Consider the following 65,699-nt stretch of genomic DNA (forward strand, 5'->3'; position numbering starts at 1 on the left):
TATATGAATGTCGTTTGTGAGTGAGACGACTCAAAATGATAATGCCATCGCACGCGACCCGGCTATATCACCCAAGCCATATTTTGTCACTCGTGTTTTGAGCAACCGAGTCTCGGCCAATCACAATAACTTCATAATATGTGAGGTGTGATAAAAGTATTGCCTACGGCTATATTTGTCTCCGTTCACTTTTTATCAAGAAAAAGATAATTATTTCACCTACCACTTTGTAGTGTCTCGTCAGACGGGGTCTGCGTCGGATGTCCTCCCGCATACGTTGTTTACACGGCACGTTCATTTTGCCTCCAATCAGTCTGGCAGACCAGCGTGCCTGCAATTCGAAGGTACTCCAAGACGTGGGAATAAAAGTGGACAGCACTCCGACTATTGTTAAAGTTGGATGTTCCAAGTCCACCGGCAGAATGTACTTATACAAGTTTAGGGAGCCAGAATCGTCTGTAAATTGGCAGTGAGTGAATAATGATTAAATCAGACATGGGCATGATAAAGAATTAAGCAATAAAGAACACCCAGCGATGGTATACCACGAGATTTTAACCAGTTCACGACACATGGTAAATCTTCTTGTTACAGGCAAATCAAATGTGGTGTACCGCAGGGTTCCATTCTGGGTCCGACTTTATTCTTGGTATATATTAACGATATTTGTAATTCAACTGACTATTTTAATTGTAGACTCTTTGCAGATGATACAAACATTTTCAAATCTCTACGTACCCAGAATGTAAATCTAACTCAAATTAACTCCAAATTTAATGAAATTATCAGTTGGTGTACGGCCAAGAAACTCACAGTCAACGTTGACAAAACCAATTATATGATCATAAAGACACGTCAGGGAAACACCACATTTGAAGGAAATCTGTCAATTGGAAATGATACAATAGAACAAGTTTCTTGTGCCAGCTATTTAGGGGTTACGATAGATTCATCTTTGTCATGGAAATATCATATACGAAAGGTCATTGAAGTAATTACACGACTAAGACACTATGTTCCAAAATCCATTCTCATTCAACTATATAATGCTTTTATCTTATCTCATATAATGTATTGTTAGGAAGTTTGGGGAAACACTTTTAGAGCCAATTTTTCGTCTTCAGAAAAGGATTGTTCGCTCAATTACCTTTTCTCACTTTATTGCTCATTCAGAACCTCTGTTTTACAAACTGATTATTTTACATATTTACAAACTGAGTAAATATTGTACTTGTATGTTTGTTTATGATTTGAAAAATAACAATCTTCCTCATACAGTTGAACACTATTTTGAGATTCCAAAGCACTCTTATCCAACACGTTTAACACAAGTTGAACATTTTCGTATTCCAGGCTCAAATTTGACAATTTCGCAACATAACATTAGGTATGCAGCTGTGAAACACTGGAATTCCCTGCCTGACTATCTCAAACAATTGTCAAGTAGACAAGTTTTCAAGTCCGCATTGAAACATCACTTACTGAATCTACATTAAAACTGTGTTTGTTTCTATCCTCCATCACACTTAAGCTTGTACTGAATAATTATTAGTATACTCAGGGGCCATGAACTCGACTAGTCCTTTTAGACTATTTTCATGGTCCCCACCAGATTTTACAATACTGCAATGTTCTTTCTTTTCTTTGACTTTGTACAACTTCAGTAAGACAGTTTCTTTCATTTTCATTATTGTACATACTGTGAAGTATCTGGTGAAATAAAGCATTCATTCATTCATTCATTATATGCACGAGCGATAGCGAGTGCATATATGTCGTGAACTGGTCAAAATCTCATGGTATACCGTCGCTGGGCGTGATTTATTGCTATTATATCATAAAAGTATATTGAAATGCTGGCGTGGAACGTCAAAAACGGATTTTTGCTCAAGCTGAGAGCTCGGGCGCATGCCAGCCGTGGTATACCGCCAATATACCAAGGTTCTTTTCGCGTCTCGACCAATCAGATCTCTGTATTTGCGCCATCAATATATTGTTATGATATAATATAAAATAAAACAGGGGTATATGCTACCACACACGCGATAACATAATGGCAAGCACGACATCGGCTCCAACTTCTTCAGATTTCAATTCGTGATTGATGGCTTGACCTCCAAACAAAACAGGTGAACACATTTGGGACCACAATTAGGTTTACATGTGGTAAACACAAACAAATATGGGAAAATTATCATAAACATATTTAATTTCACATTGATTATGTGATCGTCTATGAGGAACTGACAATATGAAATTGGGTCACATGGAGCGTTGGAATAGCTGAGAAATGCCTGATATCGGGAAGGGGAAGATGATATAGCAAACTAATTAACTACAAAATTCTGAGAGCTGGCTAGATATAATTGCATACCTACCAAATATAAGTTGCTCGTCCAGCATTTTATAGTGAATCAAGTAGCCGGTAGCGAAAATGACAAGGTCAACATCGGATACTGTCCTACCGTCAGCCAGTATCACTCCTGTCTTGGTGAAGCTAACGATCTCGTCTATGATTTCCACCTGGCCAGCAGCTATACTGTCTTGAATCTCATCATTCGACATGATGGACACTGGCTGACCGCGGTTCTTCGCCTGTGGTGAAAGACGTTGAAAGTGGGTGGGTGGTCGAATGTGAAGAGGTTTCTGACGGCGTAGGTTCTTATCGCATACCTTGACTTCAAATGTTTCGTCTTACAACAGAGGTTTAGTGAAAGTACATTTCTCAAGGGTGAAATCGCACAGATATAAAGTGTAATCCGGTACACAGTACTAGAATTTCTCCGTGACGTTTTTATACATATGTGGTCGAAAATGTGTGCTTTTAATGCTTGTATCTGATTTAAGAAAATTAACTTGTGGTGACCCATTTGTGCATTTAAATAGTTAAGTACAGGCATTGAAAAACAAGCGAGGGCATGTACGCATCGCGTTGTTTCTACAAAAGTTGAAAAATCAGGGTCGGGTGTAAAATCCTTTGATACGTAAGATGGAAGAGGCCACTTGCTAGAAATGCTCGGTAACTGCACAGGTTTATCATGGTACAATGTACATTGTCCTTTGCTAAGTTTTAAAGAAACTACGATCATGCGTATCCGAGTATCACTTTGCCACATTAAAATGTTATATCTAAATGGTCACCAGGTTGCCATATTGGATCGTATCATGTACCAAATCGACATATGTGAATCATTTTACACTGTCCTTACATTAGGAAAAGTGTATAAAGGAGGCAGTTCAACCAGTACTCTTTGTCTTCTTGATCTTTATTTAAAATATATCGACGTTTCGGCAACACACAAAAGTTGCCTTTTCAGGGTAAAAGCTGATAAATAAAAGTGAGCACATACAAAAGTTAAAATCAGGCTGGTAAAAGGTAAAGTGAGGATTGAAACGAAATCAAATAAAAATTACAATACTTATGAAAACTGGAACTACAGTGAGCGAATAAACCAAAACTGCAGTAGTACAAAACAAAATTAAAAACAGGTTATGATTTAAAAATATTAAAAAGAGCCAATACTAAAAATTTGTATTTCATGCATTTAAAAAAAGAAACGACTGTTTAAAGTAGTTGTAATATTTTTTTCTGTAACTCCGATACTTTGATCTAAATGTATATGCATGTTACCATTATGGCACAAAGGGCCGGTGGCCTACTGAGGTGTGAATAAAGTTAATTATTGTTATATATTACCAAAAATCAAAGATCAGTAAACTTTGAAACAAGAGATGTGGTTGAAACAAAGGCAAAATTGAATGAAACTGACCTGTGTGTGGAGAGTGGAACTGTACTAGCTGAAGTGGAGGGTCGGAATGGGCAAGTTCAAGGCGGGGACTCCTTAGATGGAAAGAAATAGTCAAAACTGAAGGGTGCCCTAGGTAGTTGGAAAAGGGGAGAAGTTGAAACCGCGGAGAATGGGTTTACTATTATCTCTGGTTAATGCCCTTGAGTGTAAGTGTGTCAATTTCTGTAATGTATTTTCGTTCGCATAGTCTTCTTGCGGGTATTCGCGGTGTGTACTTTGTGTAGACCACTAGCATGGAAATGAGAAAGACTGTGGTCGAGTTGATTGAAGTTTTCTAAGACTGGGGTAGGTTTACGACTGCAGATTGTGTATATATATTTGTAAATATGTCTCTTAAGTCCTCTTTTCGTTTCTCACACAGTTTACTGATCTTTGATTTTCAGTAATAGCTCTTTTTATTGCTTTTAAATCATAACTTGTTTTTAATTTGTTTTGTACTACTGCAGTTTTGGCTTACTGTAGTTCCAGTTTTCATAAGTGTTGTAATTTTCATTCGATTTCGATTCAATCCTCAGTTTACTTTTTACCACCCTGGTTTTTACTTTTGTATGTGCTCATTTTTATTTGTTAGCTTTTACTCTGAAGAAGGCAATTTGTGTGTTGCTGAAAAGTCGGTATATTTTAAACAAAGATCAAGAAAACAAAGAATACTTGTTGAACTGCCTTCTTTATACACTTTTCTATGCCATGATCCTGGTGTGTTCCCGCACTCTGCGTTTGGCTTCTATGGTTGTAGTTGGACTGACTCTTTTTAGAACACTCTCCATACATTAAATTTGAACAAAATCGATTGGCGCATATCGTTATGAGTAAAGACCTCCAACATGATAAAATCTAAGAACAGAACGCCCCAGTAGCTTTCTAAGATCATATAGTGAAATAAATTGACGAGCATACTTGTACCATTATTTTGTTGTCTTTGTGGAAGTTTAAACAAAATTGGGTAAGGTAGGCCTCGACATGGTAAAACTTGTCACAGGGTGATGGTCGCGTAGTGGCCATATCGCTGTCATATCGCAAGACATACCCAAGTCATTGTCTTAAAGCTGGTCTATGTAATTACACAAAGGGAAAGAAACTCAGACAGGTCTAGTGTTTCAATAATCCCCTAACATCAATACATCAATACGCTGCATCACGTGGTAACTTTATAATGAGAAAATTTCACACTTCTATCCAGCAATAGAAAAAAAACCTGATGAAAAGCTTCATCAGATGACGAGCTCATTATAGCAACATTAAACGGTACTAATACTCACTGCCAATCCATACAGTTCGTAGTCAGGTATCCGAGATTTCGTGTGTTCCTCAAAAATTCTCTTCCCAGTTTTAGACAGAAAGGTTAAATAGGCCCTGTTGATGCCGCTCATACAGAAAGGAAGTCCGTGCTTTGTGAGACGTGGAATGACTTTGGTCCCATTGCGCATGCTCAAGTAAACCTATATGAAAGTAGTACACGATGAAGTTACACACAAGAAAACAGAGGCTGGGTGTATCCAACATAGTCATCCTTACGCCCTATAGTCCCCATAGGTGTTTTTTGTAATGAAATATCGTAATATTTTGCCATCATTTTCTTTAAAGGGATACACAGTCGTCGGAACTGCGCTCAAAGGTCGTATGGGACCCATACGACCAATGTTAACACTGTATCCAAGGTACAATGGTGACTGATGAAAGTTAGAACATGTCTGTCATAATCTACATCGTATAATTAAATGTTGCAGCTATGATAATGAGGTGCATCTAGGTATCGTGCACGAAATACATTATTGTTTGTAAACAAGAAACTCGCACAGGCGCAGTCAAGACGACTGTTACCATTAATATCTCCTTTCAGCTTGCCAGCTGCATACACTAACATAATAATATCAGTACTGTAACGTGCGTGATATCTCAAATCGTAACTGCCCTTTCCGAAGGCTATTGCGTTTGTAAATATTGTCCCGCTACTTTGAAAACAAAGTTCCATTAGCTGTACTTCTTGGTGAAAAACCAGAAACCGAAATCCACAACACTTTCTTTACTGTCGTTTTCTTATGAAACTGTGATAATACGTTTATATACAACTCCTCGCGGGCATAAAAATGTGGTAACATCTTTTTTTGGAAAACTAAAATCATCAAAATAGTGGCAGGAAATGAAGTCACTTAGTCTTTTGCAAGTGATGAATGCCACGATTCACGTTTTGATGACATGGACACAAGTCATCGTTGATGACACAGTCCCCACTTGTTAATTGGTAATTTGATTACAGGTCCTCGGAGGGCGAGGATAGAGTCATGTTCATTAATTAGGTCTGTGATTACAAGTACTACGATACGATGAGGCTTAATGGCCGAGAATGAGCTCCATGGTGGTGAAAACGTAAAACCAATCTGGGCTGCCACCCTGATTACAAAAGGCCATTAAATGATTCAAGTACTAATTAATCGACAGGATGTTGCCAAATATTTTTCATTCTATTATGACACTGAAAGATTATCACTTGTACCGGATTTCATACAATTTGATGCAGTGCTTCTGGACATTCACTCCAAAAAGAAAAATCCATTACGTGTGCAAATTAGCAATTAATTTAAACGGCACTGCTAAGTGTCACTTAATTGTGTTATCAAATTTTATCATATACCTATGCCATGTATTTTGTCTGTGCTGAGTTCAGTGACATGATTTATCATGTTGATTTGCATGTCAATAAAGTGATACGCCTTGTTGATTTGCATATGAAAGGAATGATCAGCACGTCTTTCTTTCATTCAATTGAATATTTGCATATGAAAAAGTGATACGACCTGTTGATTTACATAACAAAGCCTGATACGACCTGTTGATTTGCATACCGGACTACATACATGGTGGCGCCCCAACCAATCCAAACCATGGTGCCCGTCTATGATTTTGACTTTGACTACGATTATCATGTCCTGTCTCCAAAAGTGGCAGGGTTTTGAAGCATAGGGAAATGCTGGGTAACTAAATAAAACACATGTGTCGATATCGGATTAACCTGCTAGTAGTGTTACCAATTTGAACAAATTAAAGAGCAGAGCATCACACCGTACGGGCACTGACAGATCGATGACAGACCAGCTGTTCCGTCCGTGCATAAGCACAGACGCGCAGACGACAAGCAAAAGCGCTATCAGACACGTCGGAGGACCGGCAAATTCAAAAGCACAACTTTCAAAAATATCATGTATTCATGGTAAATGCGTTCTGGAAAATAATACCAAACACAACACTTGCATGTACCGTACGGATTCGGTAGATATCCTACATGTTTGATGACAGAGTTCAAGCATTTCTCTGCTCAACCGTAAAATAATTGTCAATGAGCCAGCTGATAGATTACGTCAGACGCTAGTATATCAATCCGCCGTAGCAAGATGACGCAAACAAATGTAGTCCATCAAGAAAAACCACAGTGAAACGTATCATATTTTAATATACGAGATTTATTCATTCAATAACGTGGGCATAGGTATATGATAAAGAGGTTATCCCTCGATATCACCTCTTGGTAGGTTCGTATTGCTGCTCGTGCGGTTGTGGGGCGCATCACACGAGTCGAAGACGAGTGTGATGCGGCCCACAACCGCACGAGCAGCAATACGACCCCACCAAGAGGTGATATCGAGGGATAACCTCATATTATTCACTGTTAAAGCAATGAGAGCAGAAAATCTGTATAAGTTTTATGAAATTTGATGAACTATTTCTTGGCATATCAGCCCTAATTACGAAAATTCATAATATATGCAAATCAGCAGTTAATTGACATGACACTGCTAAATATCTTTGAACGCCATTACACTATTGGAGGATTAACACTTGTACCACGTTTCACCAAATTTGACTCAGCGCTTCTAGACATATTACACTAATTTTGAAAGTTCATCAAATTTGCAAATTAGCAATTAATTGACATGATGATTAATGTCTTCACACAGTATTACAGTACTGTGAGATTAACATCTGTACCACGATACTGCTACATATCATTTAACGTCATTACACAACTGGAAGATTTACATCCTTACCACGTTTCATCAAATTCGATGGAACATTTCTAGACACATCAAACTAATTATGAAAGTTCATAAAATATACAAATTAGCAATCAATTGACCTGATACTTCTTAATGTCTTTACACAGTATTACAGTACTCAGAGATCGACATCTGTACCATATTTCATCAAATTTGACATATCACTTTGGGCATATCACTCTAATCAGGAAAGTTCATTTAATATGCAAATTAAAGTTTATTGAAGCAATGTGAGCCCAACCAAATTTCATAAAATTGGTCGAACTATTTGTTGACATATCAATCTAATTATGAAAATTCATTAAATATGCTAATAAGCAATTAATTGAAGAGAAACTGCTACACATCTTTGCACGCCATTACACTACTGGAAGAACAAAATCTGTAATATGTTTCATCAACTTTGATGCAGCATTTTAAGATATATCACACTAATAATGAACGTTCATTAAATATGCAAATGAGCAATTTATCGACATTATACCCCTTAATGTCTTAATATAGCATTACAATACAGAAAGATCAAAATCTGCACCACGTTTCAAAAAATTTAAAGCAGTACTTCTGGAGATAGCCCAATAATTAGGAAAAGCCGTGAAATCTGTAAATTAGCGATTAATTAACATGATACTGCTAAGTGTCTTTGTACACTATTGTAGGACTGTGTTCTGAAGATTTGTACCATGTTTCATTAAACTTGTTGCAGTATTTCTAGACATATCACCCTTATTACAAAAATTCATCAAATATGCAAATTACCAATTGACACAATACTGATATGTCATTGTGTGATATTAGAACTCTGTGTCACCAACATCTATACAAAGTTTCATCAAAGAAACAGAGCTCTAATCCAGAAACAGTGCTCTAATCCCTAATTGTGCAAATTAGCACCAATTATGCATGCCACACCAAAATAAATATACCTGCATATGTATGCCATAGTGTATTATCCTTGTAGTAAGTTTGAAAAGAATCGGCTCAGGCATGTCTGAGATATCTGCACTCATGAGCCCCTGTGCATTGACATAGCATTATTCTATATTATCTCTTAATTGGCCATCCTTGAGTCCCTGCGGATGAATCCTGGAGACCCTGTGGATGGACATCATATACACGAAACAAAACGGCCCACACGGCCAATTTTGATCAGATCAAAAAAATAATCAACGTGCATATGTTGTCTTGAAAGATTGGAATTGTTGAGTGTATTTGTAATGTTTCATATGCTTCGTATTTTGCATGCTATAGCTTGATGCTTAAATAGGATTCTAAACTTGTTTGATATCCCCGTGCGAACATCATCGAAAACCAGGATTTGTTTCCACGCATGACCTTGGAGAATTAGCCAATGACGTTCATGTTTATTCTAACTTTGATACAAAGTTCTGTGTTGCCTTGCCCGCCTTTTTGGGAAAGGAAAGCGAGGTTTTACCGCGTTGTGCTTATTGTTCGATTTTCCATGGAACATGACGAGTTCAGGTCCTCTCTACTCTGTGTTCACCAGCGTTCTTAATAAATAGTTAAGTGTTTATTGTTAACTATTTGCGAGTCCGGGTTTCATCTGTCGTCCGATAGAAAAGAACCCCCCTCCCCTACATATGTATGAGATATGGAGTTATACAAGTACCAACTTTGAATGAAATCGCTACTGGTATCACTTAGAATTTACGCGAACGGACGCACGGTCGTCATATACAGGAAACAAAATGGCTGCCACACAGCCATTTTAGATCGGACCATAACACTAATCGACCTGCGTATATATGATATAGAGAGTATTCCATGTACTAAGTTTGAATGGAATCGCTTAAGGTATGGCTGAGAAATTTCCGACATCAAATACAGGAAACAAAATAGCCTTCAAACGGCGATATTCGATCGGATCAAAAACAAATCACCGTACATATGTATGACATATATAGAGTAATCCTTGTACCAAGTTCGAATGAAATCGCTCTGGGCATCGCTGAGATATCTGCGTGAATGGACGGACGGCCGCGCGCACGGACATGACCAAACCTATAAGGGACGGACCATTAGATCTTGGGAGGGGGGTGGTCAAAAACAGAAAAAAAAATTTTCAGAGCAGAAAGTTAGGAAAAAAAAAATTTTCAAACTAGTTTGCAAAATAAAAAAAAATAAATAAGAAGACAAAGGCGTAAAAAAAAAATCTGCAAAAGTCTTTAAAATATTGAATTTTTTTAGATTTTACCGACAGAAAGCAACTTTCTGTATTTTTTAGTACATCCTCCTGGCACATTTTTAATTTTAATTTATACATTTAGAGTGACTGTATCCCTTATACTGGAAGTTGTACTTATCTTATCTTTTCAGGACTTTTGTATTCTGATCACTTGAAATTTTGAAATTATAGAGCCTGTTTTCTACTTGTTTCCTGCGTACAAACCAAGCAGGTACACTAGGTAAAACATTGAAACTATGGTATGGTTGTCAAGACAGAAAGTTGTATTTGCCTTTTAAGATCAAGGTAAACAGATGCAGGCCACATCAGTTTTATTTTTTTCACAGCATTTCATTGCAATGATGAATGCAAGAATGGGTGAACAAGTAGAAACACGTCAATAATGATAAAACAACATATCAAGTCATTATGTATTATTTTGCTTTTAAAAAGGCATTTTCAATTCTTTTTTCTCAAAAACACAGCCTCAAAAACAACAGCAACACATGTTTTAACATTCAACAATACACTACGCAGAATGCCGCCATCTATCCAACAAATCCCAACACAAAAACACACAAAAGGGTTGAACTTTGAAAGTTTCTCGATAGCAAATACTGAATAAATCTGCATGAATAATCGTTTTTGTGTAGCAAATTTCAAAGAAATTGGACAACCCCTTTCAGAGAATACAGATTTTTTGACCATGAATGGCATAAATTGCCCTAAAAAGACAAATATTGAAATTTCAACACATATATACACATCCAATCAATTTGGACATGCTGCTACAGAGAAATAGATGTTTTGATCAAAAGGGCAACAATTGCTCTAAAACACAAATATGCAAATTTAACTATATTATTTAGCTTATTTTAGCTTCTCAGCTTGTCAAAATCAATTGTAAATCATGAGATATGCATGATGTTTGGTGGGGTGAATGTAGGCGTTTCACCACGCAGTAGAAAGGGAAGCCAGGAAACAAAATAGTCAATTTTCAAAACTATAGGAAGCTACTGAGGAGCAAGAAGACCATGTTTCAGAGGAAGATGTGTAATCCAAAAAAAATGCTCCCAAAGTGCCACCAAATAACACCATTTTTATCTCTATTTTTCAAAAGCTCCAACGGCAGGAGGGGGACACCCCCGCCTGACTATCCCCCCCCACAAAAATACTCCCCAAGTGCCACCAAATAACACCATTTTAATCTCTATTTTTCAAAAGCTCCAACGGCAGGAGGGGGACACCCCCTCCTGACCTCTCCCCGCAAAATACTCCCAAAGTGCCACCAAATAACACCATTTTAATCTCTATTTTTCAAAAGCTCCAACGGCAGGAGGGGGACACCCCCGCCTGACTATCCCCCCGCACAAAAATACTCCTTAAGTGCCACCAAATAACACCATTTTAATCTCTATTTTTCAAAAGCTCCAACGGCAGGAGGGGGACACCCCCTCCTGACCTCCCCCTGCAAAATTACTCCCAAGTGCCACCAAATAACACCATTTTAATCTCTATTTTTCAAAAGCTCCGACAGCACCAGGGGGACACCCCTCTCCTGACCTCCCCCCCGTGACCGCTTGCGTGGCCGCTTGTGGTGCTTGGCACCACATCTTTGCCCTTTATCTTCAGACAGCGCTAGCGATGAACTAAAAAAAATTATAAATCTGAAAATTTACTCTGAAAAAAATTTGCACAGCTAATCTCAATTGGAAAAAAAAATTTCAGAAATTTACAATAGTAAAAAAAAAAATTTTCACAATTTCATTGTGACCACCCCCCCTCCCAAGGTCTAATGGTCCATCCCTAAGTCCTCCGGACGGTTGGGACTGGAACCTATGCGTTCAAGCATTAACACGCGGAAGGGCGCACTTCAAACGAGAAGGTAATGCGATGGCAGAATGAATTCAAGATCGACGTTCGTTTTTGTGCAAACATTTGCCATAATGTTAATTCATCGATCTTATATTTCGGGCCGAATTGTTGATTCACCGATCTTATATTTCGGCCAAGTCTGAGGCTATCACAACCCATATTACAATATTCTTGCATCGCGGTCTATTAGAGACTGATGTGGTAGCTTTGATCGCTGCCTTCTTTACTAAGTGTATAAGTACCTTAGGTTGCGAGTTCGACTAAGTAGATAAACATTACTGAATTCGTTAACAAGCAAGCTGTCACATGTTACCTTGCAGTAATGACGCCCAAGTTCACATGCCACTTCTCCTGCCGTATGGGAAGCACCTAATATAAAGTAATGAAATACAGACAAACGATTACGGGGAAATTTGGTTTGCTTTACAAAGGAAAAGCTAGAACACGCCTCGGAATTCTGAGACCTAACGTTTTACTCGAACTTTCTGGAAAGGAAGTTAAACATTCCATGTCGAAATCAAGAATGAAAATCGGGGGTCAATTTGGTACTACACAAGTTGGTACTCCAGAAAAAAGCAAGTTAATCTAATATTTACCGATATTTGAAATTTAAAATGACCGCCATTCCAGTTTTATCTTTGTAACTCGATGAGGAAAATAAATGTCCCGATATTTACAAAACTAAGTCAGTGAAAACTTTGACTCCACAAGCTTCAAAATGAGCCCCAACAAGTGGTAGACCAAAAGAGTATTGTGAAAGTTTGAGAGTGTGAATATCTGTATCCGAAGCGCATTCTCTTTTAAATAAAAAAGTTCTCAAAATTAAAAAAATTCATCACAGGTTTTCACAATCATCCAATAGGTTCTTATCTTGACTAGTCTGTGAATGAATATATTTTTTGTAAAATGCGATGGAGCAGTGATGTCGACTGTTTTTGAGAACGCAACATTGATGAGTTATTGGGGTGAATCCAGCTGAAACTTAACAAGTCACTCGACATGTGCGCAGATGCCAAGCGTTCATACAACTCGGTGAAGGCACCTTACGATCGTAAATATTGCAGCCATCGCGGTCAAAGACTTATATATAGAAAGTAAAACTTATGCGCAATAAAAATGACTTCACAAAATCACCGACTTGAACCAATCACTCTGTCTGATGATTGAAGTAACGTGTGTTATCATTTAACGCTCTGCTTTTGGCACCGAACACTGTAATTTCCCTCGAGAATATCTATATACTTTGAAGTATATAGATATTGATATTATATATATATATATATATTGGTGTGTGCTTGTGTGTGTGTGTGTAATATATATGTGTGTGTGTTTGTCTGTGCGTGTGTGTGTGCGTGTGTACAGAACATTTAGCTAAATAGGTGTGAGTTAAAGGGTGTTGTTAGATATCAATCATTGTCATACTCACCAACGACGACAACACGCTTTCCCTCAAAGGGAGATGGTTCTCTGTACTGATTGCTGTGCATTGTAAGCCCTTGAAACTCTTCAATTCCGGGTATTTGAGGAACGTAAATGTCTCCAAATCCACCTGAGCAAACTATTACTCCATCAAAAGTTTCAATTTTTCCGCCATCTTGTCCGCGTTCGTCTTGAAAGTGCACATTCCACTTACCAGATGATGCGTGGTCAGTGGCCGGGACCACTTGTACGACGTTGCAGTTATAACGGATGTACTTCTTGAGTCCGAAGTGGTCTGCATAATCCTTCAAGTACTTGTAGACTCTCTTCCGAGATGGAAATACAGGCGTTTCTTTCGGCAGAGGAAAATCGGAGAATACCAAGAGCTCTTTCGAGGCGTTGGTGATGATGGAACGATACGTTGCGGCAACTTGACCGGGTCTCAGTTTCTCTGTGAAATACCACAGGCCACCTGTAAAGCATGGAAAATAGGTCCGAACATGTCAGTTGGGGTTACGGTTCGATTACAATCGCAAAGTGACCCTTAGTTAACCCCGGTTCAGAACAACATCATTTAAAGCCGACTCCCATCCCCTGGCCCTCATCCCCACTTGCGAAACTCTGATCACTCGGAGATCTATTGACCAGAACTTTCACCCATCTTACAGTCTTACAAGTTTGTAGACTTGGGATTAACTACTTGTAGTGCAGCAAAAATGACATGCATGAAAAATAAGTGCGCCTTATATCCTCATTTGATTGATGACGTCTCGAATTTTTGTAACTGTTTACGGAACTCTACGGTGTCATATGCTAACTTTTCTCTTCACTTCAATTCGCTTCACAGACTGTCTGATATTTCTTCGTAGAGATATTGCAATTTGTGGTTATTGTGGTTACCCACATGTGGACTGCCTGACATAGAAAAAAACGATTTTTGAAAGGTTATGCAAATTACCTGTCACATGATAGTGATGTAAACAATGGTGACACTATGGTAACCAAAATGTTCCCCTATATCTAGGCTTTCCAAAATTATAATTTACGGGGGTTCTTAGCTCATTAACCGCTAGAAAACTGTAAGCTTCAAAAGGTCAATTTCTTGTCTTTGAAGCTTAATTCAATTGCGAATTGTACAGCAGTATATTGTAAAATGGGTACCCGGGTACAAACATCGAAATTTTAGCTGAGGACACGGCTGAAGGGATTTTCAAATGAAACACCTGACAGCATTTACAAACGCAATCAACAGCTGCAAGGCCACTCGCCATACAAACCACAGCCATCATCAACAACGTTTTATCGCGTTTTGTTTCACACGGTACAACAAAACCCGGAAGTAGCCTTCCATTTAACATGTCAAGGTTGCGCTTGATGCAGATGCATTGACGTATCTGTTCATGACAACGACACGCATGGTTCAAGTCAAGGGTCTGGTTATCACAGAAACATTGAGGTAAACAATAAATGCACAATACTGCATGTGAACTTCGCAAGTACCCAACCACAAGAAAATGATCCGTTTGCCCATAGACCTCATGGTCTATGGTTGCCCGAGAAACTCTATAGCGGTTTCGGTAAGTTGTACTGGCGGCAGAAAATAAAAAAACGAAGTAACGCACCAAGCTGGTCGTGCCTCTCGAAGCAGACTGGCTCCAGACCCTCTTCGACACAGCTTTTGATAGTGGCCAAACCTGAAGCGCCAGCTCCGATGACGGCAACACGTTTGTTCATTGGTTTCATCGTCCACCCTTGGTTGAATCGTCGTGAATATTATAATGAAGGCCTATTGCTTGGCTTTCCTTTAGCTAGTTTCTTTTGGAATGTAGAACCGGTTGATTCATCGACCTTGTGTCCAAGCCTAGCTCACTGCTCAAAGATGACCTTGGGGTAGTACGCAAGCGTAGAACGATCGGGGTCAATTGAGGTCATACACTCGTTTTCAAGGACAGAACCCAACTTCACGTGACACGTATCTGTCGCACTCATACGATATCAGAGTTCGCGTTTACGCAAAAATCGTGCGTATTTACGCATTGAAATTGACTCTCTACGCATTTTTTTTCATTGTTATGCGTTTCCTATACGCAAAGGATAACACCGAAGAGAGCACTCCCTACGACTGACCTTAGGCGACAACCAGACGAAATTTGTTGCAACACATTTCTGTCAATCACTCATTTTGTATGGAAAGTTTCTGATTCTCTGGGCGTTGTCTGAAAAATCGGCATCGTAGTTCATACGTAATCACGTTAGGCACGTTATCTTGTCAGCTGTGCCTATGAATTACGTTGCTAATTTTCAGGCGAGCGATAGTTTCTGAAACTTATGACACAAAGTGTGATTGACAGAAATGTTGCGACAAATTATATAAATGCCAACCGTGCACGATCATCGCGTCTCGCTGTTCCCAAATTTTGATCAAGCACATATGCAGCATGGCGTCTAAGCAGACAAATCTGTTTTCTTTCAACTTTGCTCTATATACGAGTCCCTGAAAAAATGATTCATCGGTAGAGCTCGTCGGAATCCCAATAAATTTTGAACACTGCAGAAGTGTCTGGATAAGCTGCCATAACTCTAACTTTTGGGTTACCCGATGTGTTTTGACGGTCGCATGTATACCCTTCGCCGTTACGTTTCAAGATTGTTCAAGTTATTCGTTAAACTGTTTTCATTAAAATAATGTTACATCGTAAAATCCGAATATCACAGAGAAACATATGGACAGAGTGGCAACACTTGCATGCCTTTTGTTCCATGGTCGTCTCGGTAGACTATTGGCTTTTCATATTAAAATGAGCTTCAAAGGTGTTAAACTTTTGGAGGCTTTGTTTGTGGTTGATAATTACACGAGATTATGCGAAAAATACGACGGGATGGCATCGTACTGCCAGTCGCGTAGCGACCATAGTTACTTTGTGAGCTCTCAGGCCAGAAACACTGCTTCACGCCAATCAAAACATAACACGCCAGCAGTTTCACAAACATGTACTTCCTTGGCGCACGTGTAAAAGACGGTATGACTGACCGTAAACCATTGAGTAAAACCAAACAGTATCGATAAAAGACTTTCAATTTGGTTCAAATACACTCATTATATATTCATAAAAATATGAGAGGAATTTTTAAAACGGTAAAACTCATTTCCTGAAGCTCAAAACACTCCCGTTTTCGCCAGCACGTCAATTCTGCTCCAGCACCACACGACAACAACAACACAAACTTTGCCGAACATACTTTCGCTTAACAATTGGCGAAAATCCGAAAATTACCGAAGGATTCATGGTCGGCACTCTTCGGAAAAGAGAGGCGAGAGCAACCTGAGGCGAGGCGAACATGGATGGGTTACGTAACCACTTCACGCCTTAAACAATACCCGTTGCCACTCTATCTATCTTTCTCTATGCCGAATATGTAGTGTAGACTAGTGTAGGTTTATTCAATGGCACATTGTATTTTGCAGTCAGTTTTTTTCATCAATCGAGTGCGGAAGTCAAATTACGCACTCAAATCCAGCAATACGCAATTTTAGCAGACTAATGCGTATGCCGTACGCGAGGAGAAAAAAGTCACCGCGAACACTGGATATGTTTGCGAAACAATAGCTTAAACCTCTACTTTATAAGTAACCCCAAAATCCAATCAAATCGCTCACTTCAGTCTACCCAAAGGGTATTGCAAGCAATATTCGTCTAGAAGTTATGAATATGATCAATAAACGTCACGTATTAATCTTTTTTCATTATACAAGCCTTACCTGTGTGTAGTGTGTACCATTACTTTACCCTAGCTATCTGTAAAGTATTTCAAAGAAAACAGTCCATACCTGTTAATTGCCCTCCCTAATCGCCTTCGTAATTTGTTCTGCCGATCACCAACGTGGGGGCTTATGGCCCTGACCAAATAACTCGTTAGCAGCTCATAAGGTACTACCTTATGAGCTGCTGACATCAATTTAATCTAATCTCCAATAGATACTGTTTTCTCAGCGTAAAACATCTGCGTATAAAATGATAATTTATACTGACTGAAAACGTTTTATATCGAACGAGCAACAAACTTATGATATGGGGTATAGGCAGAATTGTTCTGAAAAAAGTCCTATTCTATATTGCTTACACAAACAAGCTATATAGGCCTGGCAAATGATATGACCATCAGTGTGGATATTTGTTCAGCTATATTTTGTTTCTGGTTTTGGCAAAACTGACGAACGTTTCAAAGTAATGCTCTGTGGAAAACTTGTTGATGTGACAGGATCTCGTTAAAATCAGTTGGTTCAGATGCATTTACCAAGATCTCCCCGACTAGATCATATGTTATTATTGAAAAATATCTTCGTCGATTACCTTTTCGGGAAATGTAACGTAAATATTAATGCGTGGTTAACGGGATAAATAAGATTCTTTAAAACAGAGCACTTTCCTTTAGACAGATTAATATCCTCCTTAAAGGATGGTTTTGTAAAAAGTTATCCTCCTCCAATCCCCTTTCCTACACAACACCAAGAATTGTCACCCAAACTAAGAAATTGGGCAGTATTACACATCACTGGTTTCCTGCACCTCATCATATTGCGCATGTTTAAACGTTTGCTCATTATTTTTAGGGTTCTAAATGGCGTCCAAGGAACTTAACTTGGACATGAAAGAAAAAAAACTCTTTTAAAGGATGCCTGAAAATGACATCTTTTAGAGAGCATTTTCATTCTCCCCATCACTCAAAGAGCCACTGAGCTTGTTAAGGTATCTCCTCTCAAAACCGGAGGTACATCCTAAAGTTTTTCCCATTTTAAGGCATATGGTCTTACCCACAGAATGAGATGACAGTTGCCCCGATGGAACATAGGCGAATGTGGCGTTAAAATGTGTTCTAGTAAGTCAAATACCTGTCAAACAGACGATTCCTTTCCCAGCAGACGAAGGCAATTTGATATTTGACGAGATACGATTGCACTCTTCAACATCAGTCTTAATCCAAGCGTTTTACTTTTCCGCTGGTGCGGGATGTTGTAGAATGTTCAGAATAACTTTGATACCGTCTTTATAAGGTTCGTGACTTCACAAGCTTTATGGTGCTACAGAGGTGTACGTTTTTACACTTGAAAAAGCTCACAAATTGGTCGCGAAACAAACCCATAGCATGTGTCAATGGTGGCGCTGTTGAGGTCACTCGAAGAGCTAGCAATTACCCGTTCTCCATTGTGCTCAAGGAGTTCAAGAAAGTAACCACAAAATGCAATTTTACCTTAGTTGACCTGTCAGTTGACGCGATAAAGACATCTTTCCCCTTCCTGAACAATAGCTTAAAAGCAATATCGACATCATCTAAACAGTAAGCTACGTGTCTGTCTTTGGCACTGTTAATATATATATTTTTATATATATATATATATATATATATATATATATATATATATATATATATATATATATATATATATATATATATATATATAAATATAGTGGAAAAGAACTCACACCAGCTGCCACAACATTGCTCAACAGAGGCTTGGGATTTATACCCACACCAAAATCCTGGGAGAAATGGAAATTCATTGAGGACACTCACTCATACCATCGGCGATTACGATTAAAAGAGTTCTTTCACGACACTGAAAATGACTATGAAAACAATGCTTGTGATCTCCCAAATGAACTGAGAATACCAAGTAAATGGACTCCACGAACAGGTAGGGATCAAATGCTCGATAAATACTGTGAAACACAAATGAAAGAAGTATTGCAATACAAGTCAGATACGTCGTCCCGCAGAGACAATATCACTAAAGAACAGAGACAAGAAATCAGAAACTGAGGGATGAACCGTCTATCTATATCAGCAAAGTCGATAAAGGTGGCTCTGTTATCATTTGGAATAGACAAAGCTATATAGAAGTTATGAAAGAACATTTGTCTGACATTAAATACTATCAACAGATTAGTGAAGATTTGACACCTACAGTTCATGCTAAAATCGTCGAACAAGCAAATAAAATGGAAAATAATTCAACAATCTCAGCCACAGAAGCAGCAGCTATTTGCTACGAACACAACATCACTACTCCGTATATGCATGGTTTGGCAAAATGGCATAAGATCCAGAATCCTGATACCAGCCTCCATCGTAAACCCCCAGTTAGGGCTATTATCTCTCAAATCAATAGCCCTACACAAAGAGCATCCATATGGCTTCATCACAAACTGATGGATATAGTACCACAGTATTGCAGGGAATTAGTTAAAGATTCCACTGACTTCTTACATCAACTTCACCAAGCAAATTCCTCACAGATTTCAACGTTACCGGCGGACTCTCTTCTGTTCAGTTTGGATGTAATCAGTTTATATCCCAATATCCCGATTGATGAGGGCCTGGAAGCACTTAAACATGCATTCGAAACATGCACCAAATTCAACGCTACCAATACTGATGACATCATTGAGTTAGCCAATATTGTCTTACGTAACAATGGTTTCGAGTTTTGTGGAGAACATTATATTCAAATCCATGGGACAGCCATGGGTACGCCTTTCGCTCCTATGTACGCCAACATTTTTATGAGCTGGTTCTGGAGAAAAACCGAAAATTATAATGATCAACCCGATCTGATCAAAAGATTTATTGATGATCTTCACGGTATATGGACACTCGGCGAAGACAAATTGCTCCGATATCACAAATACCTTAACAGTATACACCCATCTATCAAGTTCACTTTGGAGTATGGTAAAACCAAGCAACATTTCCTCGACATTTCTACAAGCATAGTGAACGGGAAAGTGGAGACTGATCTCTACACCAAACCTACCGACAGTGGAAGATATTTGTCTCCCTCTTCACACCATCCAAGACACATCTTCAACAGCATTGTATACAGTGGAGTTATCCGATTGCGCAGAATATGTTCACTCGATATGTGGTTTGATCAACGGGCCAGTGAATTCAAGGACAGACTGATCAAATCTGGTTACCAGGGCAACAAAATACAAACCATTATAGATGAAGTTCGTAAGATCATCCTTTCTCCGTTACAATAAAAAGCAATCCATGGATAGAGTGGTTTGGGTCAACGACTTCAATCCTATGCGACCAGACGTCAGACAACTAGCCAAAAGACACCATAAAATCCTGCAGCTCTCTGAAAGAATGTCTATGGTTTCCCCTACACCTCCCCTCATTTCGGACAGAGTTTGTGCCAATCTTGGCCAGTTGATTGTAAGACACAGATTACAACAACAACAACAACAACAACAACAACAACAGAATAAATGGAGCTCACGGCCATGTAATGATACTAGATGCAGAGTAATGTGTTCACAGATGGTCACCACGGACAGCATAACAAGTCATAGCAACGGTAAAACTTTCAAAATAAAGGGACAGTACAACTGTAATACTGAAAATGCCATTTATTGTGTATTTTGTGATATATGCTTATGTCAGTATGTTGGCCAAACTAAAAACAAAATAAGGTACAGAATGGCCGGTCACAGAAGCATGATAAAATGTAAAAACAATGATCTCGATAATCCAGCACTATTTGTAAGTCAGCATTTTAACCTTCCCAACCATTCAGTAAAGAACATGAAAGTCATTATCTTGGAAACGGTTCATAACAGTGATCACAATGGTAAAAATTCTAGGGACATTGTTGAAACAAAGTGGATATTTTTACTTGACACCATGTATCCAAAGGGACTCAATAGAGAGTCACCCATTCCTGCTATAGTGTAGCTTTTTATTCAATCATTGACTTTCGGGTATTTTTCACCCTCCCTGTCAGTTTGACTACATACGGGTGATACCTTTATTTTTATCACATTTTTTATCACATTTGTTTTTCAACACATTTACATCTTTTAAGTATTGACATTGAATTTTACCCTGTATTTTACCACTTTTTTATTTTGATGGTGATCATTATTATTTAAGACTTTTACATCTTTTTTAGAATATTGACATTGAATTTTACCCTGTACTTTTACTAGTTTTTTATTTTGATGGTGAAATTTTCACTTCAGTAGAGTTCTATTTTCTCCTGGCTTAAATATTTCAGTACCGGTTGGTTTTCCTGCAGCTGTCTCTCCACTTTCTAAGACATTGTTTGTTCATTTGTATTGTACACCGTATTGCACATTTCTTACGTTTGCATGTGATGTACATCGCATTCAATATATGCAAATCAGCTTGTAGGTGTCAATCACCCAATGCATTTCAACCTCTGCTCTGGTTGGTTCAGTGTCATTTCCATCTTGACAGTCAACGAGTGAGTACAGTCTTGCGTTGTTCCACAACTCTTTGTGTAGTATAGATCCTCGTGTTGAGTCTGAGGTCCAGTTACCAATAAAAGTACTTTTTTTAGAGTTTCGCTTTTCAAGTTCGTTTCAATTTTTTAGCTTCGTGTATTTTCTTTTACATGCTTTATAGTCTGTTATCTATTTATTTCAGTTTTTAACCCTGATGAAGTGGGATTAAGCCCACGAAACGTCGGACAATAAAATTTAGTTTGTAGTGAAGAACACTGTGTCCTAGAGTTGGTGCTGCTTGACCTATCCTGTCAATATATATATATATATATATATATATATATATATATATATATATATATATATATATATATATATATATATATATATATATAAAACATTTACATTTTCATGTCATCCAATGGTTCTACTGTTGTTTGGAATAAGTAAACAAAATCTACAACCGTTTTGTCGCATTTCATGACTTTTATCTCGAAAAAATCTAAAAATGAATGAATGCTATTATTTTCATAAAAAACAAGTAGGCCTCGCGAGAGGACAGAAGCTGCAACTGCCGACTTATTCCTATACAATGTATCGAATACAGTTTCTTGCTATCTCTCTACAGTATGCTGAAACACAAAATATTCAGTTTATCGACAAAGCCTGTATATGAAAATAATGGTGACAATTGAATTAGAGTCAAGGCTGAAAGTCATTTGTCATTGATACAAATCTGCAGTACACAGATAGGCTGTGTTGGCAAGCTGAATACTGGACAGTTCATGATGTAGGGAGTATCCCAAGAGCGCAGTGTTGTATAAACTGAACAAAAATATTGTCAAAATTATCAAAGTTAATACAGCTACTGCCCTGCTACTGGCAGTGTCACTGTTACTGATTACCGGCAGTGACAGAGATAGGTCTGACTCTGATGTAATTGGAGTACAACTGAAGAGGAGTTTTGGTTATGGCAGTGAAACATAAATTGTACACAAAATCATGCCTGAGAGTAACACGTGGAAGACCTGGTGTACCACTATTCACAAAAAATGTCGACCATAGTACACAAAAAGAGTCCATCTATTGAATGTAATGGTACAGTTCACTTCTATTCTTACTGCTACCTGTATTTGTCATTTTAAAATAAACACATTGTCCATAGAGTACAACTACGATGAGAATGATCAGCAGATATGTGAAACTTAATTTTTTTTAATATCGTATGGTGTATCAACATCATTTTTTGTAGTTAATTTTTTTAAAATCATGTTAAATTCGTTAAACTTATTCAAACAGCCTATGTGCACAACTTTGCAGCAGTCTTACCGAATATTGACATTTCGATGTACATGAAATGCAACTGACAGCAATATAAATGTTCATAACACATAGGTAAATTGTGTTGATAGGCTGAATACAGAATGTTACAACAAAGTTAGACTTAAAACAAGAGATTAGAGTTCACACAAAAATCAAAACTACTGAAAAGTATTAACATTTTACGTTTGTAATATTGTTTTCTTAAGATTGTAGGATCAGCAAAAATTGGAGCCATTCTTATACTTTTGCATCAGGGATTTTTAAATCTGGTATATTAGAATAATATTAAAGAAAAAAGATGGGGCCCACCATGCTTGATTTTCTACAAACGTACGATGAAATTTTAAAGTCACTGTTTTTCATGAATATCACTCAAAAGGAATACATAAAACAATTCATTTCAAGTTCATGCAGTGAATGAAATGTTGACATAACACAAAAGTAATCTTTGAACAGTAAAGATTCTAATTTAAATGAAAAATATGTGTGAATATAGATGGAAATTTATCTGTCAACAAATTAACCATTATTACATCCAAAATTTCAGAGATTAAAAGTTTCAGAAAAATTTGTTTATGCAATACTTCAACCTTCTAGCATTGTCAGCTTTGTAAACTTCTATAAGTAGCATCTATATCATATATGTTTTACACTGTTTATAAATGCTTGTTCGGTAGGTCACCGTGCTCAGTTTATCGCTATATGGCAAAGTATAGCCAGGATTTCATTATTTGCATACTCTCTCATCACCATCATTCTGGGCACTCTCCAGCGAGTTCCATTGACCCGGCCAGATTTGGATGACCTGAAGTTGGCGAAGACTGATAAAAACAAAAGTCCACTGATCCATTAAAAATGAATCGATTTAAGAACTTGCCTTAGGAATCTGACCATGGCTCTACAAATTGCTGACGCCATTTTCACAATCACTGCAGAATATTCATATATGCGTCAAAAGGTAGCGTTGAACTTCTGCGAGCATACATGTGTATTTTTCTGTGCATACATCCCTGCGGTTACATGATAGCTTTGGGGGGGACGACAAAAATTTGTGATCATATATACATGGATGTGGGTTTTATGGGTATCGAGGGAAGATTTGAAAAAAATAGGATTATCACGAATCCTCCAGCCCTCTCACCATTATCTGTGAGCGCAGCCTAAATAATTCCAATTGACTGATTGACAGGTAAAACCGCTGTAAACGATCTAATAACAAAAATGGGATCGAGGCTGTGTACATGGACCGCCCCTGTCTATTCTGAAGCCCACAGTCTGCAATATGAGTTCGAGAAAACGTTATCCCCCGCGCCAGTAAATTGAAAATAGCGCCTCAAACGCGTCCTCTACAAATCTTGGCAAACTCATGCCATGTAAAACGGTAAAAACCTTACAAAACAAACAGAGAAAACAATCTTCAAAAACTACACTAGTGCGAGTATAAAATAAATAAAATTACAACATCGGAAAACGGCAGATAAAAACACAAGGTGTGTTTATTAAAACCAAACGTTTCGGGTACAACCTTCGTTCATGCAGTGTATGTCCTTCTGAAGTAGATTGTTGCCAATACTAGAGCGGAAAAGCACAAAATACAACGCTTATGCTCAATGAATTTCATCTTCCAAGTACGTTTTGTGCTGCGAGGGTTCATCGCGTAAAATATGTTTCCCCATACACTGAATATGGCGTTCCTTGCCCCCGTCCACGACGCCTGGCCCTGAAGACGGTACCACGCACCGACCGGTGGTAGGAAGTAGAAAGCGTATGCCAATCTCGGGTCAGTAAAAAGCAGCTTCAGCACACTCGGTAGGATTCCCAAGTCCCTTGCCAACTCATCCTGGTAAAGGGTGCAGTCCAGCTGCAAATTGAAGACCAATAAGCAAGTAAGCCGATGAAAAAAATAGACGGGTACACTTTGACCGTGATCCCATAGCGTCATGGTAGCGGTCTGCTTGTCCAAGGGTGAATAATAAAAAATAGCTCAAGGATCATGTTAAATCGTAACATGGCTTAGCGCGCACGTGGATCCTATAATCTACAGTCATCGCAAAACCATACATTCATGCTCAGGAACATGCACGTGAACCACCACGTTGAGTCATCAGCTCAAGAGGGCGCACGATAGATGACAGAGGTTGATAAACTGTAGACTCTCAACTGTCTATGTACACAATGGAAAATTTTGCGTCATGTTCACAAATTCTTCCTTTGTATGTAAAGTTACCATGAAATTCGGTTGCATAAAATTAATATTCAAAGGACGAGTAACTCTAACTTTGACGATTTTGTCACTTGTCAATAATAACATTGTAGCCTGTAAATGTGCTGGCTGAGTCGACAAGCTGAATACTGTGTATCTCAACATGATTTGGGGAGTAGAAGAAACTGTAGTTGACATCAAAAAAAAAAATAGTGAAAAATCACCAAATGTTAGAGTTACTGGCTCTTTTATGGAGCGGAATTAGTTGTGAAACAGAATCCTCTGATGACATTGAAAAACTGAATTGAATTTATGGTTATATAAATATCGTTTGCGAGGGAAACGACTCAAAATGTCAGTGCATGCTACAGGAATATATCACCGAACAATGTGTTATCACGCTTGTTCCATATCACGTGAGTGAGTTTCGGCCAATCACAATAACTGGATATCATGTGAGGTTTAATGATCAAATGGCTGTCTTTCATATTCTAAACCTCTATATTTGTCTCCGCTCGCTTTCTGTCGAAAACAAGATAATTATTTCACTAACCACTTTGTAGTGCCTCGTCGGACGGGGTCTGCGTCGGATGTCCTCCTGCATACGTCGTTTACAAGGCAATGTCATTTTGCCGCTCAGCAGTCTGGCAGACCAGCGTCCCTGCAACTCGAAGGTATTCCATGTTGAGGGAATAAACGTCGATAGTACTCCGACTATTGTTAGGGTTGGATGCTCCAACTCTACCGGCAGAATGTACTTATACAGGTTTAGGTAGCCAGAATCATCTGTAAAATATAGGCAGTGTTAGTGGACATGCTTAACACACACTCGGACATGATAAAGAATAGAAAATATAACAGGGGTATACAGTAGCACACATGATAAAATAATGGCAAGCATGACATCGGCTGCAGCTGAAAAATGTAACAAATATCATGACTCATACTTCTTTTGAGTTTAATTCGTGATCCATGACCTAACCTCCAAACGAAATAGGTGAACACATTGGGACCGCAATTACATTAACATCTTGTGAACATTTAACATAGAAAACAATGACAAAAGTATCATGAGTATATTCACATTGATTATGTACGGTGATCGTCTGTGAGGAACTGACAATATCAAATTTGGTCACATGGAGCGTTGGAATCGCTGAGAAACGCCCGACATCAGGAAGGGGAGGATGAGATAGCAAACTAGTAAACCACAGAATCGGGAGAGCAAGCTGGATATATTTGCATACCTACCAAATATAAGTTTTTGATCCAGCATTTTATATTGAATCAGGTAACCTGTGGCGAAAATGACAACGTCAACATCAGATACTGTCCTACCATCAGCCAGTACCACTCCTGTCTTGGTGAAGTTCACTATCTCGTCTATGATTTCCACCTGGCCGGCAGCTATACAGTCTTGAATCTCATCATTCGACATGATGGACTCTGGCTGACCGCGGTTTTTCTTTGCCTGTCGGGAGAATTTTTTGTGAAGACGTTCTTACGACTTAGGTCCTAATTTCATACCTTGACTTCCCAAGTGTCGTCTTACAACAACAGGGGTTTAGTGAAAGTATATTTCTAAAGGGTGAAATTGCACAGATACAGAACAATCCGGTATACAGTACTATGAAAATGCTGGGAATTTCTCTCTGACGTCTTGATACATATGTGGTCGAAAATGTGTGGTTTTTGCTTGTATCTGATTTAGAGAAAATTAACTTGTGGTGACTCATTTGTGCATTTAAGTAGTGAAGTATAGGCATTGCAAAAAAGTGAGGGCGTGTATGCATCGCATTATTTCTGCTGGAGTTTGAAAAATTATGCTCGTGTGTAACATCATTTGGTACCTAAGATGGAAGAGGCCACTTACTAGAAATACTCATGAACTGTACATGTTTATCATTGTACACTGTACATTGTCATCTGCTAAGTTTGAACAAGCAAAGTCTGGGTACAAGCTTTTTTACACTAGAATCTAAATGGTCGACGGGTGGTCAGATAGGATCGTTTTATGGACCAAATCGACTTATGTGAATCATGTCAGACTGTCCTTACATTAAATTTGAACAAAATCAACTGGCTCATACTGTTATGAGTCCCAACATCCAACATGATAAAATCTAACAACATAACGCCCCCAAGTAGCTATCTAAGATCAGATCGTGAAATAAATTGACGAGTACACTTGTATCATTAGGGGCCATGGATAGTTAAACATGAGCACGGTAAGCGCAACTAATTGTGTTTGGCCTGAAAACCCCTCCCCTAAACGAAAGTTTGGAAGTGCGAAAATCCAATCAAGCCTAATTCTGTATCAGCATACCAACAATCGGTAATTACGTCGCTATGAAATCACGCATATGCTACCGACACCCCCTCCCATACCCCCTCTAAAATCAACTTTGTTCAGCGCCAACTCAACCATGACGCAACCGATAGAATGGAATGAAACAGTGAATTCAATATTGATTGTTACGTTATTTTAGTCGTGCACTGAAGTATGTGTCAAAAGAATGCTGGTGTAGCCGCCGGTGCCACACTGGCTTGGTACACGCCAAACAATGTAGCGCGTTCATTGCGAGACATAAAAAATGTAGTGAGATGTTGCGATATGGAAACATGTATTGCGAATTCTGCGCACGGTAATCGAAATACACCAAGCCCCCTCCCCGACCTAAACACAGAAGTTGCGTTTACCGTACACCATGCACGTGTTTTAATTGTCCACGGCCAATTATTACGTTGTCTTTCTGCCAGGTTGAACAAAATTGGATAAGGTAGTCCTCGACATGGCAAAACTTGTAACATGATGGAGCGTTCAGTTATTACGGCCGGATGTGGGCCGACAAAATCCAGGGGAGGGTCACCGTAAATTTGAAAACTGCGAAGGGGGGGGGGGGGTCATGTATTTTTCAGACAGCTCAAAGGGGGGGGGGGTCACTTAATTTTCATAAGTATCCGTCCGGTCAAAAAGCAGTTTCAGTGTTCAGAAATACTCTGAGAGATAAAAATGATTCGCTGCATGATTTCATTCTCTGAAGTCATTTAACTGTAAATCTGGACAAAAGTATAATTATCTGTCACATGAACATCTTGCCTTGGCAACTCTGAGGCTTGTCTTATTGTAAATCGAGCTCGCCGAGGGCAATGGACAATGGTTCTACTCCGGAATAAAAAGGACGCGATGCGTACGCCGATCTACGGACTCGGTACGCCAAAATAATCACGTGATGCCGGTACAAACAAACCCATATGTGTACTGAACGCGTATGGAAATACACGTACGTCTGTGCGCGTTTGCGCACATGGCTTTGTTTGTACCGTGGTCGATGGTCGATTCGAATTCCGGGTTTGGCCTATTCCTATTACTTACATATTAGAAATATAGCAAGTTTTGTCATGGAAATTATTTAACAGTCACCTGTAGACTACTGGTACCATTAAAAGTGAAATTATACTCTTAGGTGAAATTCCAAAATCATAATTGTTGTCAACATCTGAACTTTCAAATACCCTATGTGAATTAAATACATTTGTATCAATTGTCAAACACCTGTAAAAGCACAAATTAAGTTAGTTTATTTAGCATTGTAAAAAAATATTCATAGTTTTCTCATAGATTCCAATGTATAGTGAATAAACATTTCGGTGAAATTCTAAAATCCAATATCTTGCACACATATCCATTTGTAACCACCAAAGTCTATTCAAGTACATTAATATTAATAATTAAGAGTACATAAACACACATATTTACCTATTTTTGTATCGGAAAAAATTATTCATAGTTTCCTCATAGACTCCCATGTATAGTGGATGAACATTTTCAGTGGAATTCCAAAATAAGATTTCTTGTACACATAATATGCACCTTTAACCATTATATTCTAATCAAGTACTGTACAATTATGTTAATTATTGAACATCTGTATATGCACAAGTATAGCGAGTTTTTCATTGGAAAAAAATTTTCACAGTTTTATCAGAGACTCCCAAGTATAGTGGATGAACATTTTTGGTGAAATTCAAAGTCAAATATTTTGTCCACGTACCAGTTGTAACAACCCTATTCCAATTAAGTACATTTATGTCAATTATCAAATATCTATAAATGCATAGATATAGTTTTGTATTAAAAATATGACATAGTTTTCTCACAGACTACCACGTATAGTGAAATCAACATTATCAACAGCTGATTATCACTTTAATCCAAATATCACAATTTTGTACACACACGCTTGCGCAAAAATATTGCGATCTACCTGTAATTTCTGTCCAATCCTTTTGAGGGGTAATTTCAAAATTATAGCAAGTCAGAAGGGGAAATTTGAACATTAAAGTGTAAAGGGGTCATTTCAAAAAAATCTGATAATCTTTTTTTAGGGGGTCCTATCCCCCCGTCTTAAGAGGTATTTCTGTGTGCAGCTTTACTCAAGCAATGTGTGTGTGTGTGTGTGGGGGGGGGGGGGGTCATGAAATTTTTGTCATCTTAAAAGGGGGGTCATTAATTTTTTGGTGCAAAGGGTAGGGGGTTCACTTATTTTGACTGATGCGCAGGAAGAATTTGCCGGCCCACCCCCGGCCATAGTAACTGAACGCTCCCTTACACAGAGGGCAAGAAACTCAGCCAGGCCTGGTGTTTCAACAATCCTCTCACATCAATACATCAAGACGCTGAATCATGTCGTAACTTTCTACAGAGAAAATTTCGCAGTTCTATACAGCAATAAAAACAAACGCTGATGAAAAGCTGCTGCAGATGACGAGCTCATCATGGCAGCATTAAACGGTGCCATTACTTACTGCCAATCCGTACAGTTCGTTGTCAGGTGTGCGACATTTCTTATGTTCTTCGAAAATTCTCTTCCCAGTGTGAGACAGAAAGGTTAAGTTGGCCCTGTTGACGCCGCTCAAAAAGAAAGGCAGTCCGTTCTTTGCAAGACGTGGCATGACATTGGTCCCATTGCGCATGCTCAGGTAAACCTGTATGAAAGTAGTACCTGATGAAGTTACACAAAAATACAACAGCGGCTGAATGTATCCAACATAGTCGTCCTTGCGTCATATTTTGTCCCTAGGAGTCGTATTTAATGAAATATCGTTATATTTTGCCATCATTTTCTTTAATATCTCCTTTCAGCTTGTAAGCTATATTGGTGTTGATATGATATGCTAACGTGATATATCAGTACTGTAACATGCCCAATGACTAAAATTGTGAGTGCCTATGGCAACTGCGTTTGTAAATGTCGTCCGCCACTTTGAAAGCAAGTTCCCTTATCAGTATTTCTTGGTGAAAAATTACCGAAACTAACATCCCCAACACTTTCTTTATTCTCATTTTCATTGGCAAACCCTTACTGTGGTAGCTTTATTTTGAGGAAGAAAAGAAAAGTGTTACGTATTTCTATTTCTTATGAAAATGTGACGATACGTTGAGGGATATTCCTCGCGAACATAAAAATGTGGGAAATCTTTTTGGAAAACTAAAGTCATCAAAAAAGTGGCAGGAGAGGAAGTCATTTAGGCTTCAGCAAGCGATGTGTGCCATGATTCACATTTTGATGACATGGACAAAAACACTTCCACACAATCTGCACTCAAAAGTGTTAACACGCGGAAGGGCGCACTTCAAAAGAGAAGGTAATGCGGGAGGTGAATGAACCTTTTTTCGGCAAGTATTCGCTATAATGTGGATTCATCGATCTTACATTTCAGCCAAGTCTTTGGCTATCACAACGCATATTACAGTGTTCTTGCATCGCGCTGGTGGCTAAATTGATCGCTGCCTTCTTTGCCAAGTGAATACGTATCTCAGGTTGCGAGTTCGACTTAAATGCATAAACATATACTGAATTCATTAACAAGCTGGTAAGTAGAAGGAAGCTGTCACGAGTTACCTTGCAGTAATGACGCCCAAGTTCACATGCCAATTCTCCCGCCGTAAATGCAGCACCTAATATGACATTATTGAATGAGAAAAACACAGAAACGATTACGGGGATCATTGGTTTGCTTTTAACCAAAACTCTTAAGGTAGTAAGAGCCAAGGGGGAAATATATATTATATATATATATATATATATATATATATATATATATATATATATATATATATATATTATATATATATATATATATATATATATATATATATATATATGTGTGTGTGTGTGTGTATGTGTGTGTTCTATCTATCTATCTATCTATCTATCTATCTATCTATCTATCTATCTATCTATCTATCTATCTATCTATCTATCTATCTATCTATCTATCTATCTATCTATCTATCTATCTATCTATCTATCTATCTATTATATATATATATATATATATATATATATATATATATATATATATATATATATATATATATATATATATATATATATATATATATATAAGAAACTGTAGGAATTCAGGTGATCCCCGGTGGAGCGTGGAGTGGGCTGAAGATAGAAGAAACTTGGGTTGACACACACTACCACACCTGGTTGTTAGGTTCCTTCTATATATATATATATATATATATATATATATATATATATATATATATATATATATATATATATATATATATTTACAGAATATTTAGTCACGTGTGTGATCATGGTCATGGTCATACTCACCAACGACGACAACACGCTTTCCCTCGAATGGAGATGGCTCTCTGTACTGATTGCTGTGCATTGTAAGCCCTTCATAATCTTCAATTCCGGATATTTGAGGAACATAAATGTCTCCAAATCCACCTGAGCAAACTATTACTCCATCAAAAGTTTCAATTTTTCCGCCATCTTGTCCGCGTCCGTCTTGAAAGTGCACATTCCACTTCCCAGATGATGCGTGGTCAGTGGCCGGGACCACTTGTACGACGTTGCAGTTATAACGGATGTACTTCTCGAGTCCGAAGTGGTCTGCGTAATCCTTCAAATACTGATGGATTCTCTGCCGAGGCGGGAATACAGGCGTTTCTTTTGGTAGAGGGAAATCAGAGTATACGAAGATTTCTTTTGAGGTGTTGGTGATGATGGAACGATAAGTAGCGGCGACTTGGCCGGGTCTCAGTTTCTCTGTGAAATACCACAGGCCACCTGTAAAGCATGGAAAATAGGTACAAACAGCAGTTTGGGTTACGGCCCCGTTACAGTCGCAAAGTGACCCTTACTTAACGCAAGTTCTGAACAACAGCATTTCACAGCCGAATTCCCCTGGCCCTCATCCCCACCTACCACTGAAACTGAGCACTCAGAGATATCTTGACCAGAACTCTCACTCATCTACAGTCTTGCAGGCATCCACTCTGGTATTATATAGGTCAACTACTTGAAATGCAGCAAAAACGACATGCATGAAAAAAACAAGTGCGCCTTATATCCTCATTTGGGTGACAAGGTCCTGAATTTGAGTCTCTCCTTTCGGACCTCATCAAAGTATATTGTCATATACTAACTTTACCTTTCACTTCATTTCGCAGATTGTCTGTTTCTTCATAGAGATATTGCCATTTATGGTGCGATGGCTATTGTCAGACTTGAGTTAGGGTGAGGGTGAGGGGATACTAACGCTTACCCCTATCTTACTGCACATTTAGCATTGGGACACCTTTGAGGTCAGGGACAACTTTGAAGTCTTAACAGTGGTTCCACACGTGAACTGCCTGATGCCAACAGTAACGCACTGCCGCAGACGACCTTATAGCAAAACAAAGGCAACTAATTTTTCCACATTGTACAGCGTAGAAAAGGTTTCACGACAGAAAACTCATAGTCGTAATCTTCATTTGACAAATCATAAAGTGAACCTTATTTTTTAAAATAAATCTTTGGCCGTGGATACAAAATTTTCATGTCATATTTTATTTTTTTTAAATTAGGTAAACCCAACATTCAAAGCAAATGGCTTCAGCGACGCTCTAACAGTCAAGATTGACTTACCGCGCCCTCTCTATATTTGCGTCTGAGCGCCACAAGCCATGAGCTTCGGTTCACATTGCTAGCAACTTCCGACAGCGCTCCACGCTCGTGGGGTCCACAGGTAGAATTTTTGTTAGTTCGCAAAACTGCCTCTTGATAAATTGATCATCTCCAGTTACACTATCAATGTCACATTTTATCATATTTTAATAAACTTGATACACTTACCAAGTATCCAATAAACACACAACCTACAGATATAATTTCATTTGATTGCGCACTGAACAGCTTGTCCACAGTAAAATGGGTACAAACATCGATATTTTCATTGAGGACGTGACAGGAAGAGGTTTTCACACGAAACCTCTGACAGCATTTACAAGCACAATCAAGACCACCACCACCACAGACATGCAAAACACAGCCATTATAAACAACGTTACTGTACAGCAGCCCTTTCTGTATACGGTACAAGAAAAACATGTCAAGGTTGCGCTCGGTGCAGATGCATGGACGTCATTAGTTCATGGCAGGGACAAGCATGGTTCATGGCTACTGTCTGGTTATCACAGACACAGTGAGGGTAGAGAATGACGACTGCGCAATACTGCCAGTCGCACTTCGTATGTATCCCATCACAATAAAATGTCCCGTTTGTCCATAGACCTAGCTGCAATAATTGTAACCTTAGCTAACAGTGCGGCTTGGGTTTTTTGCGTGGGGCTCGCACTTGGTTGGGGCATGGCGCGAGCCGCAAGACAGAAGCCCAAGCCGCACGACCAACCAAGGCTACAATTATTGCAGCTACTATAGACCCTCCGGGACTATGATTTGCCCGATAAACTCGTTCGCACGGTTTCGGTAAATTGCATTAGCGGCAGAAAATTAAGAACTAAATGACACACCAAGTTGGTCGTGCCTCTCGAAGCAGACTGGCTCCAGACCCTCTTCGACACAGCTTTTGATAGTGGCCAAACCTGAAGCGCCAGCTCCGATGACGGCAACACGTTTGTTCATTGGTTTCATCGTCCACCCTTTGTTGAATCGTCGTGAATAATATAATGTATTGCTTGGCTTTCCTTTAGCTGGTTTCTTTTAGAATGTTGAACTGGTTGATTCGCCTAGACAAACATGAGAAATGCACGCTTTTTCTGATTGTCTGTCCTTGGGCTAACACGCAAGCGTACAACGATCGCGGTCACTTAAGGTCATGCACTCATTTTTCAAGGACAGAACCAAACATGTATCCCCGAAACCCCCCCCCCCCCCCATCAGTGGACAGTGATAATAATATTTATTTGTGTTAGTACCAGAGTCCCCACACAGTTTTAATTGGCTTGTCAGATTACCAAGACTGCGTCTTACATTGATCATCATATCGCTGATGTTGCATACGCAATGAACTATGCAAATTTTTCGACCTGCGGACCCTTCTCCATGTATCTGTGTCGCGCGCATCATAGGGGGTTGCAGAAATGTCCGTCCCCAAGGGTAGGGGTGCCTTGGTCTCAGCACAGGGTTCTTCTCGTTTTTTATGGTTTATTTTATTTAAGGTAGTATGCACCTCTAAAGTGAAAGATTTAAACGTTTGCTCAAACTTTCCTCAAGGAATCTTTCGAAAATTCTCTTTCAAAATGAAGAATAAAAATCGGGGGTCACCGTGTGAAACTTTGGTACCAGAGACACAAGTTACACAAGATTCACCGATATTTGAAATTCAAAATGACGCCATCCCCGTGTTAACTCTATGGAGAAAAATAAAGTTTTCTTATACCAAGAGCTTTAAAATGAACCCTCCACAAGAGGTATATCAGAAAAGAATCGTACAAGTTTGAGAGTCTGAATATCTGTCCCGAGGCGCGTTCTTCCTTAACACGTTTGACTATGATATGTATTGCTAATAAAGATTTATACTACCAATCTTTGGTGTCTTGGTCTTATGTTAGCGCGGGTTTTGTAACAATTTCTTTTTCTCCTTCGCCGTGTCACGCATTTGTCCTATGGCAATCTTGGGCGAAGTGTCGTCACTTTGTTGCGTCTATTACGCAAAGCGTTTGGTTTTGTGAACAGATATTCCCTGCTTTATAAATTACTGATTGATGGGATTGATGGAAAAATGTCAATCAAGGCAATTTATAAAAGATTCAAATGCTGTAATATGTCTACTCACTGGTAATTTATCGGCAACATTTGATACAAACACAGGTGTCAGGTAAGGCGATAATGTATCTCCAACTTTATTTTCTTTATTTATTAATGATCTTGTGACAGATTAGCAATCTCTTGACCGTGGGATAATATTGGGGGATTAAACTAGTGTATGCTTTTTTCCGATGACATACTTCTCTTTTCAGATTCAGAAGATAATCTGCAAAACATGCTTGATCAGTTCAATGTCTGGTGTAAAATCAAAAGTAGTTCATTTTAGAAAGAAAAATGTTGATCGTAGTCAATTTCAATTCCGAATTGGCAATAATAATTTAGATTATGTGGCACAGTACACGTTTCTTGGTGTTGTGTTGGATGAATATCTTGATTTTTGTGTCACTGTCAAAGCTCTTGCCGAATCGGCAAACAGGGCTCTAGGTGCTGTTATATCAAAATTTAAATTTTTAAGTAATATGGGATTTCATACTTTCCCGAAACTATATAATGCCTCTGTTGTACCAATTTTAGATTACTGTTCTTGGGTATGGGTCATGTATCATACAAAGAGTGTGAGGCGGTGTAGAATAGAACACTTAGATTTTAGTTGGAAGTGCACAAGTTTGCACCAACATTAACTATTAATGGAGATACTGGTTGGTATTCATGCATCTCAAGGCACTGGGTTAACAAAGTTCGACTTTGGAATCGTTTGTGGAGTTTAAATGAAAACAGATTAACGAAGAAAATATTTTTGTGGGATCAATCTTTAGCAGTGAATAATTGGTCATCTGTAATGTATGACACTTTTTATTCACTAGATATAGACGATATCCATGACGTAGTATTGAAAGAGTTAAAGAAAAAAAGCAAGCTGAATGTACTAGTCACTGATATGATTTTGTAACAAACAAATCAAAATTACGCACATATGCAAAGTTGAAATCTAATTTTGGGCAGGAAAAATATTTATCCTTTAACCTATCGAGGGCCGAAAGACCATTTCTTGTACACTTACGTTTTGGTATTCTCCCACTACGCATTGAGACTGGGCGATATAGACAGGAAAATATAGATAGGCGAATTTGTAGACTTTGTATGATAATGATAAAGAAGATGAATTACATTTTGTGTTTCATCGTAGCTTGTATGACAATTTTGTCATCAACTATTTGGTCTCGTAAACGAGTCAAACCGAGAGTTTATTCATTATAATGGCGTAGAAAAATTAGTACAGTTAACGGAAACAAATAGTAGAGCAACATGACAAAGTCATTTCAAAGAAGACGTAATACTTTATTCATCAATACTAATACTGTATGGATATCATATTAGTATTATACTATCAGTTAATTTAATTTCTATTTCATCGAGCTATCCTAATTCTAAAGTTCCAATATTATAATGACGTATGAGCCCATTGGACTTGGCGACCACTTACCGTTGATGTTTTATCATTATTTAAATGTCAATTTTAAGTCACGTCACCACTCTAATAAATACTGCTACTAAATCTCCGAAATGAGAAATATTTGCCGCGTAAAATGATTTCCTCAATTAACAACAGCGCCCGCATATGGTTCAAAATTACCAGTCCCTCACTCCAACATCCTTTACTTGATTTAAATTTGTTTCCACCTTTGTACAAGGTAATTAAAAGGATATAAACTATAAGACGCATCCATAAGCACATTAATTTCGTCTATGAGAGGAAGGTACACTATTGGAAAAAAAAACAACTTTCACTATCTCAATCGATGGACACACGCATGCACTCACTTGAGAAAGAGTATCCCAGTGTCGGAGTTGTTTTCTCGTAGTGGTTACTATTAATGGAAACATGATTGCGAAAGCCGTGGTCCCTAATGCCTAGTTCTAACAGTGGTTAATGTTGACATTGACTATTTGCATGGCGATAGTCATTTGTTTATCATTTAAAGTTCATCCCTTTGTTTTGAGACTTTGAGATAAAAAAACTGATGAAATTCCCGTCCCTTTAAAGGGACAGTCTTCAATACCTGGTTCTAGCTTTAGTGGTTGACATTGACAGTTTATGCAATTTTAGTCATATGTTTTCCTTTGAAAGGTGTGCATACTTAATAAACCTGTGCCTTTTAGGTATGACAGCACGGCAATTACACTGAGGAGTATTTACTAATTGTAAGCTAGAGGTTTGTTCGTTGCGTTTTGTTTCGAATCTCTTTTCTTTGATGGTAATTTGACAGTGAATTCAACACATACTGGCATACCGCGGGAACAAGATATGGTTTTCAAATTTTCATCAGGGTTCCGAAGGGATACTTGATCCCCTGGGGTTCAATGGTCTGCAAGACATTTGGAAGGACTCTCCTGGTGCAGTGATTTTTTATAGATTTACGCAAAGCTTTTGACTTGGTGAACCATGAAGTGCTTCTTAAAAAGCTTGAAATCTATAATTGTGATATAACATCCATAAACTGGTTTCATTCATATCTCTCAAATAGGAAACAAGTTGTGTGTTTTCAAGATCAAATTTCTGATGCTTTACCGATATCTACTGGGGTTCCTCAAGGTAGCATACTTGGGCCCCTTTTTTTCATATTGTTTATTAATGATTTACCTTTAGCTGTCAACAACACCATTGAAATGTATGCCGATGATTCTACAATCATGGCAAAAGGAAAGAACCTGGCAGAAATTGAAAAAACACTCAATGATGATCTTGAATCAGTAAGACATTGGTGTATGCAAAATAAAATGGTTATAAATACAAGTAAAACAAAGACCATGCTTATGACCACACATCAGAGATTGTCACGTCTACCAAGAAATGTTCTTCATTGTAAACTTGGTCAGAATATCTTAGAGTCTGTAAATGAAGAAAGACTTCTGGGTATAGTGGTAGATCAACACTTGAACTGGAAGTCAAATACTGATTCAATTTAAAAAGGTCAATTCACGTATAGCTCTACTTAGACGTATAATACGATATTTACCATTAAGTACTAGACGAACATATTATAATGCATATATACTTCCCCATTTGGACTATTGTTGTAGTGCATGGGGAACTAGTGCAAATATAAACAAGTTATTCAAATTACAGAAACGCGCTGTGCGTGTTATGATGGGCACTAAGTATAATTATCCGACCAATGGACTTTTTAGATCATTACATATTATGCCTTTACCTGATAGAATTTTATACAAAAATATGTGTTTAGTTTTTAAATCCTTGAAAGGTATAGCCCCATTGTATATGACGGAAATGTTCCAATATGTCAGTCAGTGTCATAGCCGTGTGACCAGAGCTAGCTCCCAAAATAAGCTTGATATCCCTAGAGCCAAACTGAATTTTTTTAAACACACGGTCAGTACAGGGAGCTATGGAATGGAATAAGTTGAAAACAGAAGTCAAATCTTCTGAGACACTTGTCTCTTTTAAAAGAAATTATTTAAAAACAATATTGGCAGAATTTTAATTTTTTCTTGCTTTTCCGTTAAATGTGGCGGTTGTTATATGTGGTTATTTGTATTTCCACTCTTGAAAATTGTTTTGTGGTTGTGTATATATTTGTTGTAATGTCGAGGGCCCTGGGGGAAATAAACTCTCTCTAGAGTTTACCAGGCTACCCTCATTAAATAAAGCCAAATTTAAAAAAAAAAAAAATGAGCGCAATCATTGGTCTAAATCACGGTTCCCCTTGTGGAGGGACCGTGTCTAAATATCTTAAAATAGGCTTGACATCTGGACGAAATTTCATGAAAGCTCAACTTACAACGCAAATTATCGCCTCATGTAGAGACCACCACAAAAAGCCAATGCACAAAACGCTATGGCAAGAATTCTACTACTTTGGTCAAAAATAGAATTCTTCCAAGTCTTGCGTTTGTATCGTGGGTTTAATGAAAGCAACACATCGTCCGTCACGCCGAGGATAGTATTTCTTGCGCCAATCCACGACGCACGTCCCTGAAGACGGTACCAGGCCCCGACAGCGGTACCAAAATAAAAGGCGTAAGCCAATTTGGGATCGGTGAACAACAGTTTCCAAAAGTTCGGTAGGACTCCAATTTCTCTGGCCAATTCGTCTTGATACAGAGTACTTGGAACCTGTGAAATGCGATGAGAAAAACGACCTAACATGTCATTGCCATTTGGAGAGGAAATGTTGTCTACCCACCAGCTTATGGGATCACTTAGATGTTGCAAAGTTTAAGCTAATCTTACATGAAACATCTTCGGTCCAGTGTGGCTATCCCAAGCAAATTAATTTAAGTCGCATACTAGTACACCGATTGATTACGGATGCATATAAGACCCGGCGGTTATAAGACCTTATAAGACCTGTTTCCACAAAACCATTCTGAGTTTTGCGGTGAGATAGCCTAGTTGCGACAAATCAACGCCAAGGAGGGCGAATCGACGATTCAAACACTTTGTATGAAACTACTTTACTCGTCTTCATGATGTCAAATATAATAGTTTACGAAGAAATATTCAGGTAGAACGCGCCTCAAGGACATATATTTGGACTATCCAACTTTTACGATTCTTTTCTGGCCTATCTCTGGAGCGGCGGGGGGGGGGGGGGGGTCATTTTAAAACTGTGTGGGTAAGAATTTTTTTTACTGTCTTAGTTCGAAAATCGATAAATTTTATCTATCTCTATAGAGTTAACACAGGGATGGCGGCCATTTTGAATTCAAAATCGGTAAATCTTTGGTAATTTGTTTCTCCAGTACCACAATTTGCACGATGACCCCAGATTTTTATTCTTGATTTTGAACGATAATTGATGAAAGATCCCTTGATGAAAGTGCGAGCAAAAGTTCAAGTCCTTCACTTTCGAAGTGCATATTAATTAGAACGCGGGGACTTTTTTTACAGCTCTGAGATCGCTGTCGCACTTCATCACTCGTGACACATGATTTAGATATATGTCAAACAGCTGGTATCCGTGATACTGAACATTTTTCGTGAAAATGACTACGTAGATAAAAATATAACAAAAAAACTCAAAAATAACATTTTCTTTCTGTGTATCTTGAACCTAAAATATTAAGCCACAAATGCGTTCTAACATAGCGATGAAAACACATCGGACAATCTGCCATCGGCGAAGTATTTTTTTGGAGGACAATCCTACTTACCGCCACGCAGAATCTACCGATTGGCTTTTTACTTCGGATGTCCTCGTACATCCCATCTCTACTTGGAAGTTTAAGCTCCTTTTTGATCACTTGAGCAGCCCAGCGAGTTTGCACGTCCACGGCGGTGTAGAAAGAGGGGAATATCCTGCTTGTTGCACCGATGATAAATAACGTTGGGTGCTTCAAATCCACTGGCACGATATACTTATACAGTTTACAGCTATCCGAGTCATCTGAAAGAAGTTGAAAGAAGTCAAGTTAAGAGTAGGGCAAACCAAAACGTGTTGGTAAATTGCTTTGACGTACGAAGACCACAGACAAACAAAGAGGCAGAGATATAGATAACCACAAATGCATTACATAGGTACACCTCTACAGAAATTAATACAATTTTATTCTACACCTATGGCTTATTACGCATGCAAAGGGTGTGCATGGGGCTGAAGGAGCGCCCTGAACGGAGGCGAAATTTCACAACAAATACTGGTCCCGCAAAGGGAAAAAGTACAGGTTCCTAATCCTACTGAACAGCCTTACCAAATATAAATGATTCGTCAAGTATACCATATCTGCTGAGATAGCCTGTTGCGAAGATTACTGCATCAAGGTTGTCGATGGCGGAGCCGTCTGATAAAATTACACCAGATCCTGTGAACTTTACAACTTCGGGAATTATAGTCACTTGACCAGCGGCGATGGAGTCTTGTATATGGTCGTTAATCATGGTCGACACCGGTCTGTCTGAATAGCGTACCTTTGGGATGAAAACCGAAAATATGAAAATGGTCGTTAATGGATTGGAATTCTGGTGGATTTTAAATGAAATATCACTGAATCTTGATAACAGTTCAATAGTAGCACATCAATTTTATCCCAAAGAAAAAAGAAAATAGCGTCAATGATACTTTGCTCACATTTGGTTACATATGCCAAGACAGAATGAGTGTATACACTATATTTAATAGTTTCTATGGACCTTAGCTTGTGATATTCATAGCAAGTGCATTTGAACAAATTTAAATGCACCTTCCATTGAAGTACAAAATAGTTTGCAACTTAAAACCGTTGATCACACACTTACACAATACCATGCAACCTGGTACTTCAAAACTAGTGATACAATCTGCCATACCAAACTAGAGGTGTTCCTTATAATATTGTAATGCATTAAATTAATGTAGACAATATATCGTCTCTCTATGGTCTATGGTTGCACAATAGAAGACTAAATTAAGATGTAATAATGGGCATTCTTCAGAGCTTTCATTTGTTAATGATGCTGCCACACCGTCATGATAATAGTATGTCCCAAACTGCCACTCCGTTAAACAAGCATTGCAGTATCATAGACAAAAGGGGAAATTTCAAAACACAAACCTATATATACCAAGGAGCCTGTGGCATCAGATATGTACATCTGTTTTAAGCCCTTCTAACCAAATTTAAAAGCATCAAACTAGGGAATTGTATAGAAGCCATTGCTTGACTTACAAAGACAAACAATTCCATAAATATACAATATGACAATGGAAAGAAACGAAATCCTTTTAAACCAAATTCAAGTTCCAGGCATTTGTTTCATACAAAATTGTCATATTTACAACCACAGATGTTAGCGTTGGTTGTTAATAACATGACCTTGCTGGATTAAGCAGGAAAGTTCGCTCTGTATACAGATGACACTTTTTGTGAATATACTTATGTTACCCCGCATCTTGTAAATGAAAGACTGTTTGTTCACAATAACTGTTTACCACAACTTCTTTGAGATTCACTCATGGCGACTTCAATGCAACACTTTTTGTATAATATGGTATACTAGTTGCCTTGCCGAGAAAATCTGACCAATGTTTATCGAGATTTTCACCAAGTTCTCACTTCATATGAACAAATACTAATTTACAGTTGAGCATGTATCTACCATAAATACACAGGTAAAATGTGCAGCAATTCTACATTTTGTTTGCAATTGGACCAGGGACTTCAATAATATCACATTTGGCATTAAAAAAATCCAAAGCGTGGCCCCAATTACCAGATCTGTACCCTAAAACTTATTTTAAACACAACATATAGATATTTCCATGCTAAATTTTCATGAACAATAGATGACTCTGACTGGAATGCATAACATGCAACCAATGTTTACAATTTGCTCATACACCAGATACATGGACAGATTTCAACATACAACGGTTAACTCAGAAGCCCTATAGAAAAAAGTAAACATTGTTTTACCAGTACAACTGATGCATCCACTTTTGGAACAACTTACAAAATCAATTCATTGAGATCAACTTAAGAATTTTAACAGTGTGAACATGACTATTCATTTCAAATCCTAACCTGACTTGGAATCTTCAAATGAGATACAGTGCGCTGTTAACTGTGCGCATGAAGACATTGGGGATGGATCATTTGATATCGTTGGGGGAGGGAGGAGGGGCTCTGAAAGATTGATGAAGTAGCATTATTTTTTTACCTGGTCCGCTGTACAGTATTTTTCCCTCCCTCCCATCTTTTCTATTTGCCAAGCCTTTTCTAGCGGGTTTTTATTGACATTTGCTGGGAATCTTTTTTCCCAAAAATCTTCCTGACCCCTCAGGATATTAAATGATCAACCTCTTGGTACTGACCATGTTTACATAAAGAGATACATGGGTCAGATAGCATGAAGTTTAAAATATGTTAACTATTTACAACCTTGATGCTCTTAAACATTGAAAAAAAAATATATAGAATATATTTGTTGGAGACCAAACCTGCTAATATCACCTTTAGCTTTAGTTTGTAATGATTTTTTTACTGTAGTTCGACACAAAATACAGTTAACCAAATCAAATGCTTACTAAATCACCACATTATGTACTCTAACATCCTGCAAGTATCAAATCGCCAAAAATCAGAAAATCTTTTCACACTATTTCTTCACAAAAATAATGAATTCTCGAATTGTGCATGTGATAAGTGTATTATTCCCTATTGTTTGTCTTCGTTGAGCCATAGACAGTATAGAGAGCTAGAGTTCAATAGTTTTTTAAAAACTCGCCCCATTCTTGCGTGCTGCATGCGCGTTTCCTTTCTTTGCATGGATTATCGTCATCATCTGTGGACTGTGAATGGCTGAATCCCCATGTCTGTCGACTGGACGTCTTCACAATGTAAAAGCCAGAACATTCTGAAAAAAGTTGGTATTTTCGCAGCCTTTCGAAAAAAAGACCGCTTTTTGTTAGGTACTTACCGCCAATCCAAATTTATGGCGATCATGAAAGCGTAACCTTGCCTGTTGGCCATATAATCGATCAGTCAAATTGGCAGGAAGATTGAGAATCGCCCTTTTCAAAAAATACAGCAGTGTTGGCCAACCTGATGCCGTAAATGTGGATACTACCTTCGTACCATTGCGCACACTCATATAGACCTAGTAGAAAGTACACAAAATGTACAGCCCAATAACATTTTACAGGTTTTCCATCATTTATGGTTTAATGTAACGTTTAATGTAATGTAATGTTTTAAAACTCAATCTTTTACTCAAATTTTCCTCATTGAAAATCTCAACGATTATTTTGCTAAATCGAGAATAAAAATCAGGGTTCTTCGCGGAAAATTTGGTACTAGAGATATACCCAACATTTACCGATATTTGAAATTCAACATGGCCGCCATTCCTTCGTTAATTCTCTGAGGAAAAATAAAATTTTCGATTTCGGAAAACTAAGACGGTGAAAGTTTCTTTCTCAAAGAGCTTTAAATGACCCATGTAAGTGGCAAACCAAAACAAAACAGAAAAAAAAGACTTGTTGTAAAGATTTTAGACTGAAATTGCAACAAAGAAAGGTTCTATAACGTACAATCTCCGGCATTATACTCTACCTTCTCACAATAACTGTGTCCAAGTTCACACGAGATATCGCCTGCTGTGTGAGACGAACCTGGCGAGAAAAATTAATATCCTTGAATTTTTGGAATAGATCGCTGACACTTTGCCACTCGTCAATCTGGCTGCTTTAAAGTTGTATTTTTCACATCAAGAAAAACTTAGAATAATGAAACTTCACTGGACTGAGCATTAGACTGCTGAACAGTCATCAGCATATTAGGAAAGCACTCAGCCATTTAATCTTGCTTGGCATTAATTAACGTAGCGATGATGCACACTTTTTTGCCACGTTCCAATATTTGACTTTGTCATTTTGTACAGCGACCATGTGTGTTTCAAACCTTACATACATACATACATAAACCTTACAATGTCATAGATACATAGATGCATGCATGCATGCATGCATACATACATACATACATACATACACACACACATACATACATACACACATACACACATACACACATACACATACATACATACATACATACATACATACATACATACATACATACATACATACATACATACATACTTACATACATACATACATACATACATACATACATACATACATACATACATACATACATACATACATACATACATACATACATACATACATACATACATACATACATACATACATACACACACACAACATTTGCATATATTTACGCCTAACCTCCATGGTAATTTTTCCCCAAATGTCAGCATGGCTGATTTTATCTGTTGTTTGCTTCTGTTCTTATTTTGTTCGCCCTCTGAATAGCAAAGAATTCAAAAGATTTTAATCGTGATATATCGTCATGCTCTGTTTGCGTTTGGAAATAATCTAACAAAACAATACTTGCCTACAATAACAACCCGCTTGCCTGCAAATGGAGCTGGTTCCCGATACTTATTTGCATGCATCGTCAATCCCCGAAACTGTTCACAGCCAGGTATGTTGGGAATATATACGTCACCAAACCCACCTGTGCATACCATCACCGCATCGAAGGTCTCCGTTCGAATCTCTCTCGTTCCGCCATCTTGAAAATGGACGTCCCATTTGCCCGATGACAAATAATCACCCGACTTATCTACACTGACGACATTTGTCTTGTAACGAATATATTTCTCAAGTCCAAAATGTTCAGCATACTGTTTAAGGTACTCGTGCATCTGTCTCTGGGACGGAAAAACTGGAAATTCCCTTGGCAAGGGGAAATCTGTGAACGACATCAGTGCTTTGGGAGTATTGCTCCAGAGACTGCGGTAGCAAGCTCCAATCTGTCCTTGCCTCACTTCGTTCGTATAATACCAAAGGCCACCTACAGAGAAATGTTTGCTTTGCCGTTAAGGTAGATCGCGCTTCGGGGACAGAGAGTCTGACTCAAACTTTAACAATTCTTTTCTGATCTACCACATGTGGGGGCTCATTTTAATGCTCTTGGAGAAAGAAAAACTTTCACCGTCTTAGCTTTTCGAAAAACCAAAATTTGATTTCCCCCTTTAGAGTTAACACAGAGATAGCGGCCATTTTTAATTTCAAATATTGTAGAATGTTGGGAGTTTGTTTCGCTAGTTCCAAACTTTGCACAGTGACCCCAAATTTTATTGTTGATTTGGTAAGAGAATGGTTGAAAGTTTCATTTCCGAAAGTTTGAGCAAAAGTTTATTAGTCTTTCACTTTCGTGGCTCATACTACCTTAATAGCAGTGACCAAAATATCCTTCCTCAGTAGCAAATTAAGGCCGTATCACAAACTTCGTAATGTTGCCTTGTAACTAACTCGTGGTATTTGTAATGATTGTGACTACTCATGCTTCATTAATACCTATGGCAGCTTTAAAAACGACCAGATTAGGGAGCCCCGGAGGAAGTCTCCCTCTAATTCTGAACATTTGAAAATACAAAGTTGTCATTTGGTGATATCTGAAAACTAAATCACATCTGACTCTCGGCAAGCCCCAGCAAAGTTTAAGCAAGTGTGTCAAACATACATCAATACATTTGATGTTTTGTGTTTATAAACACTGAATCTATGACATTTTAAACTCCTCCAGCATCCTGTAGCAGTAAATTGATGGTATGAAGACGAGCACATAACTTCACGTGATCATCATGATGAAGCCGGATGCAATTATTTTAGTCACTGCATTATAAGATACAAGTATGTCTTTTATGTTCTGAATGCTAGTTGGTGATACTTAAAATGACTGTCACACGTGAAATACTTGCCCAACCTCCTTTGTTTATCATTTTTAGAGTAACAACCTTTATGTTCATCAATTTTTTAAGTATCCCATTCCTCCGACCCCGAACGTAATTAAGGTTCAAAGACAAGTATTGAACCCTTCCAATTCATGAACTCTCTGCCGAAAATTAGGCTCGTAAGCCCATCAAAGTATACATTTTCTGAAAGCCTAAATATTGGCTTTATTTTAAAATTGTTAACATAGGGACTACGTGACAGTCATTTGGAATAACCTCTTAAAAATCGATTTTATTTTTCGTTTCCCTGCACCAAGGCTAATTAGCATGATAAAAAGGTGTAATGTCAATCTTCCAAAGTGTGTCTGCGATTTTACATACGTAACTATGAGCCTATCTGACTGATAACTGATCCCTAGTCTAACACCTTTCAAAGTATGTAACACAAAAAGTAGCATAGATTAAAAATAAATCCCATTAATTGGAAGTCTTCAATACATATCTTGGAACCTTAATGGCTTACCAATGAGATTGATGTTTCCGTCTTTCTAAACTTAGGGAGCCGTCATTATTTACGGCCGGGGGGGGGTCGGAGGAATTGCTTTCGAAACTCCAAAATTTCGAGTAACCCCCCTGCCAACCATGACGTGTTTGAGTAACCCCCTCTCTGCTACAGAAAATTTGAGTGACCCCCTTCCCCCCCAAAAAAAAATTGGGAAAGTTAAATATCTATACAGTAAAATGGATCGCTGCTGCGACAGGCCCTGTACAGACCCTGATTAAACCCTGTGGTATAGGTCTTTGTCGGAAGGAGGTTCCAATTGCTGTGGCAGGGGTTGATGTACAGGTCTGTATCCAGTGCTCTGGTGACATGCAGTTATTCTGTAGGATTTTTTTTCAAGAGGGGGAAGATGTGGTGCGAAAGCACTACAAGAGACCGCATAAGCGGTCGCGGGGGGAGGTCAGGAGGGGGGTGTCCCCCTCCTGCCATTGGAGCTTTTGAAAAATAGAGATTAAAATGGTGTTATTTGGTGGCACTTGGGGAGTATTTTTTTCGTATAAAAAACTCAAAGGAAAATAAATCTGAGACAGTATTCCAAAACTTATATTTCAGTTCACTGATTTCAACTATATTTTTTGAAACCGAAAAAATAGCGACAGACATACATTTATTCACATTTATTATTTATTATTATTTTCCTGCAATAAAAGATGGGTTTGTTGTCAGGCATTCAACTGGTTTTAAACTTTATAGCATCAGAATAAGCTTGCTTTACACATTTTCCCCTATCGGTAACCTATACAATGTAGAATATAGAAAGCAGACGTTTCTCATTAATGATCAGGCAAGTATATCAATCTTTAATCAGGAAATACTGAAAAATGTACTCATTACTAGCCTCTAACATACGGCTTGCCACGTCGAATAGCTGATCATTCTCATCTGAAGATCACAATAACGTGAAACACATAGTGTAATGAGATTTTAGTTTCTACTTGAAACCACCTGTAGTATGATTTATAGATATATATATATATATATATATATATATAGAAGAAACTTGGGTTGAAACACACTACCACACCTGGTTGTTAGGTTCCAAACGTATTTATTATACCTCAAACACAACGTTTCGCTCTAAATTTAGAGCTTCTTCAGGTGTTTTCTACAATAAAAAGTACGAACATGAAAATTACAATGGTTGAATTGTGTAGGAAAACGAGCAATGTAGAGTTATAAGTCTGTGAAAATCTGGAAATGTACATGAATGACAGGAGAGACTAAAAAATTACAATGGTTGAATTGTATAGAAAAACGAGCCATCCCTAACATGCCAATTATATCATACCGACGCAATGTTAACCTCAAAGACCTCCTTGTCCGCTCGAATATTAACAACGCCGGTGAATCCAGCCCCGGTTTCACCAAATGTCAATCTACGAGGGGTTGCAACATTTGCAAATATACCCTTAATACATCACAGTTCCAAAGCACAGTCAACAAGAAAACATACACAATCAGAAATGCCATCAGCTGCAACAGCAAAAACGTCGTATACCTCCTCACATGCCAACGCTGCCATAAACAATATGTCGGGGAAACTAAAACATCTCTCAGACTTCGTTTCAATAACCACCTCTCCTCAGTGCGTCATAAAAAAGATACCCCGGTCGCCATACATTTTAATTCTGATCAACACAGTATCAGTGATGTTTCAATAATTGGCATCATCCAAGTCAATAAACAGGATGACAAACTACGCAAACATTTAGAATCACAATGGATCAAAAAACTTGACACACTGTCTCCAGCTGGCCTAAACATTCGCCCAAAATTTACATAGCATTTGACAGCGCCCCCACATACGAGCTTTGGAGTATTTAAAGTACCCCCCCCCCCCCCGCCTGGACTTCAGCGCGCCAATTTCCAGCTCTCGGCGTAGGTCCAGACAGTTTGACCGTACAACCTCGAGGTTAGTCTCTCTCCTTTCATTTATGTACATTTACAGATTTTCAGATACTTGTAACTCCACATTGCTCGTTTTTCTATACAATTCAACCATTGTAATTTTTTAGTCTCTCCTGTCATTCATGTACATTTCCAGATTTTCACAGACTTATAACTCTACATTGCTCGTTTTCCTACACAATTCAACCATTGTAATTTCATGTTCGTACTTTTTTTGTAGAAAACACCTGAAGAAGCTCTAAATTTAGAGCGAAACGTTGTGTTTGAGGTATAATAAATACGTTTGGAACCTAACAACCAGGTGTGGTAGTGTGTTTCAACCCAAGTTTCTTCTATCTTCACCCATTCCACGCTCCACTGGGGATCACCTGAATTCCTACAGTTTCTTATATATATATATATATATATATATATATATATATAATATATATATATATATATATATATATTATATATATATATATATATATATATATATGTGTGTGTGTGTGTGTGTGTGTGTGTGTGTGTGTGTGTACACAAATACCGGGTATGAATATACATATCTTTACTATTATTGTTGTATTAATTCGTAACTCCGCTAAATGCTTCAATACATGTCAACAAAATTGAGTAGCCCCCACTTTCTTGTTCTCCACTTTTGAGCAACCCCCCTTGTAGCTTTCGATTTTTTGAGTGACCCCCCTCAGATTCCTCCGAACCCCCCAGGCCATAAATAATGACGGCTCCCTTAGGGCCTACATACAAATATGTACGGAATAGTGCTGGGTAATAAAGCAATTGGAGAATTTGTGCGAATGGTAAGCCTGTAAAATGAATATAATATATATATAAATTAATATTATACCAAAAATTTCTTTAGAAATGCTTGTCCTGAAATTGTACGTACCTAACGTGTCATGTCTTTCAAAACAGACTGGTTCAAAGTCTTCCTCCAGGCTGTTTTTCAACGCAGCGAGACCGCTGACACCGGCACCGATGATTGCTACTCTCTCCTTAGCACGCTCCATTTAAACACGAATGTGTATTGTATATTTCAGTCCGAGTGTGCGTCGAAAGTGAAGCTGCAAGACGAGTCTTTTACACTGGAAGTTGAAGGCGGTATTTCTATGACAGGTCGTAAGTGGTAAGAGACTTGGTGATGGCCACGTACTCGAGGTAGGCCAAGCCTTGTCGAATCAAAACTGGGTGAAATGGCGACTTTTAATACTCCCTATGACCTGTTATGACCGTATGACCTTCCCGGTAGTTCATAAGTCTGCTTTGCCGTCGATAAGGTTGATTGTTATCACGACTGCTGATGTTTACATAAAAGTTTCATGTCAGGTCGACACAATTGTAGTGCAAGGTACGTAGCGATCATTATTCCACGGCCTCGCCTCCGTGCACGGATAGCGACTTATGGTGATATATCATGTACACTTATCAGGCTCTATATAGGTCATCAGCTGGTCAGCTTTGTCGACGACATGGAGAGTCGCAAGGCCTGTGAAGATTGACTGCTTCTACCATGATACTTCTCTGTGGATGAAGTATTTTCGTCCAGTGTCAAGCTATGTGAGTTTTGTGGTTTCTGATATCGTGCAGTGTAGTGCAGTGACTTGCCCTTCGCCCGCGGGCAGTCGTACTGAAATCTGATTGAGGAGCACAGCCATCCGCGCCAGAATCAGAATCACAATCATTTTCAAATGTTACGCGAAGCTGATTCCTGTGATTCTCGTTTCGAAACACCACGCGATTCTGGTTCTGACGCTCCCATCGACATTTTTTGTTTCCTTTGATGACATTTGTCGATATGACATGAAGAATCATTGTAATTTGCATTAAAAGCCCAGAAAATGACCATGTTTTCGAATCTATAAAAAGAGAACACGGATGAAACAGCGTTACCCTGTTTGGGACTCATATACTGAAAGATAGAAAAATGTTTTTAAATTCTCACAAAAAACACCTTGTGATCTACAGGTCGGTTTTTTCTTTGTCGCCGCAATTGATTTTTAGGTAAAATTTTTAAAACAAGTTTCTTCCACGCTCACGTAGGATAACCGTGGACACAATATACTGACTACGACCGGCCATTGTTAACCACGGCACCCGCCGCGGCATATATAATAGGCAGGAAACTCAAAAAGGTAAGACACTTCTGTAAATCTCTGTCAGTATGGCACATGTCTTTATCGACCAAGTATTCGTGAGCTGTCTGAAAATTATCGGAGATTTTTTGAAACTCCTAGAACATCTCAAGGTGTATTTCTTATCTGGAGACGCTCATCGATCAGCATACTATATATCGTTTGCCAAGGAAAAATATCGACAGGTCGTCTTTTTTGAATGATAGCAGCTGAACTATCCTTTGACGGAAATATTTGCGTAATCAAGATTTTAAAGATGCCTTTCTTTTTTTACTACGTTCTTAAACGTTGTATTTTTTTGGTCCATGTCTAAAGACGATGCATTTTTAGATATTGCACAAGTAGTGAAGTCTACCTTAAAAATCCCATATTCCCAGTCCTGACAGGTAGAATTGTTTTTCCATGATTCTTTTTTATTGTAGAGCTTACATTCACTTGCATATCAACTTTCATTTATGGTAGAATTGTGTGGATTATGAACAGGTCTGAGAAAGTAGTCGTGAGACAAAGTCATCCAATAGTATAGATGACTACTCAAGTTTATTACTAAACTAATAAAAGACAGTGGTTACGTACAGTGAAGCATAACACTTGGGTGAGAGACCGTGCATAGAATTCATTGGCGTGAAGTGTCTCTGTTGAGGGTAGAAATGCCTCCGATTTAGAAGGGAGAGTCTGTTAAAGTATGCTGCCACGGAAGTGCCCGGCGGACTGTACCATTATTTTTAGGGGTGGCCGACTGTTGTTAGGGGCTGAATACATTGGCAGGAGTGGCCGAATGAATTAACTACTAATTGAAGGGCGAGACTTTGCAGTATAACGCTAATGGCATACATGTTTCTTTAACGGTATATCTCTTTTTGGAGGATTAAAAATGGTCCTGAAAAGGACCGTTTGGTTTGGTTTGGTATATCTCTTTTCAACTTACTTTAGTGGATACTGCTCTGCAATATTCTTCAAAATATTGCGAACAGCCTCCTCATCTGTCCTACCGTACCGCTCTCGCCACATATACTCATCCTGGTAACCTGGAAGCATCTCCTTCGATACACCATTCATCCTCTTCAACTTGTGGCAAAAAAGACTTTCGTCAATCTCAACCACAGTGCCCGAGCCGCCCAGATGGATGTCTTCAGTCAGTAGCTTGGTACTGCATACCTCTCGCAGGAATTTGCAGTAATCGACTAACGATTGCCGCGACACTCAGGTCTCAGTAGCTATCTTTCGCAGTGGGTAATCCATAGCCCATGTTAAAATTATTTTAAAAAGAACGTCCAACCGTAAACGAGACTTGGAAAAAAAAGATCCATGTCTTATTGAAAGTCTGTTCCGAAATTTTGTGCAGTCCTTTTCCCGACAACGCCATGTATACCCATCAGAGATATTTTTAGCAGGTGTCCAAACCATAGGCTTGTCACAAGAAACACAATTTTGAGAAGATGCCAAGCCCATGCTCTTTCAGATAGGCAATGGTGTCGTCTGCACCCTGGATTGTAATGGCTTGCGCTTGCCATTCCGAAACTAAATTGATGTCTAAATGGAAATAAAACCAAAAGTTTTGTGTTTTAGGAATATGTTTAGAATGATTTAGAAAAAAATCCAAACGTATGTATTCAGAAAGATTCCAAACGAAGCAGAACTTGAGTCAAAATGACAGAATTTGACGGAACAGGGAAGAGCGTGAGGAGTACCACTATCGCTGAAGGTCAGGAGACCAGTGACCAAAAGTCGAAAAGTAAGCCATATTTAAACCCGATGGTGTGAAAGACATATTCACTCAATGCAAAGTTTACCTTCTAAAATAATGTCTTTGTCGGGAATATATACAAAAACTGTCGGCATGTTACAGATTCTGGGACAAGGTTGTCGTTTTTGACACCCCACTTCGCACATTCTAACCGCAAAGAACACTTTGTTAAAAAAGCTGTCGGCATGTTGCGGGTACTGCGACAAGCTCGTCGTTTTGGCATCCCACTTCACACATTCTCTTACTGCGGCATCTTTTGATAGTGTAGTTGAACATAGTTGAGAAAGTTGAACTTGTCCGCAGTTTAACTTGACAAACGCGTCCGAACAACGTGCATAAATTTCCACCAAAAAAGGGCGACCGGCTGTCACGTAAATAACGTGTGATTTATTGACCTGAGACATGGATGAAGTGGAATAGACAGAACGAATGATTTATTGAAATAGCTGATTTGGGTTGAAGAGACGGAACGGAACTTACGGTTTATTCACCGATTTATTGAACTGGACTGGAACTCGACTAATCGAGAAAAACTGAGAAAGAACGTACGATTAATTACCTGAGCTTGTATGGTTTTTTCGCCGATTTATAGAACAAGAACTGAAAACTAGAAATGGCCTGTGCGTAGGTGATCTTGGGTGAAGAGACAAAACGTTTGCTTTTTCGCAGATTTGTAGAACAAAAACTGAAAACTGGAAATAGAACTGAAATCTAGGATTGACCTTGGGACTTTACGTAGCTGATCTGGGTTGAACGTTGTACGTTTATGCAAGAGGCAGAATGTAAGTTGTACGTTTATTCGGTTTGTTTTTTCGCCGATTTATAGAACAAGAACTGAAAACTAGAACTGTCCTGTACTGAAAACTAGAATTGATCTTGGGACTTTACGTAGCTGATCTGGGTTGAACGTGCTACGTTTATGCAAGAGGCAGAACGTACGTTGTACGTTTATGCAACTCTCAGGCTATAAATAACTCGTTGCCATGTAGATTCCCGCGGGGAATTGTGGCGTCTGTCGGCGACCGAAAGCGTTATCGTTTTAATTCATGTCAGCTATTTCTTCTGTTTCATTTGTCGGCTCTTTCAGTTTTTCTTTTTCCAGTTTTAATGCATGTAAGCTATTTCTTCTAGTTTCATTTGTCGGCTACCGAAAAAGGATACCGTGTTATAGTCATGACAATCACCCGCCCTTTTGTCCCTCCCACAGAGAAACCCAATTAGCGCGCCAATGTATTCAGTCCCTCACAACAGTCGGCCACCCTAAAAAATAATGGTACAGTCCGTCGGGCATATCCGTGGCAGCATACTTGAACAGGCCCACCTGGTGAGAGGTTTCCCTTTGATAATAATAATAATATAATCTTTAATCATATTAATATTACAATTCAATAACGAATGTACATCTGAGTTGTGCTGTGATAAAGGGTACACGGAAACGGAAAATAGCAAATGCTAGTCTAGTCCGTTCCCAAAGCCATAACACTTTTGGCAGGAAAAGTGTCTATGTGTCACGAGAAAGGCACATGATGGATTAGACATATTATCTCAGCGGATGGAATCTCTGGTTGGTAAAATAAAAAGTGAAGCGGTGCCTCAAAGCTTAAATCTTAGAAGGAATGTAGTTTTAGTATAGTCTAATAATGACGTAATACAAGAATGTATTTCCTACAGAATTCCACTGGACGACAGATATTCAGATTCTCAAAAAATTTACAATTCTTTCATGATCTACCACTCGTTGGAGCACATTAAAAATTTTTTTTTTGTGTGTAAGCAAAAATGTTACTCTCTTAGTTTTTCGAAAATCGAAAATGTTATTGTTCCCCATAGAGTTAACACTGGGATGGCGGCCATTTTGTATTCCAAATATCGGTAAATCTTGGGTAGTTTGTTTCTCTTGTACAATGATTTTTATCCTTGATTTCGAAAGAAAGTGGTTTAAAGAATCCTTTGGGAAAATTTGAGCAAATGTTTAAGTCATTCACTTTCGAGACACATACCTTCTTTTTTTGTTCCGGCACTTTTTGAATATATGCGATCGACAATAAATCTTTACACTATGATGCAATGTCAATAGTCCTAAACGAAAGAGACATGCGGCTCAAACGTGAGGGCGGGGCTCATACCTCTACGCACGCACTTCTTGATCTAAATGCTGAGCACATGAATCTATAATTTGATTAAGAAAACAGAGAGAAAACGGACACACAATCTTTTCCATTTGTATATACCATGGTAGCTTTAAGAATCGCAATGCAGTTTTTTAGTAGCTTTAGTGAAGAATATTTATTTGAAGGAGACACGTTTTAGGTTTTAACATTCTCATTTTGCTTCCATATTTCGCTATAATACTGATAACTCACTAAACTGTCCTTCACATGATTTTTGAAAGCATATAGCAATACATCAAAAACACTGACTGATAATGTATGAACGGCTTTAAAACTGTAATGAAGGAGTTCTTGTTGCTTTGGCAAGTCTTTTCTGAAACTCTGAGAACAGTCATTTATCAAAGAGTAAGTAAACCAGCTGATACCACTGGAACAGCGCCCGTGGAGTGTTTAAAACAGTAAACAAAAACGGCGGCAATTCCAATAGTCATAAACGAAAGAAATGTGCAGCTTAAACGTGAGGGGGAGCCTCATGCCCATACGTGTCAGGATGCACTTCTTGATAGAAGTGCAAATGTTTAGCACATGAATTTCTAAATTGATTAATTTAAAGTGAGCCTGAAAGCAAACCTACAAGCAGTCTCCTGCATTTATATATATCATGATAGCCTTAGGCATTGCAGTGTAGTTGCTATATAGTTTTGCCGTTTGAATGTTATGTAGAAAACACAACTTTGGTTTTCATGTTTCTCTAGAGACAATAGACAGGTTTGGCTACACGTTAACGTGAACGCGTAACGTCACGAATTTCTGCGATTATATCATCGACTTGTGCCTACATTCTCCGCGTACACGGAGCCGGCGTCGCGTATTTACATGGAGACAGATGTTTTCACGTAACTTGTAGCCTAAACGTGTACATTTATTCTCATCTTTAGGTGTCTGCCATCTGCCATCATGGATGTTAAACCGTTGACCTATGACGTCACATTCTAACGTCCGGATCTCAACAAAAACACGTTTTCAAAAACTTACAATGTGGGAAAAAATATTGTTGGAGATTCTATTTAATTACGGAGCTGAATTTGGCTTATAAACAAAGTATCGACCGAAAACGTGTTTTTGTTTAGATCCGGACGTCAGACTAGTCCTGTTTCAAAATGACCTACATTACACGTCCTACACACATGTACTGCATGCTCTGATTGGTTAATCCGCTTCTCTAAGGTCCACTTTCGGAGCAGTCATTGGAGGGACCTCATGTGTTAGGTCTCATTATTATGTATTATTCAATTTACAGCTTCCTGATTGGTTAATGTATAGTTCCGGTCCTCCAGTGTTCACTGCCTCATTATGCAATGTCCCATGTACGTTTGGATGATGCTTGCACTTGGTCGCAGCTCGATCCCAGTATATGAAGAAAGGTACTCATGCCGAGTATTTGTCAAAATATCTAGTTAGATTTGACCTTGTTCGAGAGTTCCTTCAGTATTCATGGCATTTTATGTGATACTGTGAATTATACACGAATTAAATATTGTCAGGAGAAATTTTGTCCTTTTTTCTGCACGAGTTGGTTGAAATGAGCTACTGACGCCTGAAACCGTTACGTAATTTTTGTTACGTAATGCCTTGAAGCTCTATTGTTTCCTCTTGTCATTCACAGGCCTCACTGCTGTGGATGCGGCCATTGCCCCCGTCAAATCAAAATGAAAACGAAAAGCGTGAACTTTGTACGTAACCAACAATTGGAAAACAAAGAGCCAACATGCCTGTTATGCTAGATTTGATTCAAGTCGATGAATTTTAAAAAAATAAAATCATTTATAATAGTTTCTCTTGTGTCTCTCCAATTTCGTACAAAACTATTCGGAATTTGGTAGCCCAGGCCATGTTTTTCCGGGGTTTTTCCTAGCGATTGAATGGGTGACCTTTGAGTCTGCGCAGTATAGTGAGTCAGTTTCTGCCGGATTCACCTCCAGGTGAAACTCCCCCGCGTTCACCCGACACATCGATATCGCGTCCACTCCACTCACGCGCGCGTTTCACATGAAAGCAAAATACTAGTATCGTTGCGTTCTCTCAACTCAAACATTAACAAATCACAGACTTGAACCGAGTCTACTTAATGCATAAAGGGGCAGGGATAAGTAAAAACATGGAAATTTAACGCATGAAGGTTTGTCGGGCATTTTTCGTTGTAACTTTCGGCCGATCCGTGTACATCACGAATAACGTATTACTTCAGCGGTAGCCAGGAAGCACGTGGGACATTGCATAATGAGGCAGTGAACACTGGAGGACCGGACCTACACATTAACCAATCAGGGAGTTGTAAAGTGAATAATACATAGTAATGAGACCTAACGCATGAGGTCCCACCAATCAGCGTAACTAGCTATGCGCATTTTTATGTATTTTTGTGATTTATCGAAGAAATGTTGTATGTTTTAATGTTATATAGAAAAACACATTTAATTTTGCCTTTCACTAGAGACAGCTACGTCAAGTTAAAGCGACTTTTATAATAGTAAAAAAATTCATCCTTTGACGAAAGGATTTCTGAAATATTGACCATATGTTGTGCCGTGCAATACAAATTAAAAGTACTGGTATTACAAATGACATTACAATTCATATCCTAGCAATAAAACATGTGCCGATACCCTGTAATTTATTCTAAAAAGCAAAGTGTACAGTTGGAACCTGTAATTAACGTGGCAACTGCAAGTTTATCTTTAACTTTCAATTAATACAACCAGGCAATGGAAATTAAAGCGAACGATTGACACGTTGCACGTCATATTTTTTCAGACAAAATGATACGATTTTCATGTGTTTCAATGGTATCGATGTGACGTAAACAGTGATCACTGTCTCAATTTTCTACGTTGACTACAGTGTTAAGCTGTCCCTGATATACGTCGTACTCCGATAAACATGTCAGCGAGGCTTGTTTTTGTGAACGTCTAGTACCTGAGAAACATTCTCTCGAAATAACCACACAATCTGAGTTTTGCCTATGTCAAGTTGAGCGGGATTTAGAATAGCAAAAATGTAATGTCTCGATGGAGGGTTACAGAAATATTGGCAATATCTTTCGTTGTTAGCTACGAATTGAAACTACTGATAAAGTGTGCCCTTGCAGTAACCATGTACCGTGTATGTCCTATTATTTGTTGGGAAGACAAAGCGTATCTCGGTGGAACTTCTAATTAATATGAAAATTTGCAAGTTTATTTCTCCCTTCCAAGGATTCTATATCCAAACAACGAGAATAAAACTGAAACGATTGACATGTGGCACGACATGTTATTTGAGACAAAATGATACACTTTTCTTTTTTCCGTTTTCGCGCGAGTTTCTTTGTCGTTCTCGCTCTCTTTTTCAAACGCAAATTTAGCCTGCGTACAAAGTTCCTGCTTTACACGCCAGAAATCAAGACCAAACTGACATGTTTTTTGAGCTCTTGCAATTTTAACTCCAAAGTCAGAAGCAGAGAACAGCATATTTCTTTTTAAATTTTTTAAGTGTTTATAGCAAGTTTTATTGGTTGCATATAAGGTAAAGCCGTTGCTCGTGAGTCGCTTTGGCAATATGACGTTCGCGCCAAGTTACATTTCAGATATATTTTCGCTCGTTGCGTCACTTTAAAGGGAAACCGTCGTCGGAACTGCGTCTATGTGAGTTTCTTGTTTACAAACAATGCATTTCGTGCACGATATCTAGATGCACTTCATCATCATAGCTGCAATATTTAAATTATACGACGTATTTTAACTTTCATCAATCACCATTGTACCTTGGATACAGTGTTTACATTGGTCGTATGGGTCCCATACTACCTTTGAGCGCAGTTCCGACGACAGTATTCAGATCCAGTATCGGTACAAACTACAATTAACATGTAACTGTTACTATTCATAACTGTTTATGGAAACATCACGTTAAATATTAATGTTTATTCATAAAATGTACACTACCTTCATTTTTCTGAGTATAGTTCAAACATTTGTTATTTTCGTCAACATGTTCAAAACAAGCGGGTAAGACACGATTTGCGTCTTCTGTTTTGTATGCAAATCGACTAATAATCATAATCCTGCTGTTTTAGTCAACAACCACTAGATGAGTGAGTCTCAAACCTATCCAATCTTGGTTCCACAATAAATTCCTGTGCCAACACTGTCTTCCGCTAATCGACATACAAGGGGCATTAGAAGGAAATGGTACCCAATCTTGCTTACAAATAGTGCATATCATGTGTGAGAGTCGATGTTGTTTCGCCGTCCTTCTTCAATGAAATAACGATAATGAAGAACACCGAAAACATGCAAATGTAAAATGTAAACGTTTCGTTACTTTCTAAACCTAAATATCTTTCGGCTATAATACACTTATAGTAAACTTTTATATTGTCTACATGTGCTTTATTTTGATTTTTTCTGAGATGTTACTTATCCATTGCTGTTGAATGCATTGGACTCTGGTTTCGAAGAAACTAAAACAACAATTGCTTATTTCCAAGCCCATGTGAAAAATGCACATTTTTAGTGATCCTTCCCCGATCATCAAGTTTTTTTTTTTTCAAAATAGACCAAATTCAGACGTGTTATTGATACTGGATCTTGAAAGTGACTTCTTATTCTGTTTTAATGATTTTTCTGATAGCTTTTGAATATTTGCATAAAATGCTTTCTTACGGCTTTACACTGATTCAACGAGTCTGTTGTACCAGAGCGTCTGATCATTTTTATTTTTCGTAAGCAGAACGCTTTGCTGATTGACATAATGACCAAAATCACACTGGTTGATTTGAAGATTGCTTATGAGATACTCTGTCTTCATACTCATCTCAAGCTGTTTGCAATTCCTCATTTAGTTTTGAAATGACACACTTGATATTCGGGAATGCACTTATTGATTCCTTTAACAGATTTTGTACATGTGGCCATGGAATTTTTCTAAGACTTTTTCTGAGAGATTCACCATGTGATTCAATTATTTGAAAACATACCGACTTTCAGCCATAAGTATTGCAGTGATTGTTGTTGTTCATTCTTTTCGATAGGAAAAGCAGGAACATTCACATGGCAGCTGAGAGAAGAAATTTGTCGGAATCGATTCTATGAAGTACATTGAAATAACTTACATAACTTATCAACTCAAATGACATTATGACATAATAAACTACACTTGAACCATTTGTCGATACACAAGTTATCCTTCCTTCTCTGTTATTGGTTAAACGACCTATTAAACTGTGCATGTCAAATTTCTTAAATATTAAACAACAAATGTAAACAGCAAATTTACCAGCTTCATTTATCACATTGTCTTTTGAATTTCTTTGCCAATGTGAATATGAGACGGCATATAAATTGACTTTTAAGAAACGTAATGCACCTTTAATGATAATCATCTTCAGATCCGCTTCCGGCGTTAAAGTCGCTTCCAAAATAAAACAGCATGTCACGACGGGGTTTCGGAAAGCTGCACATCCCCAATTTGCAGAGAAAATTACAACTCATTGACCATGGTAAACACTGACACGGAGAAGTACTATAATTCTCTTCCCGCAAAAATAACCAATTTTTGCAATCAGTCCACCGTCAGATGTCTCCGGAAGCGTGGGGTTGCCAATTTACTTTAAAGCCGTCATCAGAGTTCAAAGAAAAATAGTAATTCTACCCTCATACGATCACATATTAGGTTAATCATTGAAGGAACTGACAAAAGAGAGTCTGGGTACCTGCTTAATTCATTACTAAATTCATCGAAAAAGTCAGGAAAATGCTTCTAATTGAAGGCACCTGCAGAATGATGATGGCAATGTCGCGACACTGAGCTGTATTCGAGAAGGAACTCTCGATAGCTTGCGACCTGGGACAAGATTACATTTAATGAAAGACTTTAATTTCTCTCTTGCATAAAATGCTACTTTTGAAACAATCCAATCGTTAGATTTCTTCGGAAGCGTAAGATGCCCTATTGTTATTCGAAGACAAAGAAAATGTATATAATTTGTGGCGCCAGCATTAACGTTTGATGTCAGTGTTGCGATACGGTATTTTGGTTTACTTTGAAACCATTCCAACCAAATTTTTGTTGACATCGTGCGTAACGTAGTCCTGGTCTAATTGAAAACTAACAATGGTACGAAATATTAGCATCCTGAGAGAACAGGTGATATCACAGCTGAAATGTTGATAGCTTGGATGGAATATCCTGTTTCTGAATGGCCCGTACGCGTAACCTTCCAACTCCGTACATGAACTCCATAATAAACTAACTCTACGTCATTCGTACTCAGCTGGTATACAATGAAAAACAACATTTCGTTGCGCGTTTAGGGGCCTTCATGTTTTCGGGAGGAGGATTGAAAGAAGTCAAATGTATTTTGTCTCATTCTCCATACGATTTGTACAACACTAAAGCAAAAAACAAGATTGAACGAAAAGTGCACGCACACAACAGAGAATTATTGTATTAAGTAAAAAGCTAATGAACATTGTTTAAGGTTTCTACCGTAAAAAGTGCTGTTTGTAATTATACAGAAACCGCAGACAGTACGAATACCAGCTTTTAGTATTATTAATATGTTAGCAGAAACATATTCTGAATAGCGTGTATTCTCCTTCAATTAATGACGCTGTAAGATGGAATGGTATAGCTACTACCTTTGTAATTTATAAGCCCTGCACAAGATATATAGTTTGTAATCATAAATTCCAAAATATATTAATTTCAATTTATGATAAAGTCTTATGCGAAATTCGTCCTTATATTTCTCAGTTGCTTACATTTTGTCGTTTTTTTGTCGTTGTTGCTGTTGATAAGACTTGTAAATTTTTGCCTTAGTGTGATTTTTGTATTTTGATAGTTTTTAGAAATGTACCTCTTGTAGTTGAGGTAAAATAAACCGTGATTAAATTATTATAATTAAGAATTTGTTTCTTAATAACAATAATATTTGCATATTGGAAGGCCACACTTTGTCAAATTGACATGAATAATCCCATCCACATTAGCATTATGACCATGCAGTTTCACCATTGTTATGTTAATGAATCATGTCTTCTACAAACTATATCTTTTGCGTTTCCCTGTCAGCCTGTCTCTTGTACTTATTTATAAATGTGTGCATGTATCAATATGTCTACCCAGCTTGCCTATCAGTCAGTCAGTCAGTCTCTCTCCCCCTCTCTCTCTCTCTCTCTCTCTCTCTCTCTCTCTCTCTCTCGTCAGATAGGTAGATTTTATTGTCTGAAATTTGCGTCAGGTGCTTACATATAAGTAGGAAGTTGGGTTACACTATTCGTGGTGGAGGGTTGGATGGAAACATCTGTTTTCGTGTCTGTAGTTGGAGACCAACTTAGAACGCTTGTTTAACAGGCTGGACGTATCTGCATTGCTCATGAATAGCTTCTCTGTTGGACAAAGATTGCATTTCTTAGACACATTTGAGTAACTACTTGAGTTCGATACGATTTACAACGACATCTTGATTGATTTGTTCTTAATTGAACGGCTGGTAGCATATTCCTTGCTTCGGAAAGATCGGACAAGTTTTGGGTAGCCCGCTTTAAATGTGTTGTCAGTTAGACCGATGTAATGTTTCGCATCATTTGCATCGCTTTTAACTGTAGCTTCATAGATTATGCATTTAGACTGGCCATTGACCTTGATGCGGCACCCAGATTCGTCAGAGTTTATTTTCACTGCTCTAGGTATAACCCGTTTTTGTAAGATTTCATAATACTGTCCATTTTCTGCATGCAGCTGTAGTTTTACTTGACTGTATTTCTATTAAGAACTTTGTGTAGTTTACTATTAGTTTTCGGGAAATATTTCTCAAGAAGACGGAAGAATTTCTTTCGACATTGGTTTTTAGCTCACGTGTTCACACGTGGGCTAATGTCATAGCGATGTCTGTCTGTCTGTTCGTGTGTGTGTGTGTTAGTGTGTGTGTATGTGTGTCTGTCAGTCTGTCTGTTTGCACGATAACTCAAAAACGCCTGAACAGATTCAAGTCAGATTTGGTGCACAGGTACTATATGCTACTTGCTCATTTGCATATTCATGAACTTTTGTTATTAGTGATATAACTCTGAAATTCCTGCACCAAACTTGATGATACGTGCAACAAATATTGATCTAATATATATCTAATTATACTTAGAAGCATTGGACAGTTTCAAGTTAATAGTTAGCTCATTTACATATTCAATAAAGTTTTGTAATTAGTGATTTAACTCTGAGAGTACTGTACGAAAGTTGATGAAACCTGCTACATATAATGTTATAACAGATATCTGATTGTTCTTATTACCGCCTCACACGAGTGTCGATTATATTGGTATGAATTTGGTTTATTGACAGGAATATTGAAAAACATAATACAATAAATCCTCGTCAGAGATGCTTACTCTGGCAGCAGACCGTATACACGGCTAGTCTTATCAGAAGTCTGTCTTCTACTCCGCGTCGTGTGCTCAATTTAACTGCAGTCAGAATGCTTTTCTTTGTTCTTGTTTTTTGGTTAGTGATTATCCTGAGGTGTTGCGTAACATCTCCTTGCTCGTTGTTTGCCAGTCACTTTAATATGAGACAGGACAATTTGCCCGACGCCAGGATCGTCACCGTTGTGTGACGTAATACTAAACGCGTTGCAAGTACTGCACTCTATGGAAGTGAACATGTTATTCCGCAAGCTCCGCTTCCCTTTCTCTAGCTTCCTCTGTTCATCAATTACTTCAGGCAGATTCAAGTTAAAGATTTGACTAAATTGACAGAGTCCTGTTAAACTCACTTTGAATTAAATAAAATTTTGACCAAGCAAAGCTTACGTGCCGGAAGTTAAGACCCCTCCATTCCGTTTTTTTAAATAAGTGTGTTACTATTCTTTTTTTTCGGAAAGTTGTTTATCTGTTGAACTCGCCTTGTCTTGCTGAGAGCTACCAGGGATCTTCAGTGTATTGACTACACGAGACGATCTAATTTCGCTGGTACTAGATAGACTTTATTTCTTGGTAGATAAGCTTGACAGTTGCCATCGCCCAAGACACGCTTCTCCCATAGTCTAAATGTCTTGGGTCCGCCGCGTTCCTCTCTCAATTTTCGTATTGTTTTAGAATGGGATTTTAAACGTTATCTTTAAGGCGTGGCTTTGATCATACGATATACTTGAATTGAAGATAAAATGATACATCCAATCATATAAACATCAATACAAGGTCTTGATCTTAAATTGACATGTTACCATTAATATGCAAACGTCACTGTGACACGTTGCAAAACCATTACGTGAAATTGACTACCTTCATGATTCTTGATATAATTCAAGTATATTCTTGTTTCATCCAGGCTTACGTAAACATACTCGTAAAACGTAATTAGCGTTATTGTGCATTTGTCTCAAATATGGTTAATATTCATATCGACTTATAATTGAGATCTTGTTGTTTTAATTAATAAGTTTACTAGTGTCAATGACCGCTAGGTTCATGAATCTTTGTGTGAGATAAACTTTCTCCGTAACAAGTGTCGGTAATTCTAATGGGTACAATTTCCACGATTTATAGATATTTAGAGCGAATGTTGAGGAGGTAAATCTTTTCTTGTTTTCTCTTTTTCTTATAAATGGATTAATGATCACACCAGCTACAAGTAATTGTGATCGTATTAAGTTGCATCACAAAGCACGCTACTAAACTATCGCAATTAATTACTTACACGTAACCACCTTCGAAAACAACAATAATTAATGGAATCAACCAACCCGCAATGTTCTTTAATAAAATTCAAAGTGAGCGTGCGACGAACATATATGTATACATTATGGAAATTAGGTCCCGGTGTTTGAATTGCAAACTCCCCAGGCAAGCATGATCTGCTATGTTCTTCACTCTTAATGACCATCAATATATACCTGAGTCAATTTTCAATGTTGCATCTGATGGTTCGTAATATGGAGTTAACCATCGCTAAAAGGTATTAATCATCATGTAGATCAAATACTGAGACGATCGAAGAAAAGAATGACCTCCGCTACTGCTTCTCTATATAGACCTCCTTTGTGTTCACTTCGATTTGGTAAGCTACCTTTCAAGCCAGTGTTGTTTTGACGAGTCACAATACTTCAGTTTGGTACATAGCTATATCCTAGGCTTCATGCTCACAATTCACTTGATAAGTGAATCAGTATGTCGAAAAAGCTTAAGCAGCATTTTGTTACAGATCGACTTCCGATAGAATTTTTTAAGATGGAAAGAAAAATATGAGTTAAGTATCAACAAATATGATAAATTTCGAAACATTGTACAAATCAATATGTAAAAATGCAGTTATTTTTAGTGTTGATTTTGCTTTCGTTAATTTACCCGATGAAATGCTGGTGGGCAATTAGCTAAATTTCCCTCATAAATGTAAATCGTTTGACTTTTTCAGTATTTCACTATTTATTATGTCGAGGCTTTTATTTTTGCAGGCTGATTTAAACCAGGGAACAATTTTTGCCGACGTCAGTAAAATAGCTTGTACTCAATTATACACCCATTCTGATAACTACGAACAATAATAAACGTATCGATGATAAATGTGACTTTTTGTTTTATGCACACTTTAAAATGCTTTGTCATCCAAGATATTTGTGACAGTTTACCTTTAAATTTCTAGTGATTGAAGTAACCCTGATCCATAAAAGGAAAAGAAGAGCCACGTGATTCGCATTTTCCCTCTCTGTATATATGTATGTGTGTGCGTGTACAGCAATTAACTCATTCCTCGGTTGACGCGCACACAGAAGAGAAGAAGATGACAGCTGTCATT

General features: G+C 38.1%; 5 protein-coding genes and 1 long non-coding RNA gene across 7 annotated transcripts in view; 3 read left to right on the forward strand and 3 right to left on the reverse strand.

Moving 5' to 3' along the window:
- LOC139114303 (flavin-containing monooxygenase 5-like) overlaps positions 1-17,137 on the reverse strand; it is a 19,450-nt gene extending 2,313 nt beyond the window's left edge. The window contains exons 1-7 of the mRNA XM_070675932.1: positions 17,101-17,137; positions 14,963-15,224; positions 13,348-13,812; positions 12,235-12,290; positions 5,069-5,248; positions 2,379-2,595; positions 224-456 (exon numbers count right to left, since the gene is read on the reverse strand). Of these exons, the coding sequence (XP_070532033.1) occupies positions 224-456; positions 2,379-2,595; positions 5,069-5,248; positions 12,235-12,290; positions 13,348-13,812; positions 14,963-15,083 (1,272 nt within the window). The 5' untranslated portion in view covers positions 15,084-15,224; positions 17,101-17,137. The remainder of the gene's footprint in view (positions 1-223; positions 457-2,378; positions 2,596-5,068; positions 5,249-12,234; positions 12,291-13,347; positions 13,813-14,962; positions 15,225-17,100) is intronic.
- Positions 17,138-19,339: 2,202 nt separating this feature from the next.
- On the forward strand, positions 19,340-20,383 carry LOC139152851 (uncharacterized). The gene has a single exon (XM_070726203.1). The coding sequence runs from the start codon at positions 19,340-19,342 to the stop codon at positions 20,381-20,383; it is 1,044 nt and encodes a 347-aa protein (XP_070582304.1).
- Positions 20,384-22,058: 1,675 nt separating this feature from the next.
- LOC139114304 (dimethylaniline monooxygenase [N-oxide-forming] 2-like) lies at positions 22,059-34,236 on the reverse strand. The gene is made up of 7 exons (XM_070675933.1): positions 33,949-34,236; positions 31,757-32,221; positions 31,025-31,080; positions 29,928-30,107; positions 26,370-26,589; positions 25,672-25,904; positions 22,059-24,776 (listed from the first exon to the last, which is right to left on the reverse strand). The coding sequence occupies exons 1-7, from the start codon at positions 34,067-34,069 to the stop codon at positions 24,447-24,449; spliced, it is 1,605 nt and encodes a 534-aa protein (XP_070532034.1). The 5' UTR covers positions 34,070-34,236; the 3' UTR covers positions 22,059-24,446.
- Positions 34,237-35,251: 1,015 nt separating this feature from the next.
- On the reverse strand, positions 35,252-50,538 carry LOC139114305 (flavin-containing monooxygenase 5-like). Its single transcript, XM_070675934.1, has 7 exons — positions 49,769-50,538; positions 45,065-45,526; positions 44,198-44,256; positions 43,563-43,742; positions 40,859-41,075; positions 40,322-40,554; positions 35,252-39,281 (listed from the first exon to the last, which is right to left on the reverse strand). The coding sequence occupies exons 1-7, from the start codon at positions 49,887-49,889 to the stop codon at positions 38,955-38,957; spliced, it is 1,599 nt and encodes a 532-aa protein (XP_070532035.1). The 5' UTR covers positions 49,890-50,538; the 3' UTR covers positions 35,252-38,954.
- Positions 50,315-60,008, forward strand: LOC139114306 (uncharacterized). Its single transcript, XR_011547842.1, has 3 exons — positions 50,315-50,436; positions 50,920-51,011; positions 59,941-60,008. It is a non-coding gene; the product is annotated as an uncharacterized lncRNA (long non-coding RNA).
- Positions 60,009-65,501: 5,493 nt separating this feature from the next.
- The window catches only part of LOC139114307 (uncharacterized), an 8,339-nt gene continuing 8,141 nt past the window's right edge, over positions 65,502-65,699 (forward strand). For both annotated transcript variants that reach the window (XM_070675936.1, XM_070675935.1), the window contains exon 1: positions 65,502-65,699. This exon is cut by the window's right edge and continues 24 nt beyond it. Coding sequence is in view for 1 of the 2 variants with exons in the window: in XM_070675935.1 (XP_070532036.1) it covers positions 65,622-65,699 (78 nt within the window). In the remaining variant the exon portion in view is untranslated.

The sequence above is a fragment of the Ptychodera flava genome, chromosome 16, assembly GCF_041260155.1.
Source record: "Ptychodera flava strain L36383 chromosome 16, AS_Pfla_20210202, whole genome shotgun sequence".
NCBI classification, from domain to species: domain Eukaryota; kingdom Metazoa; phylum Hemichordata; class Enteropneusta; family Ptychoderidae; genus Ptychodera; species Ptychodera flava.

Excerpts from the sequence above, each read along its gene's own strand:
- LOC139152851 (XM_070726203.1), top strand. The coding sequence starts at position 19,340 with ATGGAAAATAATTCAACAATCTCAGCCACAGAAGCAGCAGCTATTTGC.
- LOC139114304 (XM_070675933.1), bottom strand. The coding sequence starts at position 34,069 with ATGAAACCAATGAACAAACGTGTTGCCGTCATCGGAGCTGGCGCTTCA. Across the intron at positions 32,222-33,948 it reads CGAGAGGCACGACCAACTTG|GTGGCCTGTGGTATTTCACA; the intron begins GTGTGTCATTTA and ends CATGCTTTACAG. Across the intron at positions 25,905-26,369 it reads GGATCAAAAACTTATATTTG|ATGATTCTGGCTACCTAAAC; the intron begins GTAGGTATGCAA and ends TATATTTTACAG.
- LOC139114305 (XM_070675934.1), bottom strand. The coding sequence starts at position 49,889 with ATGGAGCGTGCTAAGGAGAGAGTAGCAATCATCGGTGCCGGTGTCAGC. Across the intron at positions 44,257-45,064 it reads CAAGCGGGTTGTTATTGTAG|GTTCGTCTCACACAGCAGGC; the intron begins GCAAGTATTGTT and ends TTTTCTCGCCAG. Across the intron at positions 43,743-44,197 it reads GACACAGTTATTGTGAGAAG|GTCTATATGAGTGTGCGCAA; the intron begins GTAGAGTATAAT and ends ACTTTCTACTAG.